At 35.9% G+C, this 72,089-nt stretch overlaps 2 protein-coding genes and 1 pseudogene across 3 annotated transcripts; all 3 read right to left on the bottom strand.

Annotated features, from left to right (window-relative positions):
• Nucleotides 1-9,480: 9,480 nt before the first annotated feature.
• LOC143623748 (growth-regulating factor 8-like) lies at nucleotides 9,481-11,222 on the bottom strand. The gene is made up of 3 exons (XM_077094595.1): nucleotides 11,064-11,222; nucleotides 10,364-10,574; nucleotides 9,481-10,270 (listed from the first exon to the last, which is right to left on the bottom strand). Exons 1-3 carry the CDS (start codon nucleotides 11,200-11,202, stop codon nucleotides 9,721-9,723), a joined length of 900 nt encoding a protein of 299 aa, XP_076950710.1. The 5' UTR covers nucleotides 11,203-11,222; the 3' UTR covers nucleotides 9,481-9,720.
• Nucleotides 11,223-22,033: 10,811 nt separating this feature from the next.
• On the bottom strand, nucleotides 22,034-23,875 carry LOC143622901 (uncharacterized). Its single transcript, XM_077093919.1, has 3 exons — nucleotides 23,628-23,875; nucleotides 23,337-23,520; nucleotides 22,034-22,132 (listed from the first exon to the last, which is right to left on the bottom strand). Exons 1-3 carry the CDS (start codon nucleotides 23,873-23,875, stop codon nucleotides 22,034-22,036), a joined length of 531 nt encoding a protein of 176 aa, XP_076950034.1.
• A 38,699-nt stretch (nucleotides 23,876-62,574) lies between these two features.
• On the bottom strand, nucleotides 62,575-64,926 carry LOC143624292 (protein CANDIDATE G-PROTEIN COUPLED RECEPTOR 7 pseudogene; annotated as a pseudogene). Its single transcript, XR_013152085.1, has 2 exons — nucleotides 63,555-64,926; nucleotides 62,575-62,667 (listed from the first exon to the last, which is right to left on the bottom strand). The product of XR_013152085.1 is annotated as a protein CANDIDATE G-PROTEIN COUPLED RECEPTOR 7 pseudogene (transcript).
• Between the last annotated feature and the right edge of the window lie 7,163 nt (nucleotides 64,927-72,089).

Raw genomic sequence — 72,089 nt, 5'->3', positions numbered from 1 at the left:
CACAGTCTTAGTAAAGGCGACTTTTTTTTTATAGAAAAGAAGTTTTTGCTTTAGAGTGAGCTTACACACTCAAATATAGTCATTTAAAGTTCCTTCTAATTTTTTTTAAGAAATTTCCTAAAATAATCCATTAAAAGAGAGATTCCCAATTTGGCCCAAATTATTATATAATACAAATAGAAGTTTGGTGTCGTAAAGTTTCGATTGGGCAACTTTGCGGTATCGTATTGGCCCTTTTTGGTTTGTTTTAGTTTATGTTCGTAACAAACGTAACAAAAATTGGCCGAATGTAAATTTTGTTTTATATTGTTTTAGTTTCGATACCGTAACGAACATGATGGAAACCGACCGAATTCGAGTAAATTCAACGTGTTTTGTTTTAGTTCTAGTACCGTAACAAATGTAACGAATCTTGACAGAAAGTTTTATTTTTTTAGTTCTGGTACCGTCACGAACCTAACATAAACCAACCAATTTGTGTAGACTCGTTGCCTCAATGCCTGAGATCAACAACGATCGGGCTTTACCAACACCCAAGTTTTATCGGTTGACGCCACCCCATTGGCCCACCTCAAATTTTATTATTTTTTTTTATTTTGGTTTTAGTTCTGGTACAATAACACACATAACCGGAACCAACTAAATTCGTATCGACTCCCTGACTCAATACTTGTGACCGACAACGCTTGAGTTTTACTATTGCCCCGGCACAATACGCCGGGTAAAACACTAGTTAGGTAACATTTCAAAAATGGCTCTCCGAAAAATCCCGGAGGCGACGCATTTTGCTTCGTGCCGATGATTTTACTTACTCACTAACATTATGCCACGTGTAATATGTATGACCACACCCATGAAATTTCAATGGAAATCCGCCTAACCCATGAAATTTAGTACCAAAACCGTCTCATTAAAAGCTATCTCCTTTGTGATGTTTCATATTATATTCATATCCTTCGTGAGTGTTGCAAAAATGTCAAAAATCATGTTTTTGTAAAATTCATCTGATCAGACGTATTTCATGTGAGTTTTATCTCTAAAGACATAATAGGCCATCTTTTAACAGAGTACAAAATGTTATTTCTTGCAAATAACTGATTTTGACTTTGGATGACGATCTGTATACAATAATATATATATATATATATGTGTGTGTGTTTAAAATCATGAGAGAACTTTTTTAGAATTGATAACTATGATAACCATTTTGAATCACAAAAAATCCAACAATAAAAAAAAATCATAAAATAAAAAAAACACAAAAGTGAAAAAACCAAAATTCTTATTTTAACCTCCCGGTTTCATAAAAAAACCTCGGTTTAGCTAAATTAAATACACATATGTATAATATATACATATATGTACATTTACATGTTTTTTATACACATGTGTATAATTTAAAATAAATGATACTGTACATATGTGTATATTACGTAACTAAAGATTAAATAAAATTATACATATGTGTATAATACAACGTTGTTTTTTTTATGAAACCGAAATGAATATAAGAATTTTGGTTTTTTTACTTTTTTTAAATTTTTGTTATTTTTTGTTTTATGATTTTTTAAATATTTTTTTAAAGATGTTTTTAGTGGTTCAAATGTTTCTCAACCAAAGTAAAATATAACCTTATGTAATCTGAAAAACGTCAAGATGAAACATAAAACTTCGTTACTAATAATCGAATCGATTACAAAGTACATAACCTTCATCTCTCAATATTTGGTAACAAGAACTCATGTAAAGCATCACCAATAGTGAGGTTTTTGATGATGTTTTTGTGTGTACATATGGCAATGGGCTCGTTAAAAATGCATTCTCTCTCTTTCTCCTCTCACAAATCAAGTTTTTAGAGATTCTTGTGAAAGAATCCTACATCTCCTTATCTCTTCCACCTCACATTCTTTTTTTTTATAAGACTTCACGCTGTGGGCGCTTTTAAGGGCGCCTTTGGGTTGCGGATGGCGCCAAACACCAAATAGGAGCGCAGATGGTTGGGGCATAAAAAGGGTGGCCGCCTTGGAACGACCGGCATCGTTCTCTCTCTCCATCTCTCACACACACATACATATGTGTGTGTGTGTAAGGGAAGGATCTTTTGAGAAATTGATGAGTTGTAAGAACTTTAAGAACTCTATAAGGACCACACAATCAATTAAATGGATTTTGAATATGTGGCTTAGAATAAATCTGATTAAAAAAATTAATCAGAAGAGAGAATAAAGATTTTTATAATTACACAAGTTTAAATGTTAGTTACACATGTGTAATAAGTCGATTAGGTGTATGAAAAATACTGTAACTTTTTTTACGTTACTTAGGCTATGCGTAGTGGAGTGGCTACAAATGGAGGCGAATTGTGACACGTGACGCCCAGTGAGCAAGGAGTGGAAATTTGTTTTTGGGGTGTATTTGTGTAGGGGATACAAATTGGGCCCACAATATATTTTTTTATTATTTTCTTTTTATAATTAAACTAAATAAATTAGAACCAATTTATTTAAATAATTAAATAAAAATGCATTAAAACTAAAAAGAAATACAAAAAAAATAACTAAAAAAAATACATAACTAAAAATATAAAAAAACATAACTAAAGAAAAAAATTTAAAAAAAAACATAACTGAAAAAAAGAAACTAATATCCGTAATATTCTCGCATTTTTTCACGTCTTCGTTGAAACAATAATGCGGCTTCCTCGTGAAACCCCTCCGCTTTGAGGGATTCGTAGCCGTCTTTAATTTGACGTAATTCCAACGTCTGGTTCAGCTTTTCTTGTTGTTTGTTGGATGCTCGAAGTTCGTTTCCTATTACCGTGGCATTTGTTTCCAAACGACCCACCAGCTCGTTTATTTCATCGGGCGCCGTATTGAATCGTGTTGACGACGAACCTTCCCTCTTATTTTTTCTCGATCTCCCACATGGTCGAGGCAACTCCTCTACTTCTTCGTCGTCGGCTATATTAATATCGTCAGCCAAACTAATCGTGTTGTCCAAGAAGAATCTACGAGCATCGGAGGGTGTGTTTGGTGTGCTCGGATTTGTCGACGACGATGTATTCGAATTTTTTGAAGGCCGGGATGAGCCAGCTCGTCGGGCGGCCGGAACGGTTGGTGCCCCGTTCCATTTCGCGCAACGACGTAGCTTTTCCCAACAATTCAAATACTTGAACGGTTTCACGGGCCGCTCAAAAGTTTGGCCCTGAGCTCGAAAGTCGCTCAAGGCTTGAGTTATAATGTCGACATCGTTATGCCCGCTACGCCAGCCGGACCCCTGCAACCGGTTAATTATCCCGGCAAATTTTTGACAATCGGCGTTAAGCCCCTTCCAGTGGGCTTGAACCGCTTCTTTTCCCTAGTAGTCTTTGGGTTTATTGGTTATCGTGAGCCAAGCTTTAAAGACTCTCTTCCAAAACACCTCGGTGGCTTGAAAGTTAGCTACAAATTAAAATTATTTGTCACAATTAGTATACATTTTAATAAACACTAAATACATTTTTAATAAATACTTAATATTAAAAAATTTACCGACGTTGGAATCCTCCGAAATGACGACCCAAGCCTTTGCGAGGGCACCACCTCCTCCTCGCTCCAATGCTTGTATGGATCACGTTGCGCCATGGGCTCCCTCGGTTGTTTCTTCTTGTGTTTGCGGGTCGCCTTTTTTCTTGAAATGGAGGCCCATGCCGTTTGCGTCTCCGACACCATCACCAGCTCCAACTCCGGTGGTGTAGATCCGAACGCCGGCATTGTGTTTTGGGGGCTTAGATAGTTGGCGTACATGTTTAGGTTCGGATCGGAAAATTGAACCGGATAGCTCGGTTGGTTTAGGTTCATCGGGTTCCATTGTAAGTTCGGTTGGTTCGGTTGGATCGGTTACGAACCATGCGTTTGACTGAAAGCAGGGAATTGGTAGTTTGGCTGGTTCGGTTTGTTTCTAGGATTCATTTTGCTAATTATTTGTAAGAATTTAAGTATGAATTGTGTATAAAATGGATATAAAATAGAGAAGAATGGTGTATCTTTATATATATATATTGTTTAAATTAATTAAATTGTTTTTATAACATTTAACCGTTGTCAACGGTCATTTATATATAATATTATTATTTTCAAAACCATCCGGCGACAAATACAAACCGCCCCCGCCCCTTTTCGCCCAATTATCGTCGGGGGGGGGGGGGGGGTTCTAGCCCCTTCACACCCACATCTTGCCCGAGCCCACGCCCACGCCCACTACACATGGCCTTACACTTACGTATTACATATGTGTAAAAAAAATAAAAAAAAATTGTTACGTCGAGTACTTTCGAGTTCTTAAAACTCAAAGTGGTTCTCCAAAGAAATCAATCATATATGTTTATATATATATATATATATATATATATATATATATATGCTTAAGTTCAGGAGAAAAATGATATTAGTTCGAGAAATGCGAGAAATGAATATGGGCCACTGGTTTTGTTTTAGATTTTAAATATTTAAAAATAAATAAATAAGATGTAAATGCAACAATAAATGCACTGTATCTCTTCAATTAATACAACTAATATAACCATAATAAATCTTTCTCTAATTAATATATCTAACTAATTTAATTATAATAATTAAAAAAATAAAAACACTAATTTATTTTTATTTTTTATTTACACCCTGTTCATTTTATAAAAAAACTACAGTTTATTATTTAATACTATTTCTTTATATTAAAAAAAACATTTCTTTTCACTCAATTTATTAACATATATATCAACATGTTTTTTAACAATAAATATCAAAATATAATATATATTTTTTTCAATTGATATGCCTATAAAAACTATTGTCATAAATAAAAATATAAAAATATCATACAAATGCATCCATTAAATATACAATAAAAAAATTACAATATACCAAAAAACATACAAGTGACATATATAATTTAACATCAACAATTATATAAACTATATAAAGATACACATATCCTACACGTGCGTAAGTTATATTTTTTTCATATGTAGGTTATATGTTTTCTTATCTTAGAACAAGTGTAGGTTATATATTTTTGTATATGTTGTATATTTTTTATTGACATTTAATGCAAACATGTGTAAGATATTTTTGGTATTATTCATCACAATGTAACTATGTGTTGATGAATATTGACATGTTAAGTTGGAAAAAATTGGTTTTGAATATCAAGGAATTATTAATGTATGAATATTGTAATTGTGTAAGATAAAATTTTTGTGTGTAGGTTATATGTTTTTCGTGTGTAGGTTATATGTTTTCGTGTGCGTGTGTATTTTGTTGATGATGAATTTTGTGTGTAGGTTATATGTTTTTGTGTAGGTTTTATCTTATTTGTTGATTTAATGCAAACACGTGGAAAATAGTTTTTTGTGTTATTCATCACATTGTAAGTACGTGTTTATGGATATTAATATATTGAGTTGGAAGAAATTGGTTTTGGATAGAAATAAATTTTAAGGTACGAATAAACTGTACTTGTGTATGATAAAAATTCAAGAGACAAAATATAAGTTATAAAAATAAATGAGTTCTTAATATTTTTCAATTATAATAATTTGATTAGTCATATTAATTAAATAGATAACTATTATGGTTTATTAGTTATATTAATTGAAGAAAGAGAAAACATTTATACTTTATTTATATTTAAGCATTTAAAACCTAAAACAAAACTAGTGGTTCATATACATTTCTCGCATTTCTCGTAGTAATATCATTTATCTCCTCAGCCATCCCATATATATAAACGAAAACCCAAAAATCCTACTGGTCGCGATGTGGTCGCTCCCCCTTTTCTTGGAGTCACCAGATTTGCTTGATTTTTAAATGGAGGCTTCACATGCATTTGACTCGAATTCACGGGTATGAGTCTTACCAAACTCATATATCCCTTAAACGAGTTATAACATCTCATTAAATTAAAAATTATTTTCACCAAATTATTGATGTGAAAATCCTATAAAATAGGATATACTAAAATTTATTATTTGATTTTTTTAAAAAAGATATTATTTATAATTAAGAAACAATTATATAATAAAAAAAATAAACGTGTCTTGGGTCTCACCAAACCCAGATAATTTTTAAACCGGGTTATAACATCTTAGTTATTTGTGAAACCCTTTTATCATCAAACTCTAAGTATATTATAAATTTCCTTACAATAAATAAAATTAAACTCAAAAAAGTATATAAGTATTAAAAACGAGTAATGTAAAACAGCCCCCGTAATACAGGGGGTAAAAACTAATATCTTAATATATATAACTCCATATTTTTTCTCTAAAGCAACCGAATTTCTTTATTTGTAAATAATGGTTTCTTATGCATTTAACCTGAATTCACGGATATGGGTCTCACCAATTCCCATTACTTATTAAACGGGATATAACATCTCATTATATTAAAAATTAACATCACAAAATATTTGATATGAAAATCCTATAAAATTGGGATATACCAAAAATTAATATCCTATTTTTTATAAAAAAAAGATATTATTTATAATTATAAAAAAAATTATAGTAAAAAATCGGGTCATGGGTCTCATCAAACTCAGATAGCTTTTAAACGGGTTTTAAATCTCATTTATTTGTGAACCCCTTTCATCATCAAACCCTAAGTATATTATTAATTTTCTTACAATAAATAAAATTAAAATAAAAAATATATATATAAATATTAGAAACGTAAAATGTAAAACAACCCCCATAATCAACCCCTAATTTAATTTCTCAATATCGATTTAGTTACATTAGCGATTCTTTTTCTTTTAAATTTAACTTAATTGATATGTTCCACAAAATAATATTCAAGTTATAACAATTGAACACAAAAGAATAAATATAAAAATTAAGTAGATAAATCATTTAACGTTGTTTTAGAAAATGAACAGAACCCAACATAAATTAATCAAAACAGGTTCAAGTATATTATTAACTTCATACAATAAATAAAATAAAATCTAAAAATATACATTCACAATATTAGACGGAAAATTTAAACACCCCCCGTAATACGGGGGATAAAAACTAGTGTGTGTGTGTGTGTGTGTGTGTGTATAACGGGGCGCCCAAGTGGCTTTAAACCAGAGCGGGACGTTATCGAGTTCAAAGCCCTGTTTTCTTGCGTGGTGATGACGTGACAATGACGTGGCACTGTCAAGGTTGCAAAAGTCGCTAGGCGGACCCTAGACGGCCGACAGGGGAGTTGGGTGTACTCGAAGAGTACTCGGACATGGTAAATGTAAAAAAAATTACTTTTTGGATATTATGTATTTGTCAAATATAATAATATTACTAATATTTATAACAAAATAGGTGAATATCAATATAAATAAAAGAAATACATTCTTAAATAATAAAATATTCTAAATATTACTAATCATTAATTCAAAAAAAATGATTTGTTAATTAATATTAATGAAATACGAATTTTGTTTTATTTTTTTGAGTCAAAATCGGTCCAAGTTCACCGATAAGATGTGAATCTCGCTGAGGTTGACCACATTTAACCGATTCTTAGTAACTAGGCGGATTTACAGAATCCCGCATAAACGACCTACCTTGTAGCGAGTACTCGGAAAGTCCTCGGCGTTGTGATACTACTTTTACAACATTGGGCACTGTGAAGGGGCTTCTATAGCCCACCATAGAGAACAACCTAAACACCCAAGAATCTTCTATTAGAGATAGTCTAATAATGCTTCGACAATCAACAAAATCATGAAGTATATTATGAACAATTAGAATTTTGATTGAAAAACATCTCAAAAGATAAAACTCACATGAAATGAGCCTGGTCAGATAAATTTCACAAAAAGCATGATTTCTGAATTTTCGCAAAACTCACGGAGGAGATGAAAATAAGATAAAACATCACGGAGGAGATGGTTTTCAAGGAGACGGTTTTGGTACTAAATTTCGCGGGTCAGACAAATTTCCTTTAAGTTTCACGGCTGGTGTCAGACAAGATACACGTAGCATAATATTAGTGGCTAAGGAAATCCATTGGCACGAATCCAAATTCATCGACTCCGTGAGATTTGAATGGGTTATTTTTGTAAGGATACCTAGTTTTGGGCCGAATTGGATTCTCTCTCTTCTAATTGACGATATTGGGATTTTTTCAAAAAAAATTTATCAGTGACTACTGACTGGGGCATAGATTCGTTCTTGAACGTGGTGATATCTTTGAATCACAATTTAAGATTAGACTGTACTAGACGTGCACAAGAAAACCGGTTCTGGAACTGAACCGGTGGAACCGATCCGAAACCGGTTCCAGTTCGTACCCGATTGACCTAATACCCGGTTTGGGTATTTTTATACCCGAAATCCATACCTGGTTCCACTTATTATATTCCCAATCAGTTCCTACCCGGTTCCAAATTGTACCCGGTCCGATTCCTACCCGAAATAACTTTTTGTTACTTTTTTAATAACGACAAACATTTTATTTATTTAAACAAGAACTATTACAAACATTATTAAAACATAAACGATACTAAACATAACAACTAAAACCAAAAAACGTCCGTCGTTTTAATCTGGCGTTCTACAACGATTAAGCGTTGTCACCGGCGGTAGATTGTTGAGTTGTAGAGCCAGACGACTCTCCCACTTCCGGTTTCTTGGCATCCAAACTTCTTTTCTCACGACAATACTTATTCGTATGCTTTCGTAAGGTCGAGTTCGACCCCGCTTTAAGAAACTTCGAGCAATACTTGCACCGAGCCATCTCTTGGGCGTCGGTCATGACACACAAATCGTAATGAACCCAGACATCAGGGCATCGTGTTGTTTCGATCACCATAACAACGTCGTCATTAGTTGTCATTTCTTGTCGGTTTAACCTTAATTGTGATTTAGAGTGTGTTTTATAGTTTTGAAAGTGGTTTAACTAACAACACACAACACATTGCTATTTATAGTATTTTTCTAAGCTTTATATAGTAAAAAAACCGGTTCCAACGGTCAAAAACGGCTATATAGCCATTGGAACCGGTTCCTAACGGCTCTATTATTTGAATTTCAAAAAAAAAACCGGCGGAACCGGCTTTTACGTAATACCCGGTCCCGATTACCCTACCCGGTTCCTAAAAGTTGACATTTTAGGCCATCGGTTCGGGTCCGGAACCGACCCGGTTCCTGACTGGAACCGGTCCCATTTTCTACCCGGTGTGAACTAGTTCCGGTTTTTAACAATACCCGATTTTGTGCACCTCTAGACTGTACAGGGAGTCATTTTAGAAGTTGGAAAACATCAAATCATCCATGTTTGAAGTTAGTGGAAAAAATATACGGAAACTTGAGTATATTCTCAACCATCATGGATCGTCTATATAAGTTCGTTATCTTTTAACTTTACTTTATTCGTCATGAATGATAAGAGGATTTGTCATTAAGTTCAAGGACGACATGTGCCACCTAGGACTTCAATAGTAGAATCGACTCCACAAACACGTGTGGCAACTGAACTGGCAAGTGTTGCCACCAACCAAACTCTCTTCAAGATGACTAAAAACCGGTTTAGGTATATACAAGTTGTCGTTTCTAGGCGTGTCAAGTAAGTCGTGTTGTAATCAAATCATCATATAGATAGGTAACAACATATAGGTTAACTAACATAAAAGAACACTCAACATTATCAGTAACATTTCTAAAATCATCCAACAAAAGCACCCATTATAGGCTATAGCTCAACCATCATGTGGGTTCACAAAACTGAAATCAAGTCCATGACCACCATCACCATCAATATCACACGAGCCACTTGTAGTCGTGCTATAGCTATAGCCGTGAGAATATGACTCACTTTGACTACTAGCCATCCCGAGACACAACGCTTCACCTAACGGTCCACCAGGCGCCCCACCCGACCCCGCCCAAGAAACCTGGTTCAGCCACTGGTGGCCCGGTTTGAACCCATCTCCACACCCTTCTTTATCACCACGCAACATTCCAACCGCCATCTGAAAGCTTTCATGATCAAACTCGATATCGTTCGCACCCGATTGCATCGATAGAGTAAGAGAACACCCGTCTCCACCTCCTACTCTTGACCAATCAGTACCACCACTAGTGTTTAGGAAATGATTATCGCGGTCTAAACATGAGCTTTGTAGATGATTTCCCTTAAACTCTTGTTTAATAATATGGTCCTTTCTTGATCCTCCACTTGCTGATTGCAATGGCAGCTGAAATTGTTTGTTCGATTGCGACACAGGAATCGTTCCATTCTTCATAAACCTTCAATAATCATAAGTTCATAACAACCAAATTACACAATGAACAACCTACAACAGACACTTTTAATAACATAAGATTAAGGAATACACTCACCTGGTTTGCTGACTATGATGTTCTTTAACGTTATGCAATTGAGATTCCACAGGCTTTCTTGAACGGGATCGGGTCTTGTGGGCGTGGCGCTCGCAGTACTTCTGGTCAGGAGCCACATCCTTGGCACATCTCCATTTCTTCCCATCTGTTCTTCTACACCTCCACGGCTCCGGATCCGACCCGTTTGAAAATCTCAAACCCGTACTCACCCCTACATAAACACAACACCGATATTCAAAAATCATTTCTATCTTAATATAGCTGGGGCTTAAAAATTGGAACTTTAAACCCCAAATCCCAATAATGAATTCTCAACATGTATTTAGAAATAAATAAACATTTCATCAATCTTCAAACAGCTTGTATGCATTCCAAAACACAACACTAGAATTTAATTTTGAAACTTTAAGCATGAAACTTAGAAACCCTAAAATTCCAATATTATATTCTAAACATTTAAAACAACATCCTTTTAGAAATTTGAAACAAACATTTCATCAAACAGTTGGTATGCATACTGAATCACAACACTGATTTAAGGAATCATATCTATTTTAATGGACGTGGGGCTTAAAAATGGACACTTGAAAACCCCAAATCCCAATATTAAAGAAATTATAAGCAAACATTTCATCAAACAGTTGGTGTGCAAAGAGAACATTTTATTTATAAACTGAAAGTGAGAGATGTAAGAAAGTACTGTTTGATTGCACAGACGAAGGCGAAAGAAGGTGAGGTGGAATAGGAACAGAAGCCATTATATACATATAGATCTTATTCTGCCTCTCGAGTTCTTGCCACTGAGTCGCAGTAAAAAGCACTTTTCCAGAAGCCCCCATAACCCCACCTTGAGAATACTCAGATTTCAAACCCAACCGAACATCACAGTTTCCATCACCCATTTTATCTTTAAAGAAAAGAAAAACAAACCCTAATAATATTATCATTATGGTGGGATGATGGGGTTTGTATTTATAAATGCTTGTTGGTGTGTTAGAGAAAAGGAAAAAAGAAAAGAAAAGAAAAGAAAGAAACAAGCAGAAAGTCCAAAATACGGTCCCCTCTGTCTTACCCTTTTCAATAAAAACGTGGATCGATGCCGATATCAATCGTCCTCTTACACGGAAAAGATAAGAACCAAGTTCAATCTTGTTGGTTAATTTTTGCAGATAAAGTTGGTTTTAATGCTTGTACCCTATGTAAGGAGTCTTCATGTCAAGACGCTTTATTAGACATCACTAGGTCCGGTATGGTACAAGTTCCATTTTTTAGGTTGGTCACGTCGGGTTGACATGTCCAGTCGGGGTCAAGGTTCGATTATAGATGTTTTTTAATAGATTGAGTGGTGAAAAATAGGTATATTAATGGTTATAAGAGTATCCACAACAAGAATTTAACGCTTATTCAGCTGTCACAATTACATCATGAAAATGTCATACTTTAAAACATCTAAACTCACTCAATAAAGAATCCTAAAAACACCCAACATTTGTCACATCATCACCAACTAACTCAACCACTCGCAAAAACCACGTTTTTTTTTGTTATTGTGAAAAACTTTATTAAAAAATGCATGTTAAAACACCCACAATAGTAAAAAATGAATGGCGTTGACAAACATTTAAAATGCATTCTCATTCAACTCATCAAATTTTGCGATTGAGATTTTTTATAATTTATAGAGTGGTTTAGGGTGTTGTGACTGGATGAGAGAGAACGTGCATAAAGTTTTCTATATATTTGAAAAGTACCTGTAACACCCCTGTAATTTTTTTAATATATATTGAGAGTGTTTGTGAGTGAATGAGAGAGAAAAATATTGATAAACAAAATAGTATTATTTGATTGATATTAGAGATAAAACATGGTGATTTTTAGTTTAATCTGGATTTATAGATAGATGATTGAATGTGAATGCTTTATATGAATGTTCTAAAGATTAGATGAAAGAAGAAAATAGATGATATTGTAACGCTAAGATAACATAAAATGATGAACTATGAGTACTAAGTACATCATATGGCATTATATTTTATCGCAAGAGTGACATATAATACTTAACATTAAAGAGGTTGGTTTAGTGGTTTTAAGGTGTGCACAATAAATTTCAATTTATAAACTCATGTGGTTAGATATTACATTCTAGGAATGGAGAGACTTCAAAGCCTCATTTTCTACGAGGTATTGACGTGACATTGTGAATGACAACGTTGTCTCGTTCAACAGAGGATAGCCTAAGAACAAGAGGATATAAAAATCAAAATTTCAATTACTCGTGTGTGATTCTAAGCATTTTTATGACTTCTAACAACTTCAAAATAATATTGATTATATTTATTTTCAAATTAATACTCCTTGGTATATTAGGTGTTATGCCTAAATACACGTCTTAGAACGTTTAATATTTTAATTTTCTTACTGTTTTCTAGTTTTTTTTTTTCCATCGCATATCTACCTTCCATAATTTTAATTGATTGTTTTACTTTTATTATTAATTATACGCTTTAAAGTAACATAATTTTCAAGTGAAATCCTAAAGTAAAAAAAATTTAGCATTTAGAGAAAAAAAAAATATTTTTAAGAAAATTGGATTTAAATAATCTCACCTTTAATGGATTGACCAATAATAATCTCATCTCCGGTATTTCCCGCTGGCAGTCCACCTTTTCAAGGTTTTGTTTTATGATCCCCCGTTAAAAATAATTAACGGAGTTAAGTTTTTGCTGATGTGGCGAGTGACATGGCTTTTTCAATATCCTACATGGCTTTTCCCTTTATATTTCATCCCCCCCTTCCGATTGCTTACGTGTAATACTCACCATTTAAACCCCAAAATTAACTATTAAGCCCTAATTAGCCATTGAATCCGATTGAATCCTCACCCACGACAATTGTCCAACCCGATCTCGTTATACATGCAAACGACCATATTAAATCAATTAAACGTAGCCTCATAGTCCTTGTTCCATCGCTAAGAAAACCCCGTAACAAATTGGATTATGTTCATCCGCGCAACGTGTTCTTGTTGAACTTCTGTCCGTCAGCAATTTATTCTGATTAACCATTCAATTAACGTTGTTTAAGGTAATTATTTGTATGTTTCTGGTCGCCTTGATTTGTTATACAAGAACCCTAACCTTAATTGATCAAACATATAGCGTTTTATCAGATTAAATTTCTAGGGTTCTTGTATAATTTGGGTTATCTGGTCTGCAGTTTATAACTTATCGGTATTGATGTTTAGTAATATGAAACTTTAATAAATTATTTTAAAATCTCGATTCCAGTCAATCAAAAAAATAATTAGGGTTCAATAGATAATTTTGGGGGTTAAATGGGTGAGTATTACACGTAAGTAATCGGAGGGGGGGGGGGGGGGGAATATAAAGGGAAAAGCCATGTAGGATATTGAAAAAGCCATGTCACTCGTCACATCATTAAAAACTTAACCGCGTTAATTATTTTTAACGAGGGATCATAAAACAAAAACCTTGAAAAGGTGGGGCTGCCAGCGGAAAATACCGGGGTGAGATTATTATTGGTCAATCCATTAAATGTGGGATTATTTAAATCCAATTTTCTATATTTTTAAATTGGCTTATATGAATTATTGGTTTAGAGGTAGGGTATTCATGGTTCGGTTTAAAATCGGGAAACCGTTCATGATTGTTTTTTTTTTCTTAACTTTCGGTCGGTTTCAAAATTTTCAAACCGTATCAAACGTTTTGATTTATGGTTTATACAAAAAACTAACCGTATAAAACCGGTCCATATAATTTGATTATATATATTCGTATTAATGTTTTATATGTTATACACACACATATTGTTACACATAAGTTAAAATTGAATGATCTGTAAATAAAATACATTAATATCTTTCTGTAATTTTTTTAAAAATTAAAACCTAAAAATAGTTTTCAATCCTGGCACTCAAGCTTGATTTTCTACAAATTGACGCATCATGCACTTTGATTGTTCTGTGCATAAAATTTTTACCTCTTTAATAGCTTGTCGGGATATCTTGTGTTTAACAACTTGTTAAGAGTTGGGAATTTTTGAAAGCATTACTTATATTTACCGTATCTTATTTTGGATATATTGTATTAGAGCCTAACGAGCCCAAACTATGAAACCAAACCGTTAGTAACAGTTTGGTTTGGTTTAAGAATTTTATGGTCTGGTTTTGGTTTACAAAAACCAAAAATCAACACTAGTGGTTCGATTCACGTTTAGACATAAAAACCACAAAAACCAGACCATAAACACCCTAGTTTGTGAGAACCTTTGGGCTGGCAAAAGCACAGCCCCGCCCACAGTCCCGAAAAAATCTTTCCCTTATCAGTGTTTGTCTTTCGAAAAGATTTTGGGTTTGTTATATTACTATTAGTTTATTATTGAATTTATTACTATTAAATTATTTGCGTGTTATGTTTGTTATAATTGTTAGTTTATTGTATTACTCTTATTATTAAAAGGGTTTTTTTTTTTCATTATTGTTACTACAAATTCTGACTATTATTACCAGCATTATTATGTTACTATTAATGTTATCATAATTATAAATTGGATGTCGTTTAATAGTAGAGCACTCACTTTACTAGTGAGAGATAGGAGGTTCAAATCTTAGTATCATCAATTTATATGTGAGATATGAGGGATGATCCTGGCTTGCCAGTGTTCGAGTCCTGATTTTACCCGGTTTTACCGGCTCCTTACTGTCGTGCCGTTTGGCTGGCGTGGGAGTCGGGTTTTATCAGGGGAATCCCTCAATAGGTAGACCGGTAGGGGCTACGTTCGTCTGGACTCGTGGCTGGCTCAGGCCCCTTTTAACCAATAGAGACCACGTTCAGAGTACCCGATGTTACTTAGTTGGTCGTTCAATAAAAAATGTTATCTTAATTATTATATTGTTTCTTTTATTATCACTGTTAACTTAATTTTATTTTTAAAATTAAAAACCTTTTAAGAATAAAAGTGATGAGAAATATGTGCCTCTCTATTAGTTTATGACGAGAGAGTATGATTAAGAAAAAGTGATTACTTTATAGAATATAAACAAAGTTTGAAATTATTATAATCAGGTTATTTATAAAATAATTTGTTCAATTAGACCGTTAAAGTTTTTTTTTCGTTTTAGTCATAGATACTTTAACTTAAAAGCAATACATGTAGTTATTTTTATTTTTAAATAGCTTGCCATTGCATAATTTATTAAAAATTTTTTTTGACAAAATTAGTAAAAATTGAGAAAAAAAGTTATATTGCAAAAATTACAAATATATATATATATATATATATTTGCAATTTTCCAGAATTTGTTTTTTGTTTTTGCAAATTTTCGCAATTTAAAATTATTTTTCTCAATTTTTTGAAATATCAAACTATTTATAAATTAAAAAAAAACATACATAATCTTTTATCCAAGTAAAATATCTAAGATTATAACACAAAAGAAACTTTGGTGACTTGATTAGAATAAAATATTTTATGAGTAACCTAATTGGTATAATTTCATAACCTGGTTAATATTTCATAAAGTATATGATAGATTTAAAAATAAAATAATATTTAAATATGAAGTGACAAAAAATATGAATAACCGGAACCTTACAATTGATTTTTATACCAATCTATGGTAGTTTTCACCTTGAAGACTTGGTTCAAAGTATGATCCATCATATCATACTTCATAGTCTATTTAGTGAAGCTAGTGATTTTTTTAACTGCTGTATTATATTATGGAATAAACAAAGGCTACAAAATTCATATTTTAAGTTTGAACTTATGATGCCTTAAACCATTTGTAATTCACTAATTCATTCTTGTGTGAATAAATAACTATTGTTGATTTATACATAGAAAGCAGAATTCGTAAAAACAATCTTTGAAATATTCAAGTTTATACCAAATTCCAGTGTAGTAAAGTGACCTTTTTTCCTTTTTTATTAATAATGAAAGTCAATGCTACATAGAGTGACGGTGTAGGCTACAAACAAGAGGATGTGACAAGGTTTGACTTCTTTGTTATGTCTATTGGTTGGCGAGGCTACGAGTCTATCTATGCTAGTATACTGTTCCAGCCGAAAGCATTTCTGACATAAATCCTTTCTTTTTCTTTTGCTACTTTCCTGTCTCATTTATTCTTATGATTTATTTAATATTTACCACCACATTTATATAGTTATTTATTGGTTTAAGTTCGAATTAAGGTCCACGATATCATACAATGCTTAACCCAATGCTACGATACATTCAAATATAGTTGTCATTCTTTTTAATGGCTAATATAATTAAAGAAAAAACCGTGACAATTGCACGCCATAAAAACCCGAAACATACAAGTAAAAAATAAAAAAAACGAAAAAAAAGTCGAACATATAACTACAAAAGAAAATTAACAATTAAACATGCACCACCGAGCCTCTCAATAAAATTAAACAAGGTATTGCACCATATAATGGATCTAATTTAAGTTAGAACAAACTTGTCATTTCCAGAATAACTAAACAATATGGGCATTGTGATTATTTGTTTTGTTATATTTATTGGTTTTTATGATTTGTTGTTTTATGCATACACTATTAGTTTGCGGTATAAGACAATATGAACACTAAATAAATAAAATTTCTATATAAAAAGGATACAAATGTAATAGAGAGGACAACAAGTTGCGTCGTAACATTTTTTTAAATGACAAAACCAATCCTAATTGAAAACAAAAGGTTCTTCGGCGTCGATGAGTTATATGCACGATCCGTTTGAATTCTTTTCAGAAACACAACAGCTTCGGAAGGCAATGGACCTAAATGTATCAAAACCAGAAGAATAAAACGTGTTGATTCTCAACACAGACATTTTTATGTTTAAAAAATTTTTCTGATTCCGCCATTAAGATATAAGGTTGTAACGGGACTAAATTGGAATGAAATAGATTGAATTATATAGTGAGATAAGTGACAAAGTAAGAAATGATTACTGATGTGTACAGATGGTGTAAAGGGGAGACCACGCAACCTAATGCTTTGTGTGGACCATTTTAGAATGTCAAGAGAAGAGAAAAGTATGGACCAACATTAATAATTAACAATGAAACGTGGGCATTTAAATAAAGAAAATTGTTACGAGTAGTGATAATAGGGCATGATTACTAGCTTTTTGTAGTCATATGCATACTATAAGTAAAAGTGGAAATATTGTAAGATATGGCCATATGCATGATGACAAAACTCAAATATATTAGGTAATGGTGATAGGAACGATAAGCGAGTGGTCATGACAAGGTTGCTAGAAAGATATTAGTAGTGTTGTAATAATTATATTAGATGGCGATGCAATTGTGTAATGGTGGCCGTGTTCATGAATAAAAACTCAAGTGCCAAGGACAAAGATGAATGTGACAAGGTTGAACACAGGTACCAGAGAATCAATCAAACAAGAAAGACTAATCAAGAACAGAATTAGAGCAAAAGTTAATTATTCAATTTTGGGAAAAACGGATTACAAGAAAAATGGAATTAACAAACCTATACAATCATTTATAGGCTAACTAAAAACAAGCAGATAAACTTTATAATCGGGCTCAGCTATAGATACACCATTTACACACATTTGACACCATTCTGCCATCTTATCATATAGGCTGTATACGAAGCGTATGCTGACATACGCAACGTATGGAATAATTCAGGTATTTGGTTTGTTGATTTTAATTAAGGAGAATAACTGAAACAAATAAACAAGTTTTAAAACAAAATGAGAAACAATGTTCTCCCCAGATTTCAGGTTTTCATTATTGATAATGTTAACGTTTACTTTTGGGATGAACTACATAAACATAGTTCGTGAGAATGTGTTTGAAAGTGATAAAAGAGGACTACGTACTTGGATTATAAAAATGCAAGGTTGTCACTTGATAATCAGTTTAATATAGTTAACCCTAATTCTCTTCTAATAAATCTCGATTGCCTATGGCACCAAGAACGGATAGTCAAGAACACGAATTTATACTATACTAACAATTACAAAACAAACTCACAATCACCATAGCAATACAATCATATGATCAAATTACTATCCCACAAATAACATAAACGATTCACAAATAGTCAATTGAAGCCTTACAATTCGGGAGAGAACATAAAGAGAACTAGCCACACATAGTTTGATTCATCATTACATCAATTAGGTTGTGCATACGAATCACAAACATAAACTAATGATTACAATTACCAAAATAGTGTTCTTGCACTCCCAAAATCGTCTCCTAGGTGTTCTTGATTAAAAGATAAGTGAAAAAGATAGCCCAACGAATTAAAAATACTATTGGAATCGGCAGTTACGTCTCGGACCGTGGCCCACGGTTCACATCGTGGGTCACGTTGATGTTGCTGAAAAGTTGAATCGTGGCCCGCGCTTCTCACCATGGGCCACGGTGGCCTACACGGTGATGTTTCTACCACGGTACGGTCCTTTCTATTCAAAATGATAGTTTGGACCATGGCCCACGGTCTGGTGGACTTCAACCACACATCTCCATTTTCCACTTGTTTTGACCTTCTTGACTTGCCGGTTCCTTTTGTTTTTTCGTTATACACCATAATGGCTCCGGAACTTCCTTTTAGCCTGCAATTAACCACAAAGCAGTAGTTATCCAATTCCATGAAATTAACACTTAATGCATATCATATTATATCGATTAAACACATTTACGGGTCATCCTCCGATGTACCCGTCACATTCCTACACTTAACCGTTGCTAGCCCCCAAGCAACACCTCAACACAATTTGTTTTTAATTTTTTTTCACTTATAACCACCAATCATACCAACAATTCCGGTTCAGTTAAGGTCCCAAGTCATACCCTATTCTCTCATTTATATCGGTTGCACTAGTATACTTGATGTTCTATTTAAACCATAGAGTTCTAACCAAACCTAACATGCTTTCGGTTTTTACCCATACATACACACATTTACACATTAACCCTCTTCTTGGTGATCATACATACATGTTCACAAATAATCAATTATCCTTGCATACGCTTGTACAATCATCAAGTCTCCACCTATGTAATTTCTTTGACATGAATGCAAATCAAGAGGTCTTAAAACGGGTTATAACGGGGCCATGTGTAAAGGTATGGAAGGGAATATTTAAAGTAGCTCAAACGATCAGATCCGACTTATTACAAAACAACTAAGTAAATAATGAAATAACCAACTATATACATCACTAGCCTTTTTCTTTTTTTTCACTATATAATACTTGAACATTGCATCTCTAACACAATCTTTTTTTTTATCATAATGAACATAATGCTTAATACATCTTATTGATAAATACTAAAAATTACATAGAAACATATTAAGTCGTATCGTCTCGCAATATAACACCGGGGTTGATTGAATGAAAGAATAGGCCCAACAAAGTTTCCTAAAGGAACCAAACCCCGCCCCTCTCATTATCCACGCTCATATATGTAATGTATGAGTCCCAACCCCTAAAACCACACTCGCACTCATCCAGACGAGGCTTAACCTAAGTGCCTCTATCACTTTTGCACTCATGCCAAGTTAAGATCTCAAAATGCAGTTCTATCGGAGAATATCAACCTTCTCACCAATCATTACTTTCTCAATTCTCAAGTGTAAAAGAACATGTTATGCAAGTTATTGCACCGAAAGCATGCTAACCTTGATTAGAAAAATACATAATCTCCTTTTAAAAACAACTAGGCACATGTTATTTAGGGAAATGTGACCATGAAAAGGGACCAAAACCTTACCCCGCCATCTTACCACTTTCCGGTTTCTTTAAAAATATTTTAAAGTTTTCAGATATTTTATATTTTTATTTTTATTTTTATTTTTTTTAGATCAAACAATAATTTTCAAAACATACAGAATTTTCCTCATCCCCACACTTTGGATACATTGTCCCTAATGTACGGTTTAGAGAAAAATGAAAATAAACTACTTAAAAACAACTTTCTTTTCAACACAACCCACAATACTTAATCATAAGTATTTCGTCTTCCACCCATCCACCAAAAAATACATAAAAACAAAAATGATAACAATTATACAAAAATATACGGAATGGTGTTTACCTGGTAAGACGAGACTCAATCAGGAGTAAGGCGGCAGCCCGGCCCGAAGATGGACGTCATGAAGTCCGAAAATTACCCAAAGTTAAACGCCCCATAGCCGCCGCTACTACCTTCACCTTGTGGTGGTGGTGGTGCCATTGAATGCATAGGATCGACCCACATTGAGTGATGAAGAGGTGGTTCGGCATGGCGTACAGAACCGTCATACGGTGGTAAAGTTGTGTAATCCACAACTGGTGGATCCGGTATAACTTGTAGCCCCGCATGCCATTGTTCATGCATCCGCCGATTCCTATCATCCAAAAATCGCATGTTTATCTCGTGCTCCCTTCCGTAAGATTGGGCACGGTTTCACATCTCCATTCTCTCGTGTCTCTCCTTTTCGGCATGCTTAGCATAGGCCACCATGAAGGTCTAATGATCAAATAAAGCACGTGACTCTTCTGACCAATTCTCATATGTCGAAGGCCTATGACTTTCCACCATCTCATTCATTGACCCCACATGGGCCCAATTATTACCATACGAGTCATAACCAGCCGAATAATCCCAACCCCCGTGTTGGGAACCGCTACCACTACCCACATCCATGAAATCTGGCTCTCCTATTCCTCCACTTTTTCCACTTGCTCATCCACCTCTGCCTCCACATCTTCTCTTATTACTCTCCATCTCACGTTATCACTTACAAGCTCGTGATGTCTGCCAGTTCGTATGTATACCCACCCCGGTAAATCCGTCAACTTGAAATCTTTGAACGTTTTGGTCATTCCTACTGAATCCTCATTGATTACACCATGATTTTTTAGTAATGCCGTGATCCGTCGACAATGCGGTATTAGCTTCCGCTTGTTACTTTCCCGACTGATCCATATGTTGTGCATTACTAAATAGCGGAAAGAAATGAGGGGTTTCCCGCTCATTAACGCGTACAACAAGGGAATATCACTGTTTCTCACTACCAAAATGTCCCCCCGACGGGGCACCACATTGTATAAGCAAATAGACATCAACAACTTTGCCTCAACCTTTAGGTCATTTCTCCTAATCTGATTACTCCAACCTCGACCCCCTTTAGGGACTTTAGCTAACATGTTATGCCATTGGTGATGCTTATTAGGACTTTCAAACAAATCTTTGGAAGAAGAGTACACATATGAATTGATCGGTTTACTATCAAACAAAGTGATCTGATTGAAGGTGTCAAATGACATCACCACTTCATGTCCACCCACCGTTCCAATCAATTTCATGTCGGACCCCTTCTTGTATGTGGGATATCTCAACGTGGACAACCACTCCTCAATTTCTCTATCATACAAAGTGTTACTCTCTCCATCATAACACTTAAGAGCTGCTTCCCAACCTAAGTCCTTAAATCTTTCAATTAACCCCAATGCCTCAAACTAGGGATCCGTTACCTCTTTCTCACACATGTACCCCTCGATCCGATTTTTCAAAGTGGCCATTTTATCAGTAAACAACTTCGATTGCCATTCCAACGCATACTTTGACAACACCCTACTTCTCCAAGTGGGTTTTTTCGTTGGTACATGTGCTCATGCGTGTTCTTCATGCAGTCTTTGCCTATTTGCTTGGGCTGATCGACCGCTAGAAGATGATGCATTCCCCTTTCCCTTATCCGAGGTTCTACCCATCTACACACAACAAACAACCCAAACAACCCAAGTTAAGTCAACATATACCTCCCCACACTTGCTTGTTACTATGGTTGTGGATAATCACTCGTTAATCAATTTACCAAAAAATTCAAGAATTGCTTCAACACATGATTTCCAACTTATCAATATAAAACCATATGTTTGTATCATTTATCCACTATCCACAACCATAATGTACAACCATTATACTAAATACTCAAACAAGCAAGTGGGTACATAGTTCAAATCAATTCTACCTTAACAATTTTCAATATATACAAGAAAATTGACAAATAACATACCTTGAGAGTTGAATAGGATGAACACTAACTCTTTCTTCACACAATAACAAAACCCCCCAAAATTTCTTAAGAAATTCGTCAACCCTTTTGCTCAACAAACAGATTAACACTTAACAATGAGTGGAATTAGGCTTGTTATTGTTAATTCTCACGAAAATCCAATGAAAATAGGGTTAAAAATCTTTGAAATTGGTGGTGATATGAAGAAGTTATGATATGAGGTTAGGGTTTGTAGAGAGGAGTTTGGAAGAAGATGGTGGTGAGTAGGTGAAATTGAAGGTAAATAATGAAGGTATGTGAATTATGTGGTATAGATTGGTTTAAAATTAATTTTTTATCTTGTTTTTTAACCTAAAACTCGGCTCCATGATGCAGTCTCGACTGAATCGTGGGCCACGGTTCACACCGTGGTCCACGGTGAACCTCATTCTGTTTGGTCATCGACGGTGGACCGTGGCCCACGGTCTACACCGTGGGTCACAGTCAAGTTGCATCAGATTGGACAGAAGCCACCGTACCGTGGCTCACCCTGTCACCGTGCCTCATGTTAGTCACTGTGGGCCACGGTCTACACCATGGTCCACGGTTCACACTGTTTTTTTAATCAAGAAAAAGAACCAATATAACAAAAATGATAAAAAAAACTACTTGCCAAATCAAAATCTAAAAAATTAAAATTAAAATTAAAATTAAAATTACCCTACCCCCCAAGAAAAACCCGAGTTATCCCCAACACGGTAAAGAAATTCATAAAAACTTCACCACACTTGATTTGGACAACTCTAAAGCGAGACAGGTAATTTTAAAACCAAAGTTGAACAAAAAGCTAGACTAAATTGTACAACATACCTGGACCTTTACTAAGTGGAAGCATCTGGTGAGCTTAGGAAGAAACTCACCTTGTCATCTTCAAGCATATTAAGATCTTTACATTCTAGGTATGGTTTGAGGCGATGCCCATTCACAACTTGTTTAACTTCATTTTGCATATCTTCAATCTCCACATCACCAAACCTCCCTACTCTTGTGATGACATACGAACCCATCCACTTGCTTTTTAGCTTCCCGGGAAACAATTTGAGTCTCGGATTGTACAACCATACTTTTTGCCCAACTTCAAATGTTCTCTTTCTTATCTTAGCATCATGCACCCTTTTTAACTTTCTTTATACGCCGAGGTACATTCATACGCTTCATCACGGATTTCCTCTAGTTCACTCAACTTCAACTTCCTCAATTTTTCGGCTTCATGATAATCCATATTAACACTCTTAAGTGCCCATAATGCCCGGTGAGCCAACTCCATTGGTAAATGGCACCCCTTTCCATACACCAACCGATAAGGAGTAGTACCAATAGGTGTCTTATAAGCGGTTCGATATGCCCATAACGCATCATCCAACTTAACCGACCAATCTTTCCTATCCACCCGAACCATTTTTCATCAAAATTTCCTTAATTTGGGATTGGAAACTTCAACTTGACCACTCGTTTGAGGATGGTAAGGTGTTGCAATTCGATGATTAACACCATAACGTTTTAACAATTTACCAAACGTGAAGTTCTTGAAGTGCGATCCACCATCACTTATAATTACTCTTGAGATACCAAATCTCAAAAAAATGTTAGCTTGGACAAACTTACAAACCACAGAGTGATCATTAGTTCTTGTTTCAACCGCTTCAACCCATTTCGATACATAATCAACCGCAACAAGAATGTAAAAGTACCCACACGAGTTCAGAAACGGGCCCATAAAGTCTATGCACTAAGCATTAAAAATGTCAACCACCAAAATGGGTTGTAAAGGCATTTCATTCCTTTTTGATATACCCCCCATTCGTTGATAATTCAAGCAATGTCGGGCATATTCATTAACATCTTTGAACATTGTTGGCTATTAGAAATCGCAGGTAAGTACTTTATACCCCGTTTTTTATTCACTAAAATAACCCCCACATGCTGATGAATGAGCATGTGTCAAAATCTCTTGCACTTCATTCTCGGGTATACATCTTCTAAGAACTTGATCTGCTCCAACCTTGAAAAGGTCTGGTTCATCCCATATGTGTTGTTTGACTTGGGACATGAACTGTTGCCTCTGTTTCTTTGACCAATGTTCCGGAATCGCACCTGTGGCTAAATAATTAACATAATGGGCATATCACGGTGTGATGAGATAGAGAGCAACTATTCATCCAGAAACTTTTCATTTATCTCCATCGGACCATCAACACCTTCAAGTGGTATCCGAGACAAGTGATTCGCCACTACATTCTCACAACCCTTCATGTCCCGGATTTCAAGATCAAATTCTTGCAACAGTAACACCCATCGAATCAACCGTGGTTTCGCATCTTTCTTTTCCATAAAATATTGGACCGCGCTATGATCCAAATACACCACAACTTTACTTCCCAAAATATACGACCGAAATTTTTCCAAGGGATACACCACCGCAAGTAACTATTTTTCGGTAGTGGGGTAATTCAATTGTGCCTTGGATAAAGTTTTGCTCGCATAATATATCACCACCGGATTTTTCTCCACTCTTTGACCCATTACCGCTCCAACCGTGCTATCGCTAGCATCACACATGATTTCAAACGGATTTGACCAATCCGGTGATTGTAAAATGGGTGCTTCCACTAACTTTTCCTTCAAACTGTCAAGAACTTGCAAACATTCATCAGTAAACTCAAAGGGGACATCCTTCAATAAGAGATTACATAAAAGTTTTGAAATTGCACTAAAACCCTTAATGAATCTACTATAGAGTCCGGCATGTCCCAAAAATGACCTCACCCCTTTGACATTTTTCGGGGGTGGTAAAGATGAAATTACTTTTATTTTAGCTTGGTTAACTTCCATTCCCCTACTTGAAACCACATGACTCAACACAATGCCCTCTTGCACCATGAAGTGACTTTTCAAAATCATTAAGACAAAACTCGAAAGTTGAGCTAAAGATGAAAACATCGTCCATAAAAACTTCAAGTGACTCCACGACCATGTCAGAAAAGATGCTCATCATACATCTTTGAAAAGGGGTCGGGGCATTACACAGTCCAAATGGCATTCGCCTAAAGGCAAAAGTACCATATGGATTATTTAATTTTTTAGAATCAATGCACACTCGCCACCCGGTTACCGGTCGGGTGGTGATTTGTTCACCATTAACATCTTTAATTACCTGGATGTAGGCTTTCTTGGGTACTACTTGTGTCGGGCTCACCCATGCACTGTCTGAAATGGGATAAATGATCCCCGCATCCAACCACTTGATCACCTCCTTTTTCACCACTTCTCGCAAATTTGGGTTCAATCTTCTTTGAGTTTCCCTTGTTGGTTTAGCCTCCTCATCAGTAATTATTTTATGCTTAATAATCGAAGGACTAATACCCTTTAAATTTGAAAGTGTCCATCCAATGACAACCTTATGTACTACCAAAACCTTTACCAATGCCTTCTTTTGGTCTTCCTCCATGTTTGAAGCAATGATAACCGGAAGGGTTTCATTCTTTCCCAAAAATGCATATTTCAAATGACTTGGAAGTTCCTTCAATTCAACCTTTGGTGGACACTCCAAAGATGGCTTTGTGTCCGGATTGATATTCGTTGGTAAATTCTCGAATTGGTGAGTCCATGGTGGTGTTCCCTCTTTCATAGCTAAAGCATCTTGTTTTTGTTCTTCCATCCGCAAAGAACACAAGTGTACATGTTCAGAATCATCACAAATGCAAGCTTCCACACAATCTTCATCATATTCATGAGGAATACAATGATCCACTAAATCTGCCACAAAACATTCTTCACCACTCAAAGAATTAGCAACGTTTGTAAAAACATTAAGGCGCATTTTTCAATTACCAAACGCCATGTCAACGGTACCAAATCTACAGTCAATGATTGCATGGGCAGTGTTCAAAAATGGTCGACCAAAGATAACATTTTGTTGTTGACTTGGGTCACCTGATGAATAATACGCCAAAAAGTCCACCGGATAATAAAAATCCTCCACTTTCACAATTACATCCCGCACGATTCCATGGGGGAGTTTATGAGACAAATCCGCCCATACAACTGTGGTCTCAATACGTTTCAAAGGATAAAAGTCATATTGGTCATATAAACCCCCTGGGAGAATGCTTACTCCGGCCCCAAGATCTAGTAACACCCTAGACATTTGAAAATCGCCAACTTGATTATTAATTAAGAGAGTTCCCAAATCTTGGAGCTTAGGAGAAAGATCTCCTTTTAAAGCCGCACTTACCTGCTCGGTTAAATCCACCCGCTTAGGCACTTTTTGTTGACTCTTTTGGGTGCACAATTCTTTCAAAAATTTAGCATAAGCGGGCACTTGTTTTATTGCCTCAAGTAGAGGTAAATTCACTTTTACCTATTTAAACACTTCCCACATATCCTCCTTTTGAGGACCCCTTTTAACAATTACATTTTTCTTACTCGGGTTAAGCAAAGTCGAAGGAAATGGAACCGAATTTGGTTCGACTTCCTTGTTTTTATCATTTAAATTTGAAGTTTGACCGGGATTTTGTAACAGTTTCTCAAAAGTGACATGTTTAGTGGTTTTATTGGTTTCAATTTCATCATCATTTTCATTACCCGTAATGTCCTCGACTTCCCCATCAACCACACCCGGTGACAAATCAGCTTTATACTCTTTACCACTTCTCAAAACACTTACATTGTTAATAGGAACGTTACAAGATGAACTATGGGACGGGTTTACCTTAGTGTCGCTTGGCAGTTGGCCTTTATTTTCTTTAAGTCTGACACTTCGGTTGCAAGTTGACCCATTTGAGTGGTCAATGATTGAATGGCCTTGTCATGAACCTCATCGTTTTGAATGCAAATCTCATCAAGCTAATTCCTCCTTTGCATATCTTGTTGCATCACTTTGAGCATCTCTATAACTTCATTCCCACTTGATGAACTTTGACTCGCATAACCACTTTGACCACCCCCCCTTAACCTTGGAACCCTTGATTATTCCCGCCATGAAAATTACCTTGGTTATTATATTTTTGGCGAGGAACATAATTTCCTCGATTTCCTTGAAAGTTCGGATGGATTGAGTAGCCGGATTTCCATAACGAAAATTCAGATGATTTCTCAACCCGGGGTGGTAAGTATTGGAGTTCATATTGTAATTCCTACCACCTCCCCCTTGAAGTGCATTCATCTATTCTGCTTGTACTTGACCTTACCGCACATACCTCCGAAGCATGACCTAAGTCGTTACAATTCGTACAAAATCAATTACATGATTAGTGGTTTGTACCCCTCCTTCTTCCACGGCTTGTACTTGTGGTCTTCCGACTGTCGGTCTTGCTCGTCTTCCGGTTTGAGTTTTTCTCTTTGATGTAACCGCCATTTGTTCTAAACATGCCCAATCATCTTGTTCATAGTTAGTACCAAATGTGCCATTTGTGATTGATCTCAAATCCTATTCATCTTCCATACTCAACCCCTCATGAAAAGCATTCAACAACTCCCATAAAGCAATACCTTGATGAGTACAATTTTTAAGCATCATGTTGAACCTCTCGAATGCTTCATGAAACATCTCACCCGATTGTTGTTGGAAGGTTCTCAAACTCCTTCTTGCATCATTAGTCTTTTGGGCCATGTAGAATTCTTCCAAGAATCTTTGTTGCATTTCGGCCCAAGTATAAATTGATGCTGAAAGCAAAGTGTAAAACCATCTCTTTGCCTTGTCTTCTAAGGAAAATTGGAATAAGACTAACTTAATCTCATCTGATGTAAAACCTTGACCCCCAATTGTGTTGCAAATGGAGTCATATGCCTCCAAGTGAAAATAAGGTTCCTCCGTTGCTAGAACCTTATACTTAGGTAGACTTTGGAGGGAATTTGTTCCCACCTCAAATGTCCTCCCTTGTTGATTATGAGGAATAACCACCAGAGACGGATTATTAGTAACTATGGGTCAGAAATGAGCTTCAATACCCCTTACCATCTCTCTTGCATGTCTTCTTGGTACCCCCATTGGTACTCTCGGTTGACCCATTTGCCTATAAACGGGCCTTGGAGGTGCAAATTGTTGAAACTGTGGTTAGGGCGTTTGTTGTTGAAATTGTTGATCTTGTCGTTGCCCTTGTTGTGGAGCTTGTGATTCTTGAATAACCGGCGGAGGTTGAACTTGTTGTTGAACAACAACCGGTTTTTGTTGAGCTTGTTGTTGAACAACCGGTGGTGTTTGTCTATTAAGCTCTTGCAACGGTTTTGGTTGTTGCCACTGACCATAACCAAAATTTCCCGAATTTACCCTTTGACTTCCATCACCTCCCGCGTAGTAACCTTCCACTTCATACCCCTCAAATTCACTGTCGAACAACGGCGTCAAAATTTTGACGTGAGGTCGAAGACTCACTAAAAAATAATCCGATTACAACTAATCAGATAGTGGTAAGCGGGTGTCGAACACAGAGAGTTTGTGGAAAAGTGTTATTAAGTAGCTATGAAATTTATCTATATTAAACTAAGTGCAAAAAGTAAATTCAGGTATTTGGTTTGTTGATTTTGATTAACGAGAATATCTGAAAAAATTAAACAAGTTTTAAAACAATATGAGAAACGATGTTCTCCTCCGATTTCAGGTTTTTGATATTGATAATGTTAACGTTTACTTTTGGGATGAACTACATAAACATAGTTCGTGAAAATGTTTTTGAAAGTGATAAAAGAGGACTAAGTACTTGGATTATAAAAATGCAAGGTTGTCACTCGATAATCAGTTTAATATAGTTAACCCTAATTCTCTTCCAATAAATCTCGATTGCCTATGTCACCAAGAACGGATAGCCAAGAACACAAATTTATACTATACTAACAATTACAAAAAAAACTCACAATCACCATAGCAATACAATCATATGATCAAATTACCATCCCACAAATAACATAAATGATTCACAAATAGACAATTGAAGCCTTACAATTTGGGAGAGAACATAAAGAGAACTAGCCACACATAGTTTGAATCATCATGTTTGAACTCGTTAATCAAACACAGATCTCAGATATGATATATAATTAACCTAATGAGGATCTAGTTCATAATTACTCTTGATTGTATGTTGTATATATGATATATTAGTTGTATGTATGTATGTGTATAAAATTAATACTTAGATTGAAGCTTGAGAGTGAATCTGGGCAGGGGTTCAATAAAATATCTCAAAGCATTAATTAAACTGTGGACACAAGCCACTATAAATAGAAGATGGATCTAGTTCGTTACACATTTCTTAACGAACTAGTATCCTCTTCGTTACATACACTTAAATATCAATAACTTAACGAATCACCCCCTGATTCGTTAAACACCCTTAACGAATTAGGAGGGATAATAACTTAGATCTAGTTCACTAAACATCCTTAGCGAACTAGACTATACTTTAACGAACTACATAAATATCTTTAATAATTAATACATTAATTAAACGACAAATACATTAATGATAAATACAAAGACTCGAGACGCACAATCGTGTACTAACAGACACCCCCTCGTCTTTGAGCTCTTTGTCTTTTAACTTATTTAAAACGTCTTGTCTGCCAATCCCTACAGTTGTGAATCCCATGTTCATGACACACCCTAACAACGCGTTGAATTTGCATTGCCAGATCATAGTCTTCACGACGCTTAATCAAAATCTTGTTTCTAAATAGCACGTCATTGTCGGTCTTCGTTAAATTAACGAGCCACATCGGATCGATGATCTTTATCAGCTCAGTCTTTAAACCTTTACCCAACACGATGACGACCTCGCCAGTTTTGGTGTCATAGTAACAGCGGTTGAAGGATAAATACATGTGTTGGTTCATCGTCTTCACCGGCACACGCTTCATAGTCTTCGGCGGCTTTACCATAAGAACCAGCTTTCTCCAACCTGTTCTTGGATCGATCTCATCGATACGCTTGCGGATGAGAATTTGTGGTTTAAAATACTTAAAACCGTTGTTCACCTCAAATAGCAAGTGTTGGTGAAACCAACTTGCTTGATGATTCCCATCACGATTAATAAATGGACGATACGCAAGAGTACATACATCCCATCTTGGTAGTGAGAGGACATCAGACATTCTTTCATAATACTGAATGCCCTTCTCCCATTTGACAATACATACTTTAAATCAGAATCAAAAAGCCAAGAAACAATATCACCTTGTACTTTAGACACAACCTCCTTGAAAGATGTCATCTGATTTGCTTTGGCACGTGCCATGGCTTCTACCTTCAATTCATGATCAACATACCGATGTGCTTTAATAATCTTATCAGCCCTCTTGTCTTGATGAGCAAACCAACTCTGAATATCTGCAAGAGACGGATCGATCTTTGAGTCGAATCTTGTATCAACAACGTTCTTTCCCTTGGCAGTCTTTTCCAAATGTTCTTCTGCTTCTTTGACCGTTTCTTCAGTGAATATTGGAGCACCCTGATCAACATTGGTATGTTGGAACAGATCAGGGTATTTCTCAGCAGTCACATCCTCAACTTCAACTTCCTCATTCTTATAAATAAAACCCGTACTCATCTGAATAGTCAAATCATTCAAGATCTCTTCATCGTTCTTGACCTCGACATCGGGCTCAGCTTCTAACATGGTCAATTGATCACCATTCAATCCAAGCAATAACGAAATCTGCTCTCGTGTTAGAGACCTTTCCACAAACTGTCCTACCTCAATCTCATCCGCGTTTACAACACTTCTCATCATTCCCTTTTCATCAACAAAAATAACTGTATCGGCCTTGATCATCTCAATCGGTTTGACAGCCGTGTAATCTTAATAAGTAATAATCTGCTTGCCTGAATCATTAGCAGCACTTGTACCCGCACCATAGGACGAGCCATGAGCTTGTTGTGGCTCACTTCCTCCAGCACCAGACTCATCTGGATCTTCGTCATCGTTCTTGAGTTTCTTTAATTCATCATCCTTGCATGTAAGTTGCAAGATGAGATCTTCTTTTTCTTTAAGTTTCACCCCCTGAGACTCAACAATCTCACGGAGGGCTTTCGTCTCCTTTTGACAAAACGAGACATAACTTAACAATTTCTTCTGATTTTCCATCAAGCGTTCTTGATTCATTCGATCAGCCGACATTTGATTTTCATACAAATGGAGAAGACTCATCACCACACCCATTTGGTGATCATGAGTCATAGTGTGGAATGAAGCAGGGAGGGGTTGAACTGGACCTTGAGGTCGGTTAAGCCTCAAGAATGAAACGTCCATAGGTGGTGGAGGCATCATTCTTAGTGTAGGAGGAACCATCGAAGTAGCAGTTAAAGGCCTTGGTATTGTAGATAAAAAAGAATGAGGAATCATACCAAGCCTAGGATCCGAAGTAAGCGTGGTCGTCAAAGTAAGTTCCGGGGTGCTAGTATTTAGCGGCACCGCCAGGCGTTGAGGTGTGGACGACCTTGGAGGTTGAACTCCAAATGAGATTCCAGCCCCAGCCGACACTCTACGCTTTGAAGAGCCTTTAGAAGCTAACTCTTTCCCTTTTCGCTTGTGTTGAGCAGCAATTGTAGCTGCTAAAGCTGCCTCAACCGCAGCTTGTTGTTCAAGGATAGCAGCATCTCCATCACCACCATTACCACCATCATCACCTCCATCATTCCCGCCCGGTCCCTCCTCACGCTCAGAATCCGAATCATCATGGATCCAGCGATCATTGTCAGGGCATACATAATCTGGATCTACCAGATGACCAATCAAACGTTTGGTCCTAGGTGTCTCCTTTCGATAGATCTTCATTCTTCGTACAGTATCTGCCGTCATGTGATTTAGTTCCAACACATCATTTACCAACGTTTGATCGACGACCAAATTTGGAATCAAGTTTTAAATAAGTAACTAGAGGAAACGTGGATACATTAAGAACTTCTTCTTTTGAACCGTTTGAAGACACTGTTATATAAGATGACAAAAGATCATCTCTGGAAAGTTAAACGACTTGTTAAGTACCAATGCAACGAAAGCCGACTGTAACATGATCCGGCACTCATCAAAACCTTCTTTACGACCTCCCAAGCAATGGATCAACACATGCATTAGATACTTGTAAGTTGGACACAATCCATTATTGTTGTACATAGAATCTCCAATATCATGATCGTAAAATACACGACGAAATAAACCCTTGATCAATTCCTTATTAAATTCACAAGGATTGTCAATGTTATCTCCAAATTGAAGTACACTTCGGATCACATCAATATCAACGGTGATAGGCTTTTGGTTGATTGTGCCCGTGATGTGGTTCTCAACTTCAATGCATCTAGTCGTATTCCAGAATTGACGAATGATGCTCAGATAAACCTTAGGACGAGCAGTCACAGCAAAGTTGATAACTAATCCTTTAAGAAATGCTAACAAATTCCCAAATACATCTTCATCGGCAAAGTTTGTACCGATAAAGGCACAAACGTTATGCCTTGTATCAAATAGAAAAAGAGCATCCTGAGCTGGTTGATCTTGTGGTGCATCAACAAGAGGATTTTGATCTACATTATCCGCCATTGAATTGTATAAATAAACTTGAATATTAGTGAAACTAATAAATAGTAAAACTTATATAATAATTAATAAAAACAAAACTTATTAATATTAAAAACAATTAATCATGTCATTCGTTAAAAACAAGCTGATTCCTTACAAACTTATAACGAATCACCTGTGTCGCTATCAAGTAAATATCTGACGAATTAAGAAATAGCGAATTACTATGGACAGGTAACGAACTAACCTCTAGTTCGTTATAATTTACAAATAACAAACTGATTCGTTAGTAAAGTTGATTCGCTCATTCTAATTCGTTTGAATTGCATAACGAATTGGACACAAATTAGTTCCAATTCGCTAAGCATAACGAATGGCCAAAATAGCTTAATCTTTGACTTCTCTGGTCAAGGTCAAAATTAACCAAGAACATCAAAAGTCAAAAGTGCAAATCTGATATCGATTACCCCATAATCATCGATGAATATCCGAATAAATGACCATAAAGATCTTGGAAACTCACCGCGACTATAATAATATCGATTTGGTGATACTAAAACCTGATACAAGTCAATTTAATTGAGGGTTTGAACAAAGCGTAAAACCCCGATAATAACAGTTAATCATTAACCCCACAATCAATGATCAAAACCTGATAAAAGATCAGCATGGAACTCGGAAAGACATTTCGATGATAATGACATCAAAATAAAGTTATCTAACAGAGTATTAAACATATAGATGAAGGTTTTTGTAAACCTCAAACACTCGATAACAAAACATCATAATTAACCAATCAAATCATCAGTATATTTGACGAAAATCACGAAGATGTGATCGTGTATACCTTAGTAACTCAAAATTGTAATCAAAATGCTGAAATTCAATGGTTGAGAATTATGAAAAATTTCGGCAGAGTAACAGTATAAAGTGAAGAAGAAGAAGATGAATAGTAAGACGGTTCGTATGCATGTCGTCCTATATACACTGACACATAATGATTCCCAATGTAACGAATCAGATGATTCGTTTGAATTTTGAACTAACGAATTAGGTGATTCGTTAAATTAACACGTGTCATGACGAATCAGATTATAATTATTGTCTAATTCGTTAGAATATGCATAACGAATTAAAGTCATTCGTTACAGAGTGCGGAAGCGAATTAGGATAACGAATTAAGATGTAATTCGTTAGAAACCTAATTCGCTATTCATAATTAATGAATTATTCTTTATTTAATTTTAAATGAATAAATAAATTAAAAAATGAATTAAATAAATAAATAAATTAAAGAGTTAAATAATTATAAATTTAACTTAACCTGTATTACCGAGGATCTTTATCTCGATAAGTGCATACCTTAACGTGTTTTTCCGTTAAAAACACTTAACTTAAATAAAATAAATAATAATATTAGTGCACAGTTTCGAAGTCCATTGCGATCAAATAACTTAAAAAAATTAATATGTAAACCAGAAAACAAAATCTTTTTGATATTTTGAAATGTTTGTTAAAAAGAGATATTTACTAGAAAGTTATCCGAAAATTAAAACAAGAAAATATTTTTGTGTTTTTGTATGATTTTTCAAAAGAAGTACATATTTTGGATTTTTGACGAGTTTGAGCAGAGAATCATATTGACCAAATTGCCCTTCCATCACAGTTTTATATTTCAGCGATATTGTGACTGGCGTTAAGTCGGTCATTGGTATTGTTGTCCACTTAAATGTAATAACAAAACTTTCAAGCGTTTTTGTGATATGATTAACGGTTCAATTAAAGCACAGAATATCAGAAACTATCAGCCTCTAATCTCGGTTCAAGCTTAATTTGATTTTTGTCATATCACCCCAACTTGACTTAAACCATTATATTGTTGATCAAAATTTGAATTTTATAGAAAATTTCTTAGCAATGCATTGAGTTTTCTTTACTGTGAGTGAATATGCATGAGCCCATCTGTTAGCTTACATACATTGTATCCCCTGGGGTCTGTTTCTTAATGGTATTGAGACGCGCGCAAGGGAGGAACAATGTACGACTAACAACGGATTTTGATCAAGTCAGTAATTTAGATGTGTACGAAGTACAACAGTGATCAAGTTTAATGACTTTGGGTTTGCTCTAAAAGCGAATAAAATATTCATGCATATGAATATCCAGATGATTAAGCCGCATAAAGACTCACAATGTCCAGAACCTCAAAGCTTGTTATTTGCTTTATTTTATTTTTGGGTGATCAAACAAATATAAGGCTTGAGTATGACAGGTTATTACATTTCTGCCATCCTCACCAAGATTTTTGCTAGAGACCAACACCTCTTTCTATTTGGCATTTCTTTTTGTTTATATCACATACTTTACTCTACTTGTTTGTTTTAAGACCTACCAATGCACCAATGAAATTAAGCACTCAGTCTTTTAAGCTTACTTCTTGCTGGATATGGGGTCAAAGCAATCAATGTACTATCATTTTCTCTTTATGCTTCAAAAACTCAAAAATTTTGAGGAGCATAAACAAAATGAACTTAATCGCCCCAGTTAAATTAAGTCTATAAATAAATGGCTATCCTATCCATTCACAAGTGAATAATAGGACCAAAACATGCAAGCAAGCTTCACAAACTTAAATAACTGACATATTTTTCAGCGAGAAAATAAAGTAAAAATGCATAGCGAACGCCCCAACTACCTTCCATTATCAGGTAAATGGCTAACCCGAACATTTACGAGTAAATATCAGGACCAAACATATACAAGTATATGTCCTTCAAATATGAGTAATTGACATACTTTTCAGCGAATGTATGCAAAAATCTTTTTGGTTTTTCTCTATACATACTTAAACAAAACAATCTTTTTGTCTTTTTCAAATTTTCTTATAAATAGAATAACTTCACAATCTTTTTTAATTTTCGAATTTTTCTGTACAAACTGAAAAACACAAATTTTTTTGACTTTTCTGGATTTTAAATTATTTTTGTTTTTTTCAAAATAGTTTTTAAAGGAAACATTAAGAACACGAAACACAATATTCACAAAAACACAATATAGTTGTATTTTTAAAATTTTTCAATGTTTTTGGGTTTTATCTATACAAACAAAAGGACAATCTTTTTGTATTTTCTATTTTTCACCCCCTAAAAACCAAAACCAAAATAAAATTAATGAAAAATAACTGAAAATAAAGATAATTATCCATGTTTCAGGATAACAGCAAGGGTCTTCAATCCATTTAAACCAAGCAAAAATTGAAAACGCGTTTTGTCAAAAGCTTTGGTAAACAGATCGGCTTTCTGAAAATCTGTATGTACTTTCTCAAGGTCGATTAATTTCTTCTCAAAGCAATCCCGTATAAAGTGATATCGAATTTCGATATGTTTTGTTTTTGAATGTTGTACGGGATTCTTTGCCGCTTGAGAGCAACCTTAAGTTTTTTTTGAAAAATGGAAGCAAGAACAAGACCTAGCAAGTTATCAAAGACAAGGGACCAAAAGTGAAAATTCGAATACAGTTAACCATCGTGCTACTCGACAGGCTTAATAAAGGAACCATCGCGCTACACGATGGAACCGAGAAGAAGCCAAGAAAAAGGAGGTGTCGTGCTGCACGATGGACTGACCCATCACTGTCGAGATACTTGACGATGGTAGAGTGACGTGTGTCTCACCACATGACTACACGCGATAGACGTAGTAGGCCACGTATTGACACGTCGCAGCCTCTGAATATTTTAACTCATCGCGCTACGCGATGGCCATTCAAAAGGGCATCGCGATACGTGATGGGATCCAGAATTTCGCCTATAAAAGGAGGTTAATGGCATCTCCCACTTCTCATACCAAAATACACTCACTTTTCACATAATTAGGCTCGGGAAGCATGCCGAGTCTCAAAGTACGTGCCAAGCTCCGAAGTTCTGACAGTTTAAGCCCTAGTACGCGATATAGAGTAGAAGTGTTGCTCAATCATTCTTTGGCGTCTAACTCCCAATACCCGTGTAAGGTATGGGTTCCGATTAAGTTATTATTTTATTATTATTATAATGGCTTAGACCATAGTTAGGAATATAGCCCGAACCTTGATCACTTTTAAGTATAATATCACTTTTCATAATTAGTGGTTATAGTGAGATATTGTTTCTTCATGATTAAGAAACGTAAAGCTTTTATATACGAGGAATATAGTTAAAAAAATATTTCTTGATGATTAAGAAATATAATATTTAAATACAAAGGATATAGTTAAATTAATGTTTCTTCTTGAAGAAGACACTTAGTATACATGTTTCTTCATGTAGAAGAAACGTAGCATATAATTGGTAAATAAACAAAGAGACTAAAGGTCCAAATGTTTTATACAAACAAATACTTTGTCAAGGTTTAAAGCTATATAAAACAGACTAAAGGTCTGAAGCTAGATCATTGATCTAGATATTTATACAAAGGTTATTCTTGTACAATAGGTCGGAGGTAACAATCAGAAGCCGAAATCAGTATCAGAAACTGATTGGCATTAAGATACGTTTCAAACGTGGATGATTATCATAAGAGATTCCCAACATATCATAAGATTCCCGTTCTTGAAAATCCACACGTTTCCAAACCCAGAAAACAGACGGAATTCTAGGATCCCTCCTCGGGGTAAATACTTTTATGCATACCTCTTCTGGTTGATCCACGCCATACTTTATTTTAGTAAGATGATACCACTAGCTAATAGTCCGCCCGATGCTACATCACAGGCGCACTGGGAGCGGAGATAATTGTAACCATATACATATAAAATGACATCAATGGAATGTCAATCCCCGGGTTTTTTTTGTAAATTCTCTATTCCTTGGTAATCAAAGCCCAAAGATCTATAAATTAGCGCATGCTTAACTAGCCAAGCAGACAAATTACCCTGCATCTTTTTTATCTCTCCCGCATTTTTTTGTATGTATAAGTATTTCAGATTTCCGATAAAATTTCTAAAGATTGAGCCACAACTTTTAATTCTGTGCAAATGAATCCTTTATAATTTAATAATTCGTGGGAAGATACTGAACATTTTTATTTGAAAAATGTTTCAGGAGGAATCTCTGAGGTAGATGGCGGTTGATAAAGGAATCCTTTATCATAATTCCAGTATGAATACTATGCCCAACCTGAAACTTGTGATTGGTAGTAAAACATCGATTCTCGCGCTGAGACATAATTCTATCTGGATAGATTTCTCGAGATATTTTCTTACGAAGTTTTGTTATAGCATCTATAATTGCTTCTGGTTTAGGTGGACAGCCCGGAAAATAGACATCTACAGGAATTAGCTTATCGACTTCATGAACAGTACTATAAGAATCAGTACTGAGCATCCCCCCTGTAATTGTACATGCTACCATAGCAATAACATATTTTGGTTCAGGCATTTTCTCGTATAATCTCACTAAGGAAGGGGACATATTCATTGTTATTGTTCCGGCTGTTAAAATAAGGTCCGCTTGTCTAGGGCTCGATCTTGGGACTAGTCCATAACGATCAAATTAGAATCGTGAGCCTATTAATGAAGCAAATTCAATGAAACAACAACTGGTACCATAGAGAAGCGGCCATAAACTAGAGAGTCTTGACCAATTTGAAAGATCATTTAATGTAGTTGAAATTACTAAATTTTGGGTTATTCGATGAAATAAGGGAAAGTCGATGGAATTCATAACTATTCTGATTTCCTCGTGGTTGATCGTATTGCCTTGAGTTTTGTCCAAGATATCCGCCAACTTCATTTGCTTGATCAACATTGTCTGCAGCATTGGACACATACAGTGGGGGTAACCTGTTTTTAAGCATTAGGGGTGTTCAAAAGTATCTGTATCTGAATTATTTGAAAACCCGTGTCTAAACTATCTGAAATTTCAGATATCCGAATCACGGATATCAAAAAATTCGGATATCAATTCTAGGATATACTAAAATTCGGATTCAAACTATCCGATATATTAAATTTAATATTTTAAAAAATTTTATCATATAAGCATATATAACATTTAAAACCCTAAATCCAATCAATATTCACAAATCTAACGCCGCTGATTTCTACTTCTCCATCGCCTCGCTTCTGACTTCGCCGGAGAACTCTACGTGGGCACCGACGATGACACTGATGGTCGGACTCTTGTCGGACTGGTTCGACAATGACTTAGAGGGAGTTTCTATGGAAGGAATATGGTTTGAGAGAGGTGCAGGTGGTGCTAAGGTTTAAAATTGGGAAGAGAACATGGTGGTGGAGGTTGATTGAGTTAGCTACAGCAGCCATTGCTGCAAGTGTGGTGAAGATTGAAGAAGATGTTATGTTCTTGTAATTGTTGGTTTTGGCTTTAGTAGGTTTGTTTGGGTTTCTTTCTTTGTGCTTAAAAATCTTAAGGGAAATGGTGGAGGGACCTTGAACTTATGTAGTACTTCACTTGACTTGGAAGTATCTTTTTTTCTTCGGTCTTCTATTCAAAAACGACCTCTTGCTCTTCTTCTTGCAATTCCGGGTCGTCGTACTTCCTTCCACTTCTCAATGTGATGGAAAAAGCGTGGTACATTGGATTTGATTTTGTTTGTGAGGGTAGTTTTCCTTAAGATTCGAGTCTACTCACTAAACTAGTTAACAGAGCCATTCATTGCTCTAGATTCTTGATGTTGTCCTTGGTTTCTTGTTGGAATGTTTGAGTACTTGTAGCCAAATTCTACACAATGCCTTCCAAAGACATTCTATAGCTGCTTGGTTGTTGTGTTAGTGGTTGTTGACGATTTGGGAAATTTTGGTGGTTTGGAAAGGGTTGACGTGGTTGATATTTAGGTGGTCTTTGTTGGTAGCTAAATTTATTAGGAAGTCTCCAAACCTTTCCCTTGAGGAGGAGTGGTGTACTTTTGACAGTCCACATGATACTATTCCTCTACACAACCAGAAGTGAAATTAAATACTCTTTTCTTTGGAGACTCATATCCCAAGAAATATCCTTCAATGGTTTTTTCTTCAAACTTACTCGTATCCTTTTTCAGCATGGTACAAGGACACCCAAAAGGTTCCAAATACTTTAAGTTAGGCTTTCAATTGTTTAAAAGCTTGTAACTTGTCTTCTTGAGTCGTTTGACAGTTAAAACCCGATTAAACGTATAGCAAGCTGTATTCACCGCCTTATTCGAGAATTGAACGGGAAGCTTAGAATCAGCAAGCATAGTTCTTGTAGCTTCAATCAAAGTTCTATTTTTTCGTTCAACAACACCGTTTTGTTGTGGTACATAGGGTGTACTATATTCTCGATGAATTCCTTTTTGAACTCAAAAGAAATCCAATACAGTGTTTTTAAATTCAGTACCATTATCACTTCGAATTCTCCTCACCTTGTGTTCGTATAGTGATTCGATCTTAGTGATAAGGTTTTGTACTAGAACCGGTGTTTGATCCTTTGAACTCATAAATAACACCCATGAGTATCTTGAATAATCATCAGTAACAACAAGACAATGCCAATCTCCAGAAATACTCGCACGATTCACCGGGCCAAAAAGATCCATATGAAGTCGTTCAAGAGGAGTATCTATGGAATTTAATAACTTAGAAGGATGTGACTTCTTCTTCTGCTTGCCCTTCTTACATGAAATGCAATGATCAGATAACTTAAAGTTCTTTAACGAAACACCCTCTACTAAGTCATTTGCCATTAAATAGTTCATCTTTCGAACATGAATATGACCCATTTTACGATGCCATAGAATAGAGTCCTTTTCGGTTGCTTTTGAGACAAAACATGTTTCAATAGACGTTGATACTGTAGAACTCATATTTAAGACATAAATATCATTTGATCGAGGTGATCTCATGACAACCATGTCCTCGGGAATAACGTATCCCGGTTTCAAGATAAGACACTCTTTCTCAGTAAATACGGTGGTGTACTTTTTATCGCAGATTTGCGACACACTCAATAAATTATGGTCCACCTTGTCACAACACGTAGACTTGTACCAGCAGGAAGTCGCTTCCATCTCTTTTGAAGAACAACGTGCTATCAATTTTCCCTCTTTCAAAACCATTCTCGAGCAAGTAATCCGATAAAGTTGAATACCAGGCACGAGGTGCCTGATGTAATCCATACAACGCCTTGCTCAACCTGTACACGTGATCTGGATAGTCTGGGTCAGGAAAACCCGGAGGTTGTTCAACATACACAACCTCATCAACTTTCCCATTCAAAAACGCACTCTTCACATCAAGCTGAAACACCTTCATCTTTTCATAAGCAGCAAACGCTAAAAACAATCTTATGGCTTCCAACCTGGCGACAGGAGCGAACACTTCGTTATAATCAATCCCCTCTTGTTGATTAAAACCTTTAACGACTAGCCTCGCCTTGTTTCTGATAATAATCCCCTTATCATCTCTCTTGCACTTAAACACCCATTTTGTGCCTATCGCATGCACATTCTTTGGTTTTTCAACCAAAGTCCAAACTTCCATCTTCTCGAATTGAGCCAACTCTTCTTGCATGGCTTCGACCCACGAGCTGTCCTTTAAAGCCATTTGATAATTCTTCGGTTCAATCTGGCTTATAAAGCAGGTATACAGGCATTCATTGATTATTCCTGTCTCCTTAATGCTTGTATAAACACAGGTATGTTCATTCAAGCTACTTCTCGTTTGTACACCTGAGGACACATCACCAATCACATTATCCAAAGGGTGATCTTTATGAATTCTCGTGGTCGGAACAGAACCGACATGCAGATTATCTTCCAAGTTAGAAGAGATCTCATCAATGGTTGTTTCATGCTGAGAGTGAAAATGATTGATAAATTCTTCTTCAGTTGAGGCAGCAGGGGTACAGATAGTGTTTGATGAGGAAGGTTGACATTTTTCAATCAGCTGTCTTTGCAATAGATTTTCTTCCTCATCGAGTATCATCTTTGTCGCAGCTCTTTCTTCTTCTTCAGAAATCTCCAAATCCGGTACGTTAAACGACTTAAAAAGCTTAACATAGTCGAAAAGCTCAGCAGGTCCATTGCTTGGTTTTGGCGGTTGGTAACTTGTGATGTCAGTGTTACACACCACCTCCACCTTGCAGGTCGAAGTATTGAAGACACGTCTGTTGGGTGTACCGACAACATAACCGACTAAGATTCCTTCATCGGCTACTTCGCCAAATTTAGAGTTTGTCTTCAAGATCGAACAAGGGGACCCGAATGGTTCAAGACCACTCAAGTTGGGCTTCCTCCCATGCATAAGCTCGTAACACGTTTTACCAAGTCTCTTAACGGTTAATACTCTATTCAGAACATAGCAGGTTGTAGCAACTGCTTCAGCCCAGAACATCACAGGAAGCTTCGAATCTGCCAGCATAGTTCTGGCTCCTTCAATTAAAGTTCGGTTCTTCCTTTCAGCCACTCCATTCTGTTGCGGAGTATACGGAGCGCTGTATTGATGTTCAATTCCTTTCTGAAGACAGAAGATCTCCATTTCAAAATTCTTGAACTCCGTCCCATTGTCACTTCTGATGAACTTAACTGTTTTACTCATGACGTTCTCAACTTTGGTAATCAAATTCTTCACCATTTGAGCCGTCTCATCTTTCGATTTCAGAAAATATACCCACGAATATCGCGAGTAGTCATCAGTGATCACCAAGCAGTAAGAAGTACCTCCTAGACTTTTTACATTCATAGGACCGAAGAGATCCATGTGAAGCAGTTCTAGAGTACTGGCAATTGAGTTGACCTTCTTGGTGAGATGGGATTTCTTGTGTTGCTTTCCCTTCTTGCATGCAATACATTTGTCTTCAAAGTTAAAACTTTTCAAGGGAACGCCAACCACAAGCCCATTTCTGACAATGTGGTTCATCTTCCGAAGATGAATGTGCCCCATCCTCCTGTGCCATAGTTCGGATTCCGATTCGCTTGCTTTCGTCATTAAACATGATTCTCCCGTGGCCATTTCAGTAGACCTCATATCCATCACATAAGTATTTGTATCACGTGGAGCTGTCATCACTATCCACTCGTCTGGTATCTGAAAACCAGGCTTCAACACGTTCGCCTCATTCTTCGTGAAATGAACAGTATACTCCTTATCACAAATCTGCGACACACTCAGCAGATTGTGCTTCAGCTCTTCTACAAAATTCACATTCTCAAGTGTCATTTTCCCATTGGACACCGTTCCTTTTCCAGTAATTCTTCCTCCACTTTCACCAGCAAAACTAACTCTCGCTCCTTGAACAGGTTTTAAGTCGTGCAACAAGTATTTGTTACCCGTCATGTGCCGGGAACAGCCGCTATCTACAATCCAAAGACTGTGGGCAGCCCTGTTCAACTGTTCCTGCACAATAAAGCAAATGATTAGAATCTAGGGACCCAAGACCAATTGGTCTTGGATCTATACATCCCGTACTTCTGCTTTCCAAAGTTAGCATTTGGATAATTCCTGTCAGTCCTATTAGGAAATCTCCTTGGAAATTGAGTGTGAGGCCTTCCAAACCTATGTACATTGAAAGTATTATATCTTGTGGTTTGGTTATTAACATTGTTAAACTGAGGTCTGTTTCTGTGAAAACCTGAATTAGTTACATTTCGAAACTTTGAAGGGTTTTCATTTTTAGCAGTATTAAAATTACCATTAGGCTTATGCTCAGTTTTAATAGGCCTCATACCTCTGAATTTCGGCGTCAGAGGGCAATCTGCAACAAGATGTCCCAGCTTATTACACCTAAAACAACACCTATGCTCCATTTTCTTTTCAAAGGTTGTTTTGGATGTTGAGGCAGTGTTACCGTCCGTTCGTCTCACATAAGGTGGGACATACGGGTTGAGTGGAGTACTCTTTTTATAAGTTTTATCTTTTTCTCCACCAGTGGGTAACACTACCTTCTCTTTTGTCTTACCCGATTCGGACCACTTATCCGAATCCGATGAGACTGGACTCGTAACAGAAATTTTCACAATTGAAACGGGCGAACTCGTTTCGCCACTACTAACACTTGGTTCTTTACTCGTAACCTTGATTGGATCTGTCTGAGGAACTTCAAAATCAACAGATTTCTGAACACTAGGGTTAAAAGTGTAATTATGGTTATAAGGTGGTGGAACCTCGTGATAACCAATTCCTCCCCTCTTCGCAGAGGTACCTTGATCACTAACAAGGTGATCAAGAATAGCTGAGGAATTTCGGAACTGCTCAAGTTTTCGGTTCAGTTCCACCACTTTCACCTGGTGGTCAGCAATCTGCTTTTCTCGTTCAGCAATCAGTTTAGTCTTTTCTTCTAAAACCTCATAACTTAGATCAATTACTTCAATTTTTTCAGCAAGTTTTGTTTTTAAGCTTTTAACATCTTTTTCACACGCTTTTATTTTAACTTTGTAACTGTTTTCTCTTGCTTTCATAAAGTGATGATCTTCTTTAAGAGTTTTAAATTCAGCATCTAAACGAACATACTGATCAGTTATGGTAGCAAGTTGCTCAGACAAATTCTCACATTTAGTACAAATAGATTTAGAACTTACCTCGGAGACTTGATCATTGTTATCTGCCATGAAAGCTTTTTCCTTACCAGTAGCTTTCACTTCTCCGGTAGTCTTCTCACGTTCTTCATTCTCAACCTTAGCCATATTTGCCTGTTCACTAGTTTCATTCAAATGCAGGTTCCAGTTGTATTCACCTGCTTCTCTGGACAACATGGCATTGATCTCTGGACAACATGCCTTGACCACGTTCAACTCTCTCGTTTCTGCAATCTTTGGCAAAGTGCCCGTTTTGTTGACAGTTATAGCACCTCACCTTAGACTTGTCGAACCCTGGCCTGCCACCAACAAACTTTCTTCCCGTCTTTCTCATAAACTTCTTTACTCTCCTCACTATCATGGCCATCTGCCATTGTAAATCCATCTCCTCCAGATCATCAGCATCGATCTGGTCATAGTCTTCATCTAGCATCGCTGGATCAACCACCTTTCCTTGAATGTAGTTTTCATAAGAAGCAATAAACGAAGCATAGAGGCCAAACTGCTCTTCAGCAGATTTGACGCTCATTGGCATCTTAGAGTAATTATTGCTTGAGGAACTTGAAGATCCACTAATCTTGCTTGCTGTCTGTTGAGTACCATTTGATCCACCCGCAACAAAGCAAACATCCCCATTTGTGTTTACTGACACTTGCCCCTCCTGTGAAGAATTGGCACCCGACTCACCCTTCGAGTAGTAGGCGGCAGAATCAGTCTTTGAACTTGTATTGGAGTTTACTTTAGCACCGTACATGCCTGGATCTTGAACCTGATCCATAGATGTTTCTTTTCTTACCATATTAAGCTCAAAAGTTCTGAGCTTGTTGACAGTGGTTTCAAGATCATAAGTAGGAAAGTCCTTGTCTTCCCTCATCAGTACAGTATACATCTCCCATTTTGGTGGGAGGGCATCGAGAAGCTTTTCCACAATCTCTTCTTCTCGGTAGGAAATGGAGTAGTTACTCAATTCAGTCATTAGATGATAATATCGAGTGATAATATCATCAAGAGATTCGTTCTTTAAGTATTTAAAGACTGAAAATTGAGTCTTGAGCAACTTTATCTTTGAAGCTCGAATACCTACATTCCCTTCAAATCTGCTCTCAAGAGCTTCCCAAAGCTCTCTAGCCGATGTATACTTTCTGAAAGTATGGAGGATCTCCTGTGGAAGAGCCATTGTGATTGCAGCATGAGCCTTGCTCTCGGCTTCATACATCTTTTTCTCCTCCTCTTCCATTTTACTGTATTTCTTGATTTGGTCTCGACCCTCATACTCCATGATTGGTGGAATATATCCATCTTGGATGCATACCCACATTTTCGCATCCTGGTACTTAACGTATTGTATGAACCGATCCTTCCACGCGACAAAATCGGTTCCCTTCAGCAACCTTGGGGCCTTTGTAGCTGACCCCGCTTCAACTTCCATCTTTACAAGCTCCGAAATGTTGATCGACGACATCCTTCTTGAAGACTAAGAAACCCGAAAAATTCTGAAAAGGGCGAAGTTAAAAAAAAATTTCTTCTGAACAGTACTGTAGGCGAAGTTATCCTTAACTTCGCTTAAGTAATAACTTCGCTGGATCTTTCTTAAATTCTCGTGACTGGGCGAAGTTGAGAATAACTTCGCTTAGGGTAAGCGAACTTAGAAAGTAGGCGAACTTGAAGAAAACTTCGCTGAGCTAGGCGAACTTGATGAGAACTTCGCTGAGTTAGGCGAAGTTGAGGAGGTAGGCGAAGTTGTGAATAACTTCGCTTCTCCTTATATCTTCGCTGAAACCCTACGTATCCTGACGGCAACTTCGCCTGATGAACAGCAACTTCGCCTGACGAACTGAAACTTTCTGCAGATCTGAAAATCGGATTTTAACGACGTTTTTGACGGTTTAAAGGCTTAAACACACTGGTAGGAGGCTAGAATGAGCAAAAACACCACAAACTCGTCCCGTGAATACCCGAAATGGAACGAATTCTACACCCGCGTGAATATCCCGAACCACACAATCGAGCAAATGCTCTGATACCAATTGTAGGTTCCCTGGACGGATCACACGAGATATCCCGATATACACAGGTGCAGAATCCCTGTGTAGATCGTTACGGACGTAGAATACAAGCTCACAAACACACGAACACGATACGAACAAACACACGTTATATTAATAACTCGAACCGTGATACTTACAGACTCTCGACCTCACGTCACTCGACTCACTGAATTACACGTAAACTGAACTACTCGATCAACCAAAATTCTAACTCGTAAACAGTAAGCCGTACACTATATAAATACACAACAACTTCGCCTCAGGCGAAGTTGTCTATAACTTCGCTCGTTCAACAAGTTCGCCTAAGCGAACTTGTCAACAACTTCGCTTGGTTAACAAGTTCGCCTAAGCGAACTTGTCAACAACTTCGCTTTAACAAACAAATATACAAACAATATTACAGACTCGATTACAGACATTAGACATATGAACTACTGACATCTATGCACCAACATATGCACAAACCTCGTGTTACGAATACTAGTTCTAAATCATCTTGGTTATAAAATTGTTAAATCGTATTCCCTGTGGACACACTGCCACTCATAATATCTCTAATAGTGTGTAACATAGTAATTTCACATTTATAATTTTATTTGCTGGAGTTGACGACACCCAAACCATATTAGCGTAGTTGCCGGGGACGGCTTCAAAGTTTCACTTTTATGCCAAGATCTTTAAGAACTAATAAACCACTCGATATCAATCTAGAAATAGAAAAAACCACTAAGAGATTAAGGAAACATGTAAAACTTCCGACTGGATGTTTGATTATGATGGCTTATTTAATTCATTAACTCCATCAACTGAGAACATTGATGAAGACCTGGTTCGAGCATACTTTGAAGATCATTTGGCCATTCCAAGATTTTCAAGTGCTAATGATGTTGAAGCTCAACCTGATGCTCCAACTGAAGATCCATGTGATGCTTCTCTTGCTTCTTTTGATAACGTATCTACTTCTCTTGATGACAATCAAGCTGATGATACAGCTACTGAACTTGACAGTGATAATGTTTCATCTCCTGAACTTGGTGAACATCACACTAACTTATTTGATAATGTTGTGGTTCCTGAGAATCCCACTCTTCGGATTCATAATTATCATCCACGGGAAAACATCATTGGAGAACTTGATGTGGGCGTTCAAACACGTCATCAAGTTGCTTCGTCAAGTGAGAATAATGTATTGTGTGCATATGCTGATTTACATTTATCGGGAATTGTAAATGTTACTAAATTCACTTGCTTTCTATCCCAAGTTGAGCCAACGACACCTCGTATGGCACTTCAAGATCCTTCTTGTGTAGAAGCCATGCAAGAAGAACTACAGCAATTTGAACGTTTGGGTGTTTGGGATTTAATTGATAAACCCCCTAGAGTCAAGAAAGCGATTCCGACTAAGTGGGCATTTAAATGGAAGAAAGACGATCGTGGGGTGATCGTGAGAAATAAGCCACGATTAGTGGTGCAAGGTTTTCATCAGCAAGAGGGTATTGATTACACATAAATATTGATTAGGTTTTCTGGCATATGCTGCTTATAAGAATATCAAGGTCTATCAAATGGATGTTAAAAGTGCTTTTCACAATAGTGAACTACACGAGGAAGTGTTTGTTTTACAACCTCCTGGTTTTGAAGATCCTGATTATCCGGACCGAGTTTACCGATTAAAAAAGGCCCTGTATGGTCTACATCAAGCCCTGAGAGCTTGGTATGGCACGCTCGCCGACCATCTGACTGATAATGGCTTCAAGCGACGAACTGTCGACTGCACTTTATTTCATAAAACTGTTGGTGATGATCTTCGCCTAGTTCAGATTTATGTCGACAACATTATCTTTGGGTCTACAAACGACACATTATGTAAGGAGTTCGAGAAGTCCATGCAAACAAAGTTTGAGATGAGTTCGATGGGAGAGATGAATTTCTTTTTAAGTTTGCAAGTTCACCAGTCTACAAACGGAATCTTTATTCACCAGACCAAGTATGTGAACGATATCTTAAGCCGAATCAAGATACCTGCCGAAAAAATTCCTTCTACTCCTCTCCCCGTGGGTCACAATTTATCACCGGATGAATTGGAGGATACCGTTGATCCTACCCTCTATCGTGCTATGATCGAATCTTTAATGTATCTAACGGCTTCTCGCACCGATATTATGTTTGCTGTTTGTCTTTGTGCTAGGCTTCAAGCAAGTTCCCGAGTGACTCACCTAGCTGCGGTCAAGCGAATTCTTCAGTATCTGAGGGGAAATCCAGACATCGAGTTATGGTACCCCAAGGACGATAACTTTGAGCTTACTACCTTTTCAGACTCGGACTACGGAGGTTGCAAGATCAACTTCAAATCAACCACGACAGGGTGTCAATTTTTAGGAAACCGGCTTGTTTCCTGGCAGTGTAAGAAGCAGACAACGGTCTCCACTTCAACTGCCGAAGCTGAGTATGTTGCAGCCTCGAGTTGCTGTTCCCAGGTTTTGTGGATACAACAACATCTTCGCGACTACGGTTTGAAGTATCTTACTACTCCTATTTTGATTGATAACTCTGCTGCTATATCTATAAGGTCCGAAACCTCACCGACCGGAGCCTGAGAAGAAATTACCAAAGGTAACAAGGGTATTATATTATATATATGTTGTGCCACCATAAACAAGTATTAGTAATGTTAGATGAACAAATTAGAAAGAAAGATTAAACTCAGTTTGACTTTTGGAAGTCAAACACTCAAGAATACTTAAGAAAATAACCTTGAATCTATGGAGTTTGAGAGTGAAATTGAAGTTGTAGCAGGGAAAAATGAAGTGAATTTTGGGGTATATATATATAGGGTAATGTTGGTGGTCAAATATGGTTGTGTGTTACAAGAGTTTTCTTGCAAAAATGGATCAAAACAAACACAAAACAACAAAAAAAAAACGTGCAGCTGCAGCTGGGCTGGTCGCGCTACGTGACACCCTAGGGTGTCTCCCGTCGCGCGGCGCGATGGGGTTGATTTTCTGACTTCCCAACTTTTGTTATTTGGCAGATTTAGGCCCTGTAGTTCGTTTTAAGTGATTTTAACGCGTTTTAAGGACCGAAAAGGATGTTTTCAAGACCCAACAAGTGTAAAACAATATTGTAAAATAAAATCCATCATTTTGATTATATCATAAGCTTTGTTTTTCAAAACGGGTCGGTTTACATGTTTAACGAATACGAACAAGACCCAAAATTGACGAATGTCACAGTATCTACTACTTTAGAAAATTTCGTCCCGAAATTAAGACGAAGACAATGATGCAAACAAATGTGGATACTTCTCTTTCATTGTGTCTTCTCATTCCCAAGTAAATTCCGCGCCACGCCGTGATTTCCATCGAACTTTGACTAACCAAATACGACTACACTGGTTTTCTTCTCATTGCTATCCATGATCTCAACGGGTCGTTCAACCGTAATCATCGACTCATCGACATGTACTTCGTCGAGAGGTATACAGAGATTACCCTCGGCTAAGCACTTTTTAAGATTCGAAACATGGAATGTTGGATGAACACCAGCAAGTTTTGGGTGCATAAAAAGAAATGAATATGAAGGTGCATAAAAATAAAGTAAGATGAATTTTGAGTTATTGATTGTGAATCCTAGAGTTAGTAAGGAGAAGATGTTAGTGTTAGATAAAATATAAAGCTTTTGTATATAAACAACAAACCGAAAACAAAACGTAAATGATTTTTTTTTAGAAGTTAAAGCTTGAAAATTTGAGATTTTGAGATTTATAGAGTCGGAAATCGTACATAAACCACCATGATTTGATATTCCGACACTAAAAAGTTTTTTTTATATAAAACACCATATTGGAGTCTAAACATGTGCACGAACCACCGCGACTTTGTCATGTTTTCGACTCAAATAACGATAATAACACAATAAATCGAGATACAACGTCATGTCAAAACACTAGTCCACGAACCACCGTAGTTCTATTGTTTTGACACCGAAAATTTGGATGGCTACCGGAACGCTCGCATTCGACTACTTAAAGTATTGACATGTATAACACGGCATTCAACTACTTAAAGTATTGACATGTATAACACGATTTGTGGCCTAGTAAACGAGCACTATAATTCAACCATCCCAGGTAAGTAAATCACCTTCGATTCTTGGAATCTTTTTGTCAAATGATCGCTTTATAATGTCTCGTTTACTATGATGGCTACAAACCCGATAAAAACGCAACCTTTAAGGGATTTCAAACAACGGGATCTAAGTTAATCTTGTAATCCATAAAACACAATGAAAATCTACTTTTGCGTTTTAAGGTAAGGATACCTTGGAAATACTATGAAAGTGTGTGTATGTGAACATTTAGGATATTGGCGAATTTTAAAGAAGTTTTAAATGACATGCGATATGAACAATCAATTATAGAGTAAACACGTATAAGCACACGTATAGGACCCTAAGCATAAAAATTCTTGGTCGTTATGTCTAACCGCCTATCTTATTGTCATGGCTCTAATACCAATCTGTCACACCACGACCAAAGGCGGCGGAACATGCCGTGGTGTAACGATTTCCCATAAGCACATGGCACTAATTAAAGCGACAATATTTAACAAACTCATTTCATTTCACAACATCGAAAATGTCACATAACAATATTCATAAGACAAATACAACAAAACATAGCAAAACATATATTGTTCACTTTTGCTAATATCCTAACGGTATTTGTGACGTTTTCTCCACAAGCTCCATAATCAACCTAGATGCAAACCTGTAACATTTCATAAAATAAAGTTTATCAACACAAAGGTTGGTGAGTACTTCATAAGTTTGAGCATATAGATATATAGTAAGAAAGAGCCATAAAACTCGTATACGAAACAATAAATAAAAGCAATAATTTGGATAAAATCGCTAATAGAATTATGTTAGCGACACATAACTATAAGGTAATGCCAAATTAGTCTAGGATTTTATAGTTATCGTTAATTGCATTACGTTAACGAAACCTTGCTACAAGGGGATGCCAAGTAGTCTAGGATTTATAGATCAACCAACCAAAAGCGATAAACACATAGGCATATAATCATAGAACACCAAATCGAGCAAGTATTTAAGTAAAGTATACAATAAAGCTTGTGGTTTAAGACTCAAGTATAAAGCATTTAGTTAAAGTATGAAATGTCACCCCCAAAACAAAAGATAGAAAAACGGGGTATGAAAGTACTCACGCTCAAGTAATAAACTAGAAAGGTGATAATTTGGAGATTTGCTGGAACGACGGGTTTAACGAACAAGGCCTAAAAGGAAAGAAGTTTAGGATTAAGAAAGGTTGTCTTGAAAGTATTTGAATAAAATAAATGTTGAGAAATGTAAACAATTAAAGTTTCAAGGTTTAAAATGTAACTATTTGCAATTTATAATAATAACCCTATAAAAATTTAAGTTTGCTCGAAACCGGGTTAAAGTATCTAACCTCAATATTTACTCAACCTATGTTAAGTAATAAGGTGGGTAAAATGCAAGAATGCAAGTCCATTGTGAATAAAGATACTAAAACGGGTTTTAATGAGTGTTCGGGTTGTTGGTTCGGGTCTTGACAATTGGTCAAACCCAAAGTCAACTTTCCAAAATATTAATTGTTATGAGATAACTCATAAAAATCCATTAATACTTAACCAAGTATGTAGATCTATTGTTTTAGAACAAACGACATACGTTAAGCGAGTGTTCGGTTTTGTCGGTCCAAACTTGTTATGAGATCAAGTTGGATCCAACATTTCCAAGTACTTAAGAAAATAATTAAAATCAGTTTGTAAACTATTTTTAAAGAAATATACAAGTCTTGATAGCTAAAAACACACTTGTGTGTCGTAAGCGAGTAAAAATCGGATCGGTTTGGTTTCCATCTCACAATAAGTTCATAGATGGTTTCCACATGCCCAAATATCCAAGAACTTGTATAATAATTTACAAATGAAAAAACTTAAGTTTTAAAACCAAAAAGTTAACAATAAAGTCTTTAAACAAAAGTTCGGTTTACGATTTCGGATCTAGTTTCGGGTTAAGACCGAGTTTAGAATCTACCAACCCATAACCATGGAACTCATAAAAATGGTTTTATAAACTGAGATCTAACATTAAACATGTATAAAACAAGTATTTAACTAAAACTAATAAGCAAAGTTCGGTTTACGGTTAAGAGCTAGTTACGGTTAAACCAAAGCATAGACCCTCAAACCCATAACCATGGAACTTGTAAATAAACTAAAATGATCAGAAGTTAAGCATGGTTAGTATGTATCAACAAGTTATATAAGTATATATATATCAAGAACACGAAGTTCTCCATGAAGCCTTGCCTTACAAGGTCCGAAACCTCACCAACCGGAGCCGGAGAAGCAACTACCAAAGGTAACAAGGGGTATTATATTATATATATATGTTGTGCCACCATAAACAAATATTAGTAATGTTAGATGAACAAATTAGAAAGAAGGATTAAACTCAGTTTGAATTTTGGAAGTCAAACACTCAAGAACACTTAAGAAAATAACCTTGAATCTATGGAGTTTGAGAGAGAAATTGAAGTTGTAGCAGGGAAAAATGAAGTGAATTGGGGGTGTATATATAGGGTAATGTTGGTGGTCAAATATGGTTGTGTGTTACAAGAGTTTTCATGCAAAAATGGATCAAAACAAATACAAAACAACAAAAAAAACGTGCAGCTGCAGCTGGGCTGGTCGCGCTACGCGACACCCTAAGGTGTCCCCCGTCACGCGGTGTGTCGGGGTTGATTTTCTGACTTCCCAACTTTTGTTATTTGGCAGATTTAGTCCATGTAGTTCGTTTTAAGTTATTTTTACGCGTTTTAAGGAACGAAAAGGATGTTTTCAAGACCCAACAAGTGTAAAACAATATTGTAACATAAAATCCATCATTTTGATTATATCATAAGCTTTGGTTTACAAAACGGGTCGATTTACATGTTTAACGAATACAAAAACGAATACGAACATGACCCGAAATTGACGAATGTCACAGAGTTAATGGCTCATTTATAAACAGTTCATTACAAAGCACGATCACAAAGAAATTGTGTATACCTGTTGTATCTTCTATATCATAAAAATTATATTTTGAGGATACAATGTAGCATTCATCTTCTGTCATGGTTAGATCGGACTGCGCGAACCCTTTAGCATGATTACAAAAACACAATGCAATAAACTTCAGACGAATTTTAACCCGTGTGACCCATATGACCCTTTTAGGATTACGTTTTATTCTTTCTTCTAGTATTGTTAATTAGATCTTGTAAATGTAGAAAGTTTTCTCAAAGTGTTTATATAAATATATCTATAATTACTACTCTAAAAATATACGCTATTTATTATAACTTCTAGATGTATTTTCAATCAGCTTACATGCTACTTTAAGCCTATAAAATAACCGAACATTAACTAGCTGTTCGGCCGGAAGTTCGTCTTCGTGTATTTAAAAAACGAACAAACATGAACATGCATTTTGTTGGTTCATTTATGTTCGTGAGCATCCGGTTATGTTTGTTCATTTATATTCGTTTATTTACGTTGATGTATTTTCGTCCGTTTATATTTTGTAAACATCTAAGTAGTTATATATATATATATATATATATATATATATATATGAAAATAAAAAGGGCTCGTTAAAATGAATTAGGTTAATTTAAGCCACTAATTTAGATGTGTTTTCTGGATAAATTATTATGTATCAGACTTGTTCATTTCCATTGCAAACTGTTCATTTAGATTTTAAATGAACTAACATGAATGCACATGCACATGTCCTTATTTTTTATGAACGGACATGAACAAAGTAATGATAAGGTAACTTGGAATACCAAGGATTCCATTATGCCGACGGCAGACTGTTTTCAATTTTCTGAAAGACGAAGCTAAATATTTTGGTCTAAATGTAAACAAAATATGTAACCTCCATTATGACCGAATCTCAAACAAATACGCTTCTTGTTAACACTGAACCGTTTATGATTTATGACCCGCATCAATTGAGAAAGAAACCAACACCTTAAACTTTAACTTTCTGAACTTGTTGTATTGATGCATAAAGATATTGATTTCAGTATTGACCTTGTTTCCAACATTCTTGACATCTAATGATAAAATATCAGTAAGTTGCTACTCACTACCTAAAACAACATCAACAATGTTCTTGAAATAAGATTTTTTTAATCATGTCAAATGCTTCAACATTTGAGATTCTTTTGCAATAGAAAGTTTGTATTACCTACAAGTGATTATTTTCTTTTTTAGTTTTCTAATAAACAGATTATGGTTGTGATCATACTATTGTTGTAACAAAAATAATTATCAAAGGTAAAACAAAGTTGCATACCATTTACCTAATTATAGAGACTTCATTACCGTCTCATAAAACATATCTTGTCTCACAAAAATGTATTCTTTGCTCATTTTTGACGAACTTCACCGAAGATAAAACACACGTTTGACACTACAATTAATGTAAAAAATGGTTTTAAACTACATATTACCAACATACAAAGGCATACACATACCCAAGAGCACATCAGAAAAACATATTACATATAGAGTAGAAACAACTGACCTTGAGCGTAGTACCAAGACACTCTCTTAAGATTGCTACTTCAAAGAAATAGCACGCAACTAAAGTTGCAAGAACAATTCTCCATTTGTAATATGCGAAATTATATTATTTCTTTATATATGTGCAAAACTGCAGATAACACATTCGTTCAATTTAGATACTTAAACTTACAAATAAGTAAAACATGTAGTAATATTGAGATGAAAGTGAAGTTTCAAACACAACAATATTGTTATATAAAAATATATTATTAAACAAAACCATATAAATCCAAAAGTCAAACAAACAGATGTGAAAAAAAAACGTTGCAAATTAAATAAGCATCTAAATTAAAGTGAGTTCTGACCTTAAATAAATCAGGAGATAAAACAATTTACAAATCCTTAAAATAAGTTATATCCAATCTGCATAAAAAAAATTATTCGACCATGAAACCCAAAGTTTACAGGAATACCCCGCTGAAGTACTTAAGTAAATTAAAACCAATCAACATGAATTTAAATTTCAAAAATAAATATTTGATCATTAAAGTCAAACTCCACCAGAATACCCTACTGAGGTGTTTAGCCCATAGTTACCAAATTCGCTCAAGGACCCGCGAATCCCGTATTGGATCACGATGTACTCAATAGTAATTCGCTACGTACTGAATCGCTCTGATACGTCATTCCAATCGATCGAAATCGGTGTTCCAATTTGCTTAGGTAAACCACTCCAATAGATCGAAGTAGACCCATTTTTAAAGTTAGACGGAGCACAAAGTGTACGGGTTCAGTTTATTTCGGAAATACGAAGAAGAAGAAGAAGAAGAAGAGAGTGGCCGGAAAGACGAAGAAGAAGAAGAAAGCGGTGTGCTGTGCGTTTTGTTATTTTACATGGGTTTATTGATATTTAACTCTCACACTCTTTCACTTTTCTGATTTAGTCCTTCAAGTTTATATGTTTTTAGTTTTTATATAAGAACTATTAAAAATTGTAAAATTATAACATTATATATGTATAAATTATAAATAACTATTTTTTGATTTGGGTATATCGAATCGAACTACATGGTTCACCATATCGGTTCGTACCGAAATGAGCCTACCCCCTTCCAAACCAAATACGTTACCATTAGCGAATTGTGTACCCGAACTGCGTACCCGTACCTGAACCGAAACGAACCGCGAATTAGGTAACTATAGTTTAGGCCAAAACATTAATGCTACAATTTTCAATAATATGATACTTTAACTTTGAAAGTAAACAAAACCTAATTCACTTCAGCTTGAAACCTCTGATTAAAATTAAACATAAATTTGTAGATAACAATTTTGGAGTTTATCAGTAATGCATCTAACATAAAATCATGATGAGGAGTCTGGATGTGGTCAAACCTATAGAAACAAAGATTAATAGTTGTAAAACATAGTACTTGTAGCAATCAGATCTTTTAACATCGATGAATAGCAGCGATGACTTTCTTCTAGATCAATTAGAGTTCCATTGTACAAACCACTCCGATAATAATAATAATAATAATTATAATAATAATAATAATAATAATAATAATAATAAATGTACATGATTTAGAAGGTGTAAAGTTCCAGCAACTTATCCAGTCATGATTTCGTTATCGGGATCATAAACCTCAAATGATCTTCAATAACTAACAAAGATATAACGAAAAATAACCATACTAAGAACACTAACGGAAATAACCTTTTGAAATTGAATAAATTAATAATAATAATAATAATAATAATAATAATAATAATAATAATAATAATAATAATATCCTAAACCCATAAAAAATAACGAAAAAACCTAATTAATAAAGAACTATGAGTCTTTAATAGTTAACAAAGGCTGATCTTAAATATAGAAAAAAAAACAATCAATTTTAGGTATACATATAAATTAGGGGCAATGATACAACTCACTTATTGAATTCGATTTGAAATTAGCATAATAAGAAAAATACGCGTGCAAAAAAAAGGATTCAAAATTAGTGCGCAATTAATGTGTTGCTGAAGCGATGATATCGCACCATGGAATCGTTGATTGAAAGGTAAGATTTGCAATTGTGAAGATAGAGAAAGACTTTCAATCCACCATGACTTTCGCTCAGTCTTCTCCCTGTTTCAATCAACATCAGCGATAAGGTGGGTGTGAACAAGGTCTCGCAGGTAGAGAAAAGAGGAAAATGTTAAGATGAATTGTTATGACCCGTGGGCTATCCAGGTTTCATTAGAAGTTCCATACCCGTCATAGCGGTTCAAACGCATAAAAAGACTCCATTTACAAATGAAGCAATCTGGTGGCTTGAGAGGGTGCGAAGTGACAAGAGCGCGACACGTAGAATATTAAAGGTGTCGTTCGTATTATGAGGTTATTTTATATTACTCGTTTTTAATATATATACTAATTTTAATTTTATGTATTGTAAGGAAGTTAATAATTATATACTTAGGATTTGATGTTGAAATTTGTTTCACAAATAAATTAGATGTTATAATCCAATTTAAAAGTTATATAGGTTTGGTAAAACCCATGACTCACTTCTTTTTTTTAATATAAAATTGTTTCTTAATTATAAATCATATCTTTTTAAAAATAATTAAATATTAATTTTTAGTATATCCCTATTTTATAGGATTTTCATATCAAATATTTGGTGAAATTAGTTTTTAATTTAATGAGATGCTATAACCCGTTTAAGGCCTGTCTGAGTTTAGTAAGACCCATACCCGTGAATTCGGGTCAAATGCATGAGAATCCTCCATTTAAAAATCAAGCAAATCTGGTGACCCGAAAAAAAGGGGGAGCGACCACATCACGACACGTAAGATTTTTATGTTTTCGTTTATATATATTACTAGTTTTTATCCCCCGTATTACGGGGTTATTTTATATTGTTTGTTCTAATATATATTTATATTTTTGTATGAAAGTTAATAATATACTTATAGTTTGATGATAAATTGTTTCACAAATAAATGAGAAGCTATGACCCGGTTTAAAAGCTATATGATTTTGATGAGACGCAAGACCTGTTAATTTTTTTACTATAAAATTGGTTTTTTAATTATAAATAATATTTATGAAAGTTAATAATATATCTATGGTTTAATGAGACCCAAGACCGTTTATTTTTTTACTATAAAATTGGTTTTTAACTTAAATAATATATATATATATATATATATATATATACATATACATATATATATATATATATATATATATATATCTTTTGTTAAAATAATAAGATATTAATTTTTAGTATATCCTATTTTATAGGATTTTTACATCAATAATTTGGTGAGACTAATTTTTTATTTAATGCGATGTTATAACCCGTTTAAGAAATATCTGGGTTTGGTAAGACTCATACCCATAATTCGGGTCAAATGCATGAAAAGTCTCCATTTAAATATCAAGCAAATCTGATGACTCCTAAAAAATGGGGAGCGACCACATCGCGACACATAGGATTTTTATGTTTTCGTTTATATATATTATAGATAGATATACAAATATATTATTCGATTGACATATACCATTTGTTTTGAAATGAACGTTAATAGATAGGATGAGCCACGAATGCCTCAGTCGGGCTACTTGTTCATTGATAAAAACTAAGGGTGGCAAACCCAACCTAAATGGGTTTTTTTGGGTCAAGATGGATAAACTTTAAAAGTAAAATGAGTTAGGATGGATTATAAAAATTTTATAAGTGGGTCAGGATGGGTTGGAAATATACAAGTGAGTTTCATTTATAGGTTAAAATGGGTCAAAACAAAATATCCAAGTTATCCAAAATTTATCTATTTCAAAATACCCAAACTATCATGTGCGAAACAAAACTCATCCGAAACCCAAAAAACGATCAAAACGAAACAAAAACCCCGAACTGACTAAAACGAAACTGAACCGAAATAGAAAAACGACCAAAACAAAACGAAATAAAACCGAAAAACTGACAAAATCGAAACAAAAAAAGCGAAATGCAACCGAAAAGCTAACCAAAGCTAAACAAAAACACCGAATCGACCAAACCGAAACAAAACTGAATCGAAATAGAAAACCGACCAAAACGAAACAAAAAAACCGATATGAAACCGAAAAGTTGACCAAAACGAAACAAAAAAAAAGCGAAATGCAACTGAAAAGCGGACCAAAACAAAACAAAAATACCGAACCGACCAAAATGAAACAAAAAAACCGATATGCAACCGAAAAGTTGATCAAAAAGAAACAAAAAAAACGAAATGCAAATGAACAGCGGACCAAAACAAAACAAAAACACCGAACCGACCAAAACGAAACAAAAACACCGAATCGACCGAAACAAAACAAACAAGCAAAAACGAAACTGAACCGAAATTGAAAAACGACCAAAACGAAAAAAAAAACGAAATGCAACTGAAACCTGACCAAAATAAAACAAAAACACTGAACCGACCAAAGCGAAACAAACAAATCGAAACGAAACTGAACCGAAATGAAACTAAAAAACCGAATTGAAACTGAAAAACTGACCAAAAGGAAACATAAAAAAACTAAATGCAATTTAAAAACCGGACCAAAACGAATCAAAAACACCGAACTGACAAACGAAACAACAAAACTGAAACGAAATTAAACCGAAATAGAAAAACGACCAAAACGATACAAAAAAACCGATATGAAACCGAAAAACTGACCAAAACGAAACAAAAAAAAAAGCGAAAGGCAATCAGAAAGCTTACCAAAACGAAACAAAAAAACTGAAACGTAGCCGACCAAAATACAACAAATGAATCGAAACGAAACAAAAAAACGAAATGAAACCGAAAAAATTAACTAAAACAAAACAACACTGAAACCGAAAAAACCGAGCAGATACCGAAACCGACCGAAATGAAAAAACAAAAACAAAACCGAACCGAAAAACTCAAAATTGAACCGGAACAAAAAGTTTTTTTTTTTTAATGAACGAGGAGGATGGGGGGAACATTTTAGTTATTTTACATTTTGCGTTTTTTATTTATATTTTGAGTTATTATTTTTTTAATAGTTTTTTTGAATATTTTTTTGAGGGGTTTTTAAAACCCTCTGTATGTGGCATTCACTTGGGTCAAGATGAGTTAGTTTTATCCATCTTGACCCATATCCATCCTAACCCTCTATTTTAAAAATCCATCATGACCTCATATCCATCATGACCAATACCCATCCTGACCCATCACCCAAATCCAACCCAACCCAACTCACTCCTATTGCCACCTCTAATAAAAACAATTATATACATTAAATTCATTGATAAAAACAGTTATATACATTTTTTAATGTATGTACTACTTTTAGCCTAATCCTAATTCAAATCCTTTTATTTTAATTAAGACCATGCGTAGTCAAAACTCTTCACATATAGGTGTTGTAAGACACGTGGTATCCCTGCTAGCAATGAATAGTTTTGCAAAAAGTGGTGTAGAGGGAAAAAACCCACAACTCTCCTACAATAATTACATATATTTCCCTCTCTCTCCTCTCCCACACACAATTTTATTAAAAATCGAGCCGAACTTGCGTTGTGTACAAAACGCTTGTACCAACAAGCCGGGGGAGGGGGGGGGGGTAGCCTTAAAACGCCACAGCTTGTGGCGACTACGTATGGTCTAAGTCTAAAAATGTTATTTAGCTTGCTTAAAAAAAGTTAAAAGGAAACTTGTTTGAAATTTGCTCAATTACAAACCAAGCCAAATTGGATCTATTTGTTTACAAACTGAACCAACGTGGCTAAGCTATAAACGACATTGCCTTGGCTCAACTTTGTTCAGATAATGAACAACACTGATGGAGACTAGGGACACGTGAATGGCGTGAATGGGCTTTAAGCTTGGCTTTATAAAGCGTGCTTAAGCGCATAGTGACCTAAGGCGCAACTCGTCGTGTTTGTCTAGGCAAGGTGAATGTTGTACATAAAGCGTGGTGAGGCATGCTCTTTAGGCAAAAAAAAATGGCATACAACGGTTATCTAAGGCACACTCTTCATATATTAACATGGTTTTTGTATCATGATGTCGTACAATAGTCTTTTTAGGTTATACATGTAGATAATCTATGTCGAAATTAATATATATAACGGTTATTTATAGCCAAATTTTAAATAGAGGTGTGAAAAATCCATGAAAAATATATATAGACAAAAACTATATAGATACATTCTGCCTCACGACACGAAATTAAGGTGTTTTTAGACTTTATGCCTTGATTGTAGACCTTTTCACCTCAGTGCGCTTCTCAATTCTTGCTTTATACATTACAACCAAGGTTTAAAGTACACAAATAATTGAAAAAGTAACGAAAGGTATTATTGATTAGTTTTATTTCTCAGTGGTAAATCATTGAAAAAAAAGAAACTCTGGAAGATCAAATCTCGGTTACCAACTTTTCAAAGGGGGGGGGGGGGGGGTGAATAACACATTAGCATGGGACCATGAGTAATCTAAGAGTGGTCCTTTGTTGGTTATTAAAGACAAAACCAAGTCTAGAAGCTCTTCTATGAAAACCAACTTTACCCAACTGACTCAACAATGTTTCTGCCTTGAAACTGTCTGAATGAAAAAAACTTTGTTACAAAACGAGGTCTGAATGGGTGGACATGGACTTGGTGCCACCGATTAGGGGAAGAGTGAAAGAGGAGCAATTTGACATGTCAAAGGCGGATATTACACATTTTGAGTTCGAACAATAATCGTGGGTTTGAATTTTCGATGTTGATGACACGTTCTCTAGTCAAAAGGGTTAGGAAGCATATTGACTGTATGTGTCTTGCTAATCGAGGGGAAGCTACTCGTCGGAACATGGTGCCCAAAAAGGTCATTTTTGGATGGTGAATATGTCTCGCTTCGCACTAGTTTAGCAAATAAGGGTAGTGATGTCCCATCGATTCTTTGTCCTTTATGCTCGAACTGGAGGAGCATTTGGATCACCTCTTTGGAATTCGTGGGATTGCGCATAGAGTATGGAGTGCTATCACAACTCTGCAAGTAACTCGACTCACCGCCGGTGCAAGCATGTTCTGTGTTTCGCGTATTCTCATTTGGATCTATCAGGTTAGTGGATCATCTGACAAGCTTGTAATGAGACGGTTTTTTCAAGCAAAGATAGAAGAAATAATTTCATTGTTTGATTATATTTTTACTTGCTCGTTTTCATGGACAGCAACACTTTCAAAATAGTTCTCCAAATCAACAGTTACATCATGGACATAAAAAGAATTATATAGTCATGATTATGCATGAACTTAATAATCTCAAAAGAATGTGATCTCCACAATATAGCTCATTAGCATTCTATAATTCCAATCATGAATTTCCTCTACCAAGAACTTATTGTTTTCATTTATATAACATCTAATCTCACCTCAAATGGTCTAAATCCAAACAGCAAATTATGCAAAATTATCAGTCACAGTTCTGATGAAATCCATATTCCCACAATTCTGTACACCTGTGAAAGATCACATGATGAACAACAAGGTTCAACACTACGTTTTGTTTTATATAATAATGAAAGCCCGTGGCCATAAAGTATATTATGTATTATTTAACAACTATATATAAGAATACAATGAGGATAAACACAAAAGATCCCTAATCAAATCATATCTTCCAAGCTATACCGTTAATGCAGTAAAAAAAAAAGTTTTCGGTCAAGGACCGATATTTGAGATATAAGTTCTTGCAGTGGGATATCGGTAATTTTAACATCATGCAAAATGCAAATAAAAAGCATTTTAACACTAACAATTCAGTATACTCTCCCACCATTAACAAATAAACCGTTTTCAACTAGCGAAACACTAACGACTATAGCAAGTAGGAACTAATTAAGACTTAAAACACTAACAATTGACAATTAAGCCTTAACACTAATAGCAGCAATAAGAAGATCGACGAATGGAAGAACTAAGAAGATAGTTTCTCTGATCAGGAAAACCGGTGATATATCGGTCAATATCGTTGATATTATCAGTACCGATATTCCAATATTCTGGGACTGATAACCGATATAGCCCAAATATCAACTGCATAGCTTCCAAGTAGGATAGAGATAATTACAACAAACCCAGCCTAAGTATTACATTACCTAAGTCCTAACTATTACATTCTATCTAATATGTTTCATGGGGGATGTATACAATCAACAATATCTGAAAATAAACTAACAAGAAATTAAAACATTAATATGATCAAGTTAAATGAAACAATTTGTAATATAAATGTGACAAAGAACATTATACTGATAACTACTTACAAAACTGTATCATGATTACATAAATGGATTTAACAATCAACTATAAACTTCTTATTTGTATGAATCTGTCACAAACACACCTGGCACGAAGATATATCACAGCTCAAATTCATCTTCAAGCTTCAACTGCTCGGACGCAGCTTCCTCATCATCATCATCAATCGCAAAGTACGGATTATGCGCCTCCGGTTTAAAATTATAACCAGTAAACACATAAAACGCAAGAGTCGCCACCTCAGCAGCCACCACACTAGTCCAAAGATACTTATACGAAGTAATCGTCCCCAACGCATAAACCACAACCCTCGTAAAATAAATGTAACATATAACCACAACATAATACTGTCTAAACAGCGTCAACTTCATCAAATTCACCGCAGCCTTCCCGTCCGTTCTCGCCGCCTCTCGCAAATTCTTAATCGACCACACAATCGGGAACAAAACCGCGCAACAACAAATCACATCCACCAACAAAAACACCTGCTTCCACGTCACCCAGTCCTGCCCATACGGACCCGACTCATCAATCACAACTTGAGCTATATTCGCAACCACTTGCAACGGGATCACAATCATCAAAACCTTCTTCTCCTTATCTTGCAAATACGGCTTCAAGAACGACCACCCGGTCCCAATCAACACAATCAAAGTAAACAAAGTAATCCCTTTCAAAAAGCTAAAAATATAAAACAAAATATCCCAACCGTGAGCACTACCGGTCCGCTTAATATACGACTTATCCTCCGCCTCACATAACAAATTCAACGCCTTGAGAATAATAACAGCCAGCATAAAGAAATGAATCCCAAACACCGTCAATCTCTTCTTATACAACAAATAAACCCAAACACCCACTAAAGTAAAATAAACCAGCGACAGTAGAAAATAAACCCGGGGTAAAACGGTAATTCCAGCGGAAAGATAATCACGGGTTTTGGACTTACCGTCGAGGTTATACATGGCGGATCTGACATCCATGGATACCTTCAACTGCGGGAGGCAATTAGCGAAAACTAAAGTGTACTGGTCGGCATCGGATTGGGTGTAGAACTGGTTGAAGGACGTGGCGTGTGGGTCAAGGGAGTTGAAAGTGAAGACGGGTTTGATGATGTTGGATTGAAGTGCGCAGGTGATGTCCTTGTCTTCGATTTGTTGGAGGACTTGGAGCCATGAGTCTCGTGTGCAGAGGAAGAAGCCTAGTTTGGATGGTTCGGGGTCCGGTGGGGTGAATTGGAGGTTGGAGACGTTGAGTTCGAGTCGGCCGGTGTGGGTGAAGCCGAATTCGTCGAAGGGGATGATGGGGCGTGGGTCGGATCGGATCTCGGTGAATCGGATCTCGGCGGCGGTGAAGGTGGTTAGGAGGAGGAGGAGGATGACGGTAACGGTAACGGTAACGGAAGACATTGGGTGAGATAGATAGATAGATCTGAGTGAGATGGTCCAGATCTTTGACGGTTAAGTTGGGAATTTGGGATGGGATTAGAGGGTGCAGGTGAAATATGGGTGATGAAAAATGATAATAATAATAATAATAATAATAATATTTTATTATTATGGTTGGGATCTGAGGGCGTCGGTGGAGTTGGAAGGTGAGTGTCGTGAAAGGAACGTTACTTCTCTCGGTTGTCTTTGGTCATGCTGGATTATAATATTTCTCAATGCCGAGTCTTATTTTGTTAATATAAATTGGGGGTGACAATCTTGACCAAAACCCTTTTAAATAAGTTAATTTAAGTTGTTTTAAAAGTTAAATAAGTTGGTTGGGTAAAAAGTTTTAACTAAATTGGTCAAAATGAGTTATTTGAAATTCAATCCTTTTATTTTCAGGTCAAAATGGGTCGACAAGTTCAAAGAAATGGGTCGATGTGGGTTAGTGTCCTAAGGAAATGTGACAGGACGGGTTTTCATACAAGACAGGTTTCAGCACAAAACGGGTTTCAAATTGGAACGGGTTCGGTTCAGGTTTCAAGCCAACAAGAGTTTTCACCCGTGACGTGTTGGGTTTTGGTTTCTTTTGTTTCTTTATGGTCGATTCCGTACTCGTTTTTGTCCGTTTTTTCAGTTTCGTTTTTGTTCGGTTTGAATTCTTTTAGTTTCGTTTTGATTGATTTTTCGATTTCGATTGATGTGGTCCGATTTTGGATTTTTGTTTCATTTTCGGCGATTCTAGGTGGTTTTTTTAATGAACGAGGACAACGTAGCAAACATTTTAGTATTTTTACTTTTTTTTTATTTATGATTTATATTTTGAGTTATAATTTTTTTATTATTATCTTTGAATATTTTTTTAAGGGTTTTCTATCTTAATAGAAAACCCCTTTAAAAAATTAAAAAATAACAATAAAAAAATCATAACTTAAAATATAAATAAAAAACAAAAAAATTAAAAAATTTAAACTGTTTCCGCCGTTATTCTCGTTCAAAAAGAAAAGAAAACAAAAAACTCAAACCCGGTTTGACCCTAACCTATTCGGACCCAAACCAAAACAACCATTTTTTTAATTGACCCGTTTTGACCCAAACTCATTCTGACCCAAACTCGTTTTGACCAATAACTTATTTCAACCCATGACTCGTTCGACTCAACCCAACCCATTTACAACCTCTAATAATTATACATGGTTGGGTAAAACAAAACTGAATGAAACATCATCAATAAAGGTGAAATAAAACTGACTGTAACATCCAAACTTACTCTTTACACTTTTAAGCTAAAGAGTAAAGAGGAACATGATTAGAATCAGTTAAAGGTGAAAGGAAAATCCATAACCATAGCCAAAAAGAATACCCAAATCAATATAGTATATAATCATGATATTGAGGCAGCTTTTAAGCTATGTTCATTTTGTTTCAGAGGGATTCATGTTTTAGAAACACAATTCGCGATGGAAGAATATATATAAGAATATTAACAAATCTAAACCAAGTATTTAAGTAGAGCAGTTGGATAAGGCTCGAGGATACGCACCATATTTCGCATGTTTGAATCCCGTGAGCGACATGAATTTCTATTTTATAACCAAGCAGACATTGAGATCCACTAGGCCAAGCAGCGAACTCGGGATGTTTCGAGATCCACTAGGCCAAGCAGCGAACTGGGTCTTGTAACATCCCGAATTCTAAAAAATAATATTAATTATATTATTTAATATTAGTGGGAAAATGATTAAATAAAGTAGGAGATATTATGAGTCGAGCCATTATTGGGTTAAATGGATATGGGTTATGGACTTAAGTTATGAAGGAGAGAAGGAAAGACTATGGGCTTGAGCCCATGATCCATAATTATATAAACCTTAATTGCCCATTTAATCATTCATTTACACATATTCCATACACCACCAAAATACACACTTAAGCTCTCTATAATTTCTCTAGTCGAACCAAGATAGAAAACCGATCCCGATCCAAGGTAATGATAGTATGATGTTGTATGAATTCAAACCCGTTAGATTTAGTCGCGAAACAATGAGCCGACACCGTTAAACCGTTAAAGTCACGAGATCCGGGTGGAATTGGGTATAAACCGAACCTAAGATGAGCTTAGGGGTCGCCCTAGCTCAGATCTGGATCGATCGGGACGAAAAAAGGTGGAAAACGAGTCAGATCTCGTTTTTCCGGTGAAGCCGCGTTTTCCGGCGACGGCGCCGGAAAGTATGTACGAGGTAAGGGAATGTCAGAGAATGTGTCTGACATTCTCTGACTTAACCCTAATTCGTTGACGGGGAGTTAACGAATTAGAGGTAATTTGTTAACGGGGAGTTAACGAATTAGGGGTGATTCGTCAAGCGATTCGTTAATGGAAGCTTAACGAACTAGCCTTAGTTCGTGCCCCAGTTTGATATGGAAGAGATAACGAATTAGAATGGACCAGTTCGTTATAAGGTCCAGTTCGTTTACAGGACCAGTTCGTTAGAGGGTTCAATTCGTTACAAGGACCAGTTCGTTATGACAAACCAATTCGTTAAAGAACCAAGTAACGAACTAGAAGTTTAATGAAATGACAGAACAGTCCCTGGACTTAGAGAAAGAATGATTTGATTACAAAATAGCCCTTGGACTTTATTAATTTATGGAAGATACCTTAAAGAAACAATAAAATATTATCATGAAATCCTAATGGAAAATGTGTTAAGACAGTTAATGAAAATAAAATTTTTCCAAGAGGCTCTGCCCATTGGACCCCGCTAGGGGCTGCCGCCCCTAGAACCCTGCTGCCAGGGCGCTGCCCCAGGACCCCCGTTCATTGATGGTTATAATTAAACTAGAAATACGATATGGGTAGCGATAGATAATTGATATGTGAAATTGTTATACAGTTAGTCGCGCACAACTTCAAAAGGGAATAACTATTAACAGTGAACGTAATCGCGTTCAGGTGAGTTTCTAGCCCCACTTTCTTGTTATGTTTTCGGGGCTGTGTGCATACTCGATGTGAAGTATGAATACACTTACCTTAAGTGGTAAGTGTATGCTATAATGTTTGATGTGATATACTTATATATGTTATGAATGGATGCCTCTTGGTGCTTGAACGATCTTCGGATATTGCACGTGTAGACAGGGAAGGTAACTTAGTTGGTGTGCGAACGATCTTCGGATATTGCGCGTACCGTCATTCGGGAATGATTTCCAAGTGGTTATTAGTGTGTGTAAATGTTGTGATGTAACTTGGTTATTATGTAAATGATGTAATGATATAAAGTGTGTGGTAGACAAGTAGAGGTAGGGTGTGATAGAAGTAGCAAGGGTCTAGTAAGGGTGTTATTGACATGACGATAGTATGTGGTAGGGTAAGGCTATACGTGCCTTCGTTATTAAGTGGCATAACGTGAGTGCGTGGTAGGATAAGCCTATACGTGCCTTCGTTATTAAGTGGCATAACGTGGGCACGTGGAAGAGCAAGTCTCTATGTGCTTCCGTAAACAAGTGGCTAAGTGGTTAGGGGCAGTTAAGTGGTTAAGTGGTAAGGTGAACATATACGTATATAAATGCATGTAGTGGTTGTATGGTAAGTTGCTTGATTAACTAGAACTCACTCAGCGTAGCTGACTTTTAGTATGCACGCATGTGATCAGACTGAAAAGCTAGCATGAGGATGGCACATGGCATGGATTGAACGGCTGGCATCTGAAGATGGAAGTGCTGATGTTTTAAATATGATGTTACATGTTATGGTTTTAAAGAATGGACTTATGTATTGTATCGAATGACTAAAGATTAACGTTTTCACGAATGTTTTAATTAACTCTGATCTGTAAGAACTGTGCTTTTGAGTAAATCCGACGTTAAAGTAGGGCTACCGGGTACGGGGCCTTACAGGTCTGGTCCATGATTGGCAAGCCCACCCTAGCGAGCAGGCATGTAGTGACCAGCCCAAGACGCGAGCCAGTGGGCCGAATAGAAATTCCATAGTCCGATCAGCGATCCATGAAGCCCATAAGTGAACAACGATCTATGAAGCTCAACTAAGCGAACAACTAGGCTTGGCCCGAGAGTGAGTTGGGCCTGGATCACCTGCTTAGCCCAAAACCATGAGTATCAATCTGGCCCAAGTTAAAATAAATCGGATTAACTGGCCTTGTTAGCCCCATTAGCTAGAACCGTTAGATTTTAAAAATTAAAAGACAAGGTTAGCCATGTTAGTAAAAGAAATAATTAGTAAATAAAGATTAATAAAATGATAAGACTTAGATAATTATCTTGTTAGTCTTAGTTAACTATGGTTAACTTAGATAGAAAACTAGATGCATTTAATTAACAAGGTCTGTTACCTAAGTTAACTTAGCTAACCTCGTTAGCTTGTTTAAGTTACTTAACTATCTTCATTAGTTAAGGTAACCCTGTTAAATCTGTTAGGCTTAACTAACAACTCTAGCTTATCAAGTAAGCTTAGTTAACCTCGTTAACTTGGTTAGCTCAATTCACTAACTTGGTTAGTTGTTTTAGTCTGTTATATTATGTATTAGCACTTGTATATGTTAAAATAGTTAGACGTGCTCAGTTAAAGAAAGGGATCATAGTTAATTCAGAACGCTTAAGGATCTATGTGAGTTTCTAGCCCTTTTTCCATTTTGAATGTTTTGGGGTTGTGTGCATACTCGAAAGTAAGAAGGTTAATATAGTTAATTCACAACGTTTTGCAGTTGGGAATATTTTATATAATTTTATATATTAAGTGTATGTGTGTATGATAGGGTCGCAGCCCCATATAATTAATATAGAGGATAGGTGGTAGACCCTTATAGTATTTGTGGAGGTTAGGGTGGCAAACTGTGACGTCCCACATCGGTTGGGGAGGGGAACTAAACATTCTTTGTAACAATTCGGATTTTTTCATTTCTTATTTTGTATTCGTTACCCGACCCATTTCTATGTTCGGAAAATTTTATCAATAAAATATCGTGTCTATCAAGTTATTATTATTTTATTATTATTTGTTTATTATATTTATTTAGTATATCAAAATAACTTTCAAATATATACCAATTTCACCCTAAAGTTAAGTTTTTACTCATTATGTTTCCATCCTAGTAGTTTAGGGACTAATTTGCAAAATATGCTAAATTAATATATTTAACCCATTAACTCATTTACTCAAACCCGTATACCTGTATCCAGTTCACAATCTGCAACCCGTTTAGTTTCTTGTAGCTAAATCTCCGTCCTAATGTTGGAATTGATCTATGCAAATCACTATTTTGGCTATTGCGACCTCACTGGCACTTGTAATTAGGAAACAATAATCAAATTGATACGATTTGACATAATAAACTAACCGTCTTTAACCTAAATTGGTATTATACATAATCTGTTCATGATAAATCAATTACTAGCGTCTGCACCTTCGTGGTGACATTACTAAACTAACTCCCATAATCAATTAAGTTTTCATAGCCTGAAGAGACATGTTCTTGATCGTGTTCTAGTTGGTCGTCTACTGTTCTAATTAACCATCTTTTAAACATCGTTTAAGGATTTGTCCGACAAGCGTGACGTTTATCTATTACCATTCTTATCGCACTCATTTTTCTTGCGTATTTGATAAGGTGAGTAATCACTCCCCTCTTTTTCTACCATTTTTGAATGTTTTGGGGACATATGCGTACTATACATTATTCATATATTCCTAGTATTCACACTAACAAACTGTTAACCTTGTGTGCTATCAGTTATGTGCCTAACTTGTTAATTTCTTTATTTGAACTCATTCAGAGAGGTCCATCATATTCACATTATTAGTGTTAGGGCATGAACTTTGTGCTGAGGATCCATTATTCTTGACTATCTTATGGATAGATTATCCTTGAGATATGTTTCAAGTTATAAAGGATCGAGGATCCTCGGTATTATGTATTTACTAATAATTGTATTTGAATGGTGATGTGTTAGCTAGGTATAACGACTATATGACTAAGTCTACCTCAAAGTTCGCTATTGGAAGCTCCCAGCACGTGGTCAAAGACGTTGAAGGAGTTGTGGACGAGTGGCGGATTATTAGGAAATATTGTTAGTTATTATTTTCTTTATAATCGAGATATCGGATCAGTTAGGACTCACTTGTATTCTCACACACTAGAGCAGAGCCTACAATTCTCTCTAACACTACACACTAGCATTCATTTGTACTACTGATCGTTATCTCCAACACTTTGTAACCATATTTGATATTAATAAAGTGGTGATCGATGAGTTGTCATCACCCGGGGTTTTTTTCCTTTGATCTAATCGAGATCAAGGGGTTTTTCCTCGCAACAAATCACGGTGTTCATCCCTATTTTGTTCATATATTCATTGTTATCAATTTAGCACTAAACCTCACACAACAGATTTGGATACATTATCCTTAGTAGATTTTTGTCCAAAACAATTTGGCGCCCACCATGTCCAAAACAACCAAGCCAGCTTCGGTTCCTCTCTCCTCAAGAACTTTGCCACTGATGCCTCCTCCATTGACGGGAGCACCAAGGGCTGCTGCTGCTGGAATCAAGACGCAACTACCTGTCTTCCAGAGCTCGAAAACTACCGTTGCCACTTCGGTAGTTAATACTAACAATGATGTTTCTAATATGTTTTCACAGGTCAAAGCATACATGGAGAAACAGAACAAGACTAACCAGAGGATCCTTCGGGAGATCGAAGACCTCAAGAGGACTAAGAGGCCGGCAGAGGATCAGACTTCTCTAGTGCCTAGGATGGTGGATTTCACTACTCCAGGATCCTTCGCTCAACATGCGCAAGGATCATCCATCCTTCAAACGGGGTCCATGGTTCAGCTAGCTCAAGGATCCTCAATTTTTCAGCAAGGATCATCCATCCTTCAACCGGGGTCCACGGGTCAGCTAGCTCAAGGATCCTCAACTTTTCAGCAAGGATCATCCATCCTTCAACCGGGGTCCATGGGTCAGCTAGCTCAAGGATCCTCAACCTTTCAACAAGGACCATTGATCCTTCAACCAGGATCCTACGGATCATATTTTCAAGGATCCCTCAACTCTCAACCATTGGGATACTTTATCCACAATCAAGGAACCTTCTTACAGAATTAAGGATCCTCAGGGATTCAACATCAATGGTCCTCTGAGGTCCATGAAGGAGATATAATCCCCATGCAG

The sequence above is a fragment of the Bidens hawaiensis genome, unplaced genomic scaffold (genome assembly GCF_021521415.1).
Source record: "Bidens hawaiensis isolate Kalapana, Puna unplaced genomic scaffold, B.hawaiensis_p1.1 tig00000369_1, whole genome shotgun sequence".
In the NCBI taxonomy this organism is placed as follows: domain Eukaryota; kingdom Viridiplantae; phylum Streptophyta; class Magnoliopsida; order Asterales; family Asteraceae; genus Bidens; species Bidens hawaiensis.
Note: the sequence above shows the minus strand (reverse complement) of the source record. Positions and strands in the feature narration are given on the sequence as shown.

Excerpts from the sequence above, each read along its gene's own strand:
- LOC143623748 (XM_077094595.1), bottom strand. The coding sequence starts at position 11,202 with ATGGGGGCTTCTGGAAAAGTGCTTTTTACTGCGACTCAGTGGCAAGAA. Across the intron at positions 10,575-11,063 it reads TTCGTCTGTGCAATCAAACA|GGGTGAGTACGGGTTTGAGA; the intron begins GTACTTTCTTAC and ends GTGTTTATGTAG. Across the intron at positions 10,271-10,363 it reads CATCATAGTCAGCAAACCAG|GTTTATGAAGAATGGAACGA; the intron begins GTGAGTGTATTC and ends TGATTATTGAAG.
- LOC143622901 (XM_077093919.1), bottom strand. The coding sequence starts at position 23,875 with ATGGTTCGGGTGGATAGGAAAGATTGGTCGGTTAAGTTGGATGATGCG. Across the intron at positions 23,521-23,627 it reads GAGGAAATCCGTGATGAAGC|ACTCAAATTGTTTCCCGGGA; the intron begins GTATGAATGTAC and ends GTACAATCCGAG. Across the intron at positions 22,133-23,336 it reads ATATGCTTGAAGATGACAAG|ATGGGTAGAACCTCGGATAA; the intron begins GTGAGTTTCTTC and ends TGTTGTGTGTAG.